This window comes from Strigops habroptila, chromosome 13 (genome assembly GCF_004027225.2).
Source record: "Strigops habroptila isolate Jane chromosome 13, bStrHab1.2.pri, whole genome shotgun sequence".
Taxonomy (NCBI): domain Eukaryota; kingdom Metazoa; phylum Chordata; class Aves; order Psittaciformes; family Psittacidae; genus Strigops; species Strigops habroptila.
Window position 1 is genome coordinate 2,233,181 of NC_044289.2, and position 60,948 is coordinate 2,294,128.

The 60,948-nt window shown below is 51.7% G+C and overlaps 1 protein-coding gene across 1 annotated transcript; it reads left to right on the forward strand.

Annotated features, from left to right (window-relative positions):
- Positions 1-45,633: 45,633 nt before the first annotated feature.
- On the forward strand, positions 45,634-56,346 carry LOC115615366 (collagen alpha-2(I) chain-like). Its single transcript, XM_030503451.1, has 8 exons — positions 45,634-45,727; positions 45,811-45,915; positions 46,197-47,560; positions 52,470-52,565; positions 53,329-53,483; positions 54,222-54,415; positions 54,499-54,603; positions 54,914-56,346. The coding sequence occupies exons 1-8, from the start codon at positions 45,634-45,636 to the stop codon at positions 56,344-56,346; spliced, it is 3,546 nt and encodes a 1,181-aa protein (XP_030359311.1).
- Positions 56,347-60,948: the final 4,602 nt, after the last annotated feature.

Consider the following 60,948-nt stretch of genomic DNA (forward strand, 5'->3'; position numbering starts at 1 on the left):
CGCCCAGCAGGAACTGTGCATGGTACGGATTGCGGAGGAAATAAAGTATAGAAAAATACAGTTTTACTGTGATGTGAGAAAGCCAATAAATCAAAGCACATTAGCAAATATCAGATGTATGAATAAATTGGCAGAGCCATTATGTTATACCAGTTTCATGTAGTTGAATACAGATTGAGCAAAGTTCATTTCTGCAAGGGATTTGCTGGTCACAAAGTTTAAGTCATTTAAGTTTTCCTAAGGGGAAAAACCAGCTTTCATCCCTGATCTGTCTGATGGACTAAAAATGTGATTGTTTCTTTGAAACTATATAAACCTTGTTAATAAATCCTACTCCAGAATCACTTTTGCTTTCAGGTTAGTGAATAAAAGTCCTCCCCCAGGACCTCAGCCTGGTCTTTTCCCCATTGCCCCACTGTGCCTTCAGAAGAGCACACACTTGCCCAAGCCAGTGGGCAACATCAGCAGGCAGAGGCCTTGTGCTATGGGAGATGCACAAGAACATCTTTTGGTGTTATTTGTGAGCATTGGGATACGTGAATAAGTGAGCTCTGAAGCTGGGGGCAGGCAAAGAGAACGGCTGAAGGTCATCTTCCTGCTCAGTATAATGAGCCATGTCCAGGTGCTGTAATCTGGTGATGCAATCACACTGCACACATCTTCTTCCTCCGATCAAATGTGTACAGATTGATGCTTACGCCTCCTTGAGGCAGTGCAGCTATATGACGCTCCTAACCACTGCTGAATGAGACAGAACCCAATGCTTTGTTCAATTTTCTGTTGAATGCTCTACTATTAAAGCATATTTGGTGGCGTCCAAGTGGAGAAGCAGTGTTTGACAGAATCTTATTTCTACCAGCAGAAATACTAGAGAGAGAACACAAACTAAAGCACTCCAAAGTCTCTGTCCTGTCCTCTCCTATCATTGTTTGCACAAAGTTGATTTTTTTCCCCAAACTGCTGACTCTGTTCTTCTGGGAGTTCTTTTAACTGTGCTCATATTATTATTTCAGTAGGAGCATTATCATTCCTATACTACAAAAGTACTTGATCAAAAGAATTTGTTTTAATTCTCTATAGGCTCCAGAAATGAGATGTTCCATCCATGCCCTCTTCGACCTGGATGCAAGAGAGCGGGAAGTGAACTTCCCAGCTCTTTTCTTGATAATGATTTTAACAATGATAAAGAATGGGAAGTTGTGGAAAAGGGAATGTTCTGTCCTCTGGGGGAGGAGAAAGATTTAGGTTTCCTACTTCTTGGCTTTGTTTTGCAAACTCCAAGGTATCAGAAATTGGAGTCACTTCTCATAATCTCAGCTTTGAGTTCCAGCCAAAGCACCTCCAAGAGGAGCACTCTGCAAGCTTGATAAGAACAAATATTGTGAAGTCTCAATAGTTTATTAGGAGTCATGCAGTGCTGTACAGCCTTGTCCCAAAATGCTGTAGGAGGGAGGCTCAGTGGTCAGGGAAGTACACTGAGACTTCAGACTAATTTCCAACTCTCTTAGAATCCACACATAACCTGAGGTAAGTCACCCGGGCTCGCTGTGCCTCAGTTTCCCTTTGCAGAGGTGTCCCAAGGATAACAAAATTCATGAGCTGTGTAAATGACATATCAATACACGCTATCTAAGATATTAAGCAGAAGCATCCCTACAACTCTGTATGCTGGTATTATTGCAGGATACCAATGTAACTCTAAAGTAGAAGAAGAAAAAGACCATTTCCTTGTTCTTAGAGCTACTGGAGCATTTCTGGATCTCCTTCTACAACATAACCTGGCACCTAGACACAGACTTAGCTGGCACATTCAAACCTGGAGGCACTGTTCCTTTATACCACCATTGCGAAAGAAACCCCCAGATTCCAACCCAGTGTTGTAGGGATAATAGGGAAATATGTATATTTTTTCCCTACATGCAAAATGCAGATTGCTATTGTCAGCAAAAAGCAGTGGGAACATATCATTACAGGATGTTGTATTTATACTGTAGGGGCCTGGCTGAAAGCCCAGGAAAGCCGTAAGAGCTCCCCAGGGCACAGAGTCATCTCACATAACACCACTTAAGCCACTTAAACAGTTTGCTTAAGGCACCCAGGCTCCTTCAGCAATCAGTGTGGGGGGAGACACACACCTCCCTGGACATGCTTGTGGTCCCTTAGCATCAGAGATCTGGCTGGAAGCAGATGCCAGACCAGGGGCTTACCTGGGGTTTGGAGACCTGCCTCACGCAGGCTCTGGACACCAAACTTCTTCCCCATTCTAGGTCATTCCTGTGACAAACATGAGAAAATAAGAGCTCTGATAAGAATACAACGAATGTACTTTTCCCAGCTATGTGAAACACATAGGAGGCTGAGTTGCCTGAAGCAAGGCAGTTTGATTTGATACCCACTGCAAGCAGGTACGTTCAGGAAAAACAGCAGTTCAATACATTGATGTCTAAGCAGTTATTTAGCACTGATGTTCAGCACAAAAGGAGATCAGACTCTTTATTGTGCTTTGAAATAATTTTGGCAGAATTCACATGCAAATGCTTCCTGTGAGCAAGTTTGGTTTGTATTTAACACTACCTCAAAGCTGGATTTGTTTGCAAGGATGCTGTTGCAGCCCATTTGGTTCCCAGGCCATTTAGAACTCACCTCTGAACACTGTGAACACACCTGACACAAAATAATGCAACACCAGAGGTTCAAGAATTACTCAGCTGAGATGAGCATCCTTTTCATTTGTGAAGAACCATCACATTTCAAGTGAAGCACTCATTAAACTCTCTTTCTTCTGCTCATATTTACCACTTGCCCTGTCCCATTTAACTAGCTGGCAGTGAGAAATGACCCTTGATACCATGAGCAGAGTTTTCTCCTTGGAGATCAGTAAGTGGCAAGTTGGAAGACACAGATGCAGACCAAAACCCTCCTAAGTCCAAGGCAAATCCTCTCCCAGCAAGGTTGAAGGAGTGCAGTCATTAACCCAGCCAGGAGCTCCCATCCAGCCATTACAAGGCCACTTTTATTACAATAGCTGGTAGCACTGAGAGATGAGGAGTACCTCACACATCAGTAGGGCTTGTAAGTGCTCCCTTAGGAAGGCAACTGTTCAGTTGCACAACAGCCCTGGTTTATTACTGCTTCCTCACCCTTGTTTTATTTCTCTCTAAAGCACCACTTCAGCCGTTAGAACAAACAAGTATATTTTTAAAAGAGCCAGTGTGCTTTGCCCTCACACACTGGCTCTTATTTGTTGTGCTGTGAACTTTGCCGATCATTAGTAGCTTCCTCAGAGAAGATGCAATCCTCACTTCTGAATCTTTTCTGTTTCTTTGCTGGGCTTATGGCTGCCTGGACAAAATTGCTTCAAGACCTGGGGCCTCAGAGCAAAAGCCTGGGTAGGGCAGAGATATCACAAGCCCAGCGCTCTCAGCCTGGCTCCAGAGCAGAGCTACTCCAGCCCTCGCAGCAGCTCCGGGGCCTCCTCTGGCCTCGCTCCAGCAGCTCCACGTCCCTCTTGTGTTGCTGCCCCCAGACCTCAATGCAGTACTCAGAAAGTTCAGATGTGGAGGGCTACCCAACACAGGAAAATCCTGGGATGCCTCCCCTTATATTATTTTGGATGGAGCCAATGACCTTTTCATGGGATAGGGGATGTCATTCACTGCAGTTTAAGGAGATGTGTCAGATGCTCCTGATTCCCCAATCTATACCCTCCCCATGCCACCACAGGCAGCTGTGGTTTTCTCAGCCTATTCTATGTTTTGCATCTGCAATGTGAATTTTGCTCACCTCAGTGAATCCTGCCCATTTGTACACCAGCGACACTAGCCTCAGGTTGTCTTCTTCTGATACATGGCAAGGCATTGGCACTGCCAAAACCACTGGTGCTGTCTTAACTGCAATCACTGCTCTCCCCATGTGGACACACAAGGGGACCACAACTGTGGTTATCACATCCAGCTCAAAAGGTTCTGCTTATAAAGGAATTGAAAATAGCTCTTTGCAGACGAGGGGCAGATCCAGCCCTGGTAGCCCTGAAAGCATCAATGACATCTCTTGACATTAAGAAACTGCGCTTTTCCCAAGCTTGCACCTGTACTAAACTAAGTACTAAACTAAACTAAATAACTCTCGAGAGCAAATATTGCTCAAAACAAAAACAGCACAAGTGAGGAAATGCAGGATCTTCCCCCTGGAACACTGTTAACCCCACTTGCCCTTAGCAGCTCTATCCATTTTCAACCATGTCTGTCATGCTGCCTATGTTTCTGGCTTCAGAAAACCAAAACACCATGAAGAAGAACTAAGGTGGTGCTAGATCTAACCTGAAGACCAGCTGTAGACCTTGGAACTTGCAGCTCATCCTCAATCTGTTCTTCTCATGGATGTAAGGACCCAGGGTTCAGAAGGTGAAGCCCCAGTTCTAAACCACAGCAACAGAGTGTTTTCTTCCTTAGCTATGAACACTTCCCTCTTCCTCTCTGCCAACTCCCACAGCTGAGTTGGCAGAGAGGAAAGGAATTAATTTCTCCTGGCTCTGATGGTCGAATGTCAAAACAGAAGCACTTCAATAGTATTTCCACATTAGAGGAACAATTAGAGATTTTTTTAGGAATTGAAAAATAAAAGTGTTTCTAATCAAAACAAAAATATTCCATTTTTAGGAAGCCTGAAAATCTAAAGAATCTGAAGGATCCATTAGATTTCCCCTCACATTTTGATTTTGGTTGAATGCTATTTGCACTGCACCATACAAAAGATCAGAGACAAAACTCACTGTAAAGGAAAGTTCAAACCAGTACAACATTTTAAAACCTCTGAATATTCTGATTTCTTTCCTAATGAATAATTCTGCGTGGATTAGTCTGGCACAGAGTTTTAAGCATCAGCTTTTGCAAAACTGGAAATCTGCTTTTTAAAGTGCTTTGATGAATGTTCATTTGCAAGCTGAGGACACTGTTCTCAGCATCGCAATACATATTGTATTCTCTAGGGCATTGAGCTCTCTACCACACATTTTAGGGTATGCACATTTCATAGGTGAGTCAAAAAAGGTAATATTGTTTTTAAAGACTGTTTCACAGGCACTTACCTTTAGCCAGAAATGAACTTCATAAATTCCAAACCCCACAAATACGAGGTGATGACTGTGAGCAACCGCAAGCACCAAACGAATGTCCCAGTTCTGTAGCAAAAGTGTCCTTCCTATCTCCCATGAAACATTAACTCAAAATTGGCCGCTTGAGACTACGAGATGCCTTGAACAAAATGGTTCTGAGCCACAGCTCTGAACCAAATTCCAGTTGTGGCTTAGAATATTCTCTTTTTCTATGATGCCAAAACCCCTCATTTTCATTCTGTGTCCTAAATGCCTTATCATGCTGCTAAGTTATCTTTCATGATTGCTATGGTTCCTCTTAGCTGTGGTACAGAGGGAAGATAACCAATTTTTGTATACTTTTAGTGTAAACCAAGAGTAATCCCGGTAAAGCCAAGAGTGCAGAAAAGCAAGGTGAGAAGACAATGAAGTCCAGCTGTTTTCAAAGGGCTTTGGAATCTCTGGGAATAGAAAGGTGCTATATAAATCTAAGATATTATTATATCATTTATTAGTACATAATAAATTCATGTAGCACAGTAATGCATGTACAACATCTAAATACTAGGCAGAGGTCAGTAGGTTCTCCATATGTCTCTTTTCTCTCTCTCTGGAGAGCTATGCCATGTATAACAAGAAATGAGGAGCAAAATGAAAATGTGCAAGGGCAAATAAAAACAAGCTGGTTTTTAGCCCTGATAACAGGTTTGTTTCAATGGCATCTTCACTTAATACTTCCATTTTTTCTTGCTTTGCAAGTCCACAGAGTAATGACAGGCTACAACAGAAAGCTTCAGTGCTAATTTCAGAATGCCTGAGTCAGCCACTTATCTTGCTTTATCCTCTTCGGCTGGAATCTTGTTAAATAAAAACCAAAACAAAACCCACTGCAATTTCATAATCCTCAAATAAATGGATTTCCTCCCTGCTTATGTTTTGCTGGAAATTAAACTGTGCTACACTATTCTCCTGCAATTTCTTATTAACTGCCTTTATCCCTAGCTACATTTAGTGCCAGTAGTCTTATTGGTCTAACATTAAACCAGTAAAGGCTTATGTTTATTGACAAAATTATGCTTTATTTAAAGATTACACACACCTTCCCTTTCACAGTAGCTTGCAGCTTGTTGTCTGTCCCTGTGGTGCTGAGTCTTGTTTTCCAATGGGGAGATCTACAGATTAATTCTGTTTTCTTACAGAATAATGACCATTCAGCCTAGTGCTCTTTACACTATGGGTATGTCTGTCTGTCACTGCCCTAAGGTGGCTGTAACCCGTCTATCATGATAACTATATAGACAACAGGACTTTGAGAAGGAAGATCTTCCAGCTTAAACCCACAAACACAAATGTCACTGGAGCAGCCAGTAAGCCTAAAAGAATAAGCTCTTTTAAAATAGGAACCAGATCTTTGCTGGCCTCAGGCACTGCCTGTGGAAGGTGGTTCAGCTACAACCACAGCCTGAAGAACATGCAGCTACAGACAGTGGTCATGCAGTGGGTGGTCAGGGTTCTGTGTGAACGTGCAGTGGTGGCCACCATCTCCTCCTGGGTACACAGATGTCACCAACAGGACATCGATAGCTCCTTTGCTATTAGGAGATTGAGGGTTCAGCTGGCACAGCAGCTCCAATCTCCTCTCTACAGATGCTTTCTTCAGGACACATCTGCCAGGTGACATGGGGAAAGCAGCATTCCAAACTGATGGCTTAAGGTAGTTCTGTGCTTGGCTGACAGGAAGGGGTTGGGTTAGGGTGAGAAAATAATCCTTCCATATCTATAACAGGTTACCACAAGAACTGTAGCAGCTCTTCTTGTGTTGGTGTATGGCGTTCAGGACAGTGGGCTGGCCACTGACAGACTGCTTTTCACTTCAGCACCCAGGCTGGAGGGGAGCAGGTCAAACCAGTGCATGTTGTTCAGGGACTTGCTGAGATTTGAATGCCTCAACAGACGAAGATTTCAAAGTTTCCTCACTACCTTGGGGTCCTCTGTAGGACTCACACCACTACATCCATGCTGTTTCCACACTCTAGAGAACAAAAGATCATAGAATCATGGCATAGGTTGGGTTGGAAAGGACCTTAAGATCACCCAGTTCCAACCTCCTGCCATGGGCAGGGACACCTCACACTAGACCATGTTGCTCAAGGCTGCCCAGTGTCCAACCTGGCCTTGAACACTGCCAGGGAACGAGCATTCACCACTTCTTTGGGCAGCCTGTGCCAGGGCCTCACCACCCCCACAGTAAAGAACTTCTTCCTTATATCTAACCTGAACTTCCCCTGCTTCAGTTTAAACCCATCACCCCTTGTCCTATTGCTACAGTCCCTGATGAAGAGTCCCCCTCCAGCATCCAAAGATAACTTACATGGATTATCTTTGTCATTCAAATAGCCACAAATGGCAATGATGCTTGGACACAACCATGCAGGATGCCCAGCCTTCCAGGAGATGTAGGCACCACACCAAGCAAATGTTGAAGTAACACTAACATATGAAAGGCTGTGAGACACATAACCAACTCACCTCATGTAACTAGGGGTTCAGAATTTCCCTCCTTGTTTGAAGCAGTCTGGACATGATGACTATTTGAGCTGCCACACTATATTCAGGAAAGCCAAGTAACTGCTGGGATATTTTTTTCCTCTGTCCCCTGCACTTCTGCATGTCTTAATATTTGCTATGCTCTCTGGAAATTGCTTCCATTCTGTATTCTGTTCAGATAACAGCAGAGCAGAGGAGACATATGCTGTGCTAACACAAAAGAGATTGTTGGAGGTGTTCTGAAAGCTGGGAAAGAAAATAACAGCAACAGCAAAGGAATATCTTCCCCTATGAGGAGTTTGCCCCTTTAGAGCACGAACAGCTATGTACCATTCTGGTTTGTGATTTGATCCTCCTTTGGAAACAAGCACAGGTTTTAGAGTACTGCCCATCACCCATCATTGTACTATCACATCCCCCGTGTCTCTACACGGAAGCAGCTTTCGTAGCAGTGTCTCTAGTGGGGCTCTTTCCCTTTTGATTCTGTCCAGCCTGGTGCAACTCTGAATGCTTTGTGGGTGAATGAAAGACTTGTCAATGTCTATACCGTTCTGCTCCACTTTCTGATCTCTCCTGTGTGGTATGTCACTGTACAGCTTCTCCTGAACAACAATGGCTTTATTCCTCCTCTGCTCCCAACAACACATATTGTTACCCATTACTGCTCTGAGTTCTGCTGAAAACCAGCAACTGGAATCTCAGTAACTCCAGGTCATCTAAACCTATGATCAAACTTGTATTTTAAAGTGATGGCACAGTACAACACTGGCAAATTGTCATTTCAACCTTTTTAGAGTGGAATTTTGTGCTTCTTGGTTCATAGGAACAACAGGAAACAAGTCAAAGTATTGATCACTCAACTTAAGTCTCCAGAGTTTGAGATGATGGGTATTGAATGGAAGAGAGAAGAAAGCAGCACACTGGCAGTAACAGAAATGAGCAAAAAGGGTTTTGAATCAGGCCCAAAGGGAGGTCTGCCCTGTTTCCAGCTCTGAAGGTGACCTCTCAATGTTCCCTCTTGTTTTGTGCTTGGCTTTATAGGGGCACAAATATTCCTGGATTTAAAAAGGCAGCTGTATCAGATTTGGCTGGCAACAAGGGAAAGGGGAATTGAAATTTGAACTGGTTTAAGTATCTCATTTTATGATATATGGTCTCCGACAATACATTGTCTTTCTGTGGAGTCTTCTGTGTGTGGTCCTCAAATCCCTTTTCATAAATAAAGCCATCTGTCTCTTTTGAACTAGAGTAGCTCTAATTTAAAAAGTCAGTATTTGCCAGTGTCTACAACTCATTAGCTCCAAAGCTGTGAAAAACTTCCATATGTGGGTGCACCATTCAGCAGTCTCTGGCAATTGCTGTGTTTTAAAAATCATGCCATTAGTTGTAAACATCCATTTTTATGAAAGATGTGTTTTGCTTTGGTTACCAGGTGATTTAAAAGATAAGAGCGAGATTAAGGAAAAAGCCGAGCCCTCAACCTCCTGTCTGATGAAAAAAATCTCACTTGGGGATCTACCTGCACATAAGTACTGGAATAGATAAACTATTTACTTCACTTCTATGGATGTGGTTAGCTTCCTTGATAACACAATAACAAAGAGAAAGGGACAGACAGCGTAATTCCAAAGAAAGAAGAGATCTGCTTCAGAACAGACCTTATCAGCAGGGTCTCTATAAAGAGAGGACTCTCGATGAGCTGGGTTGCTGTCAGCAGGAAGATTGGCAGATGGAGGATGAAGGAAAACATCCACTTGGAACGTATTTCCCCATCACGATGTATTTTTCAATGATACCTACACAAAACCTTTGCAGTGCTTAATTGCCAAGATCAAGATATATAGGTACATGGTGGTGACAGAAATACTGCCTGGTGCAAAGTGTTTCCTGAGGTGCTGGAACACTCTGCAATGGTACAAAGAATCCTCAGGAAGAGGTGAAGCCCCGGCCCTCTGAAGGAAAACAGTAATACATCTACATTGCTTTGAACCAAAGTAGCTGTGCAAAGAGGATCATGGGGCTAACGCTTTGCAGATCAGAAAAGGTGACTGAAAATAAGAGAAAAAGCATATAGTGTGTTCACAGCTTTTGAATATACTACATGTAGGGGAGAACTCTTCTGAAAAGGGATTCCAGCTGCGTGACTCTGTGACACAAGGCCTTGTGCACTTACAACTGAGTTTTTAAACCCCCTGGTAAATGCATTGAAAGAGAAAATCAATCCAGCCCTTTCTGTGTTTTGGCTGCGATTCAGCAAAACACATGGGTGTTGATTCCCAGGGGATTAACAAGATTTAAACATATTCGAGACCCGTTTGTTGAACTGGACTTTATTACAGAGGGTTTTAGAACAATCCCTTGCCACTTTTTAAACATATGTAATGTGGAAGTGATGGTGATATATGACAGTATGGTACCTCCCAGCAGAGGTCTGAGGTGTAAACATCATTTTAACCTTTTCTGAGAATCTTCAGAGGAATTTCTTAAGAAGAAAAGAAGCCTGCTCTAAAATAAGGATAAGGCCCATAGCCAAAGCCCACTGAAGCCAAAAGAAAGGCCTTCCTTGCTTCCAAAGGACTTTAAACGATACCAGAGATGTACTTAAGAAGGGTGTCTGAAGAAAGGGAGGGTCGTGAAAGAGGCCACGTGTGTGTGTGTATGTCGGTATGTGTAGGAAGGAGATTAGCTATCGGCTCCATCTAAACAGAAAACACAAGCAACTGTGGAAAGGCCTTATGGGGGCTCTGGGGCTTAAAGCAATCCTTATGGTGCTATGAAGATGCAGCTGGGCTGGCAGAGCCGTTCCTGTTTTGGAGAAAGGCAAGTTTTAGCAGAAGAAAAAGATGGTCTCACACTTCAAACACCATTTACTTATTACTCTCTGTTTTCCTATTCTGTCTCTCTCACACGTTTTTGGTAACAGGTGCCTTTTCACACCAGGAAACAAAGTTTTTTATGACGGAACTTTGGATATGAAAAGCAACTGCATGTCCACCTGCTTCCAATGGAGCTTCTCAGTGAACTATCCTGCTTCAGTATCTCATGAGGCATCACAGGGAAGTGGACAGGGCAGCCTCCTTGTCTTTGCTATCCAGATGAGTCAAGGCTGACAGTATCTATAACAAGAGACATCTCAAAAAGGAATGAAAGGTATTGCAAAAGGTTACAGACCCCAATGTGGCACTCGAATTCTGGGCTAGATCTTACAAATCTTGGGTAACCAAGCGTACTTTCCTAGTGCTGTTTAAAGTACTGACATGAGTTGAGTTAAACCTCCTTGAAACCAAACTGAACACCTTGACTTAAGGCAGTTGAAGTGAAACTTCAGCTGACTGAAGCATGCTATAGCTGGCTCCTGCAGACACTGAAGAATGTTACCTGAATAATCTCCTTGATGGTGCAGCAGGGTTATGGATGTTGGCTAGTGGGACTGTAGCTTGCTGGAGAGTCTAAAAACAAATGCAGGAAAGCAAGGAAGCATCAGAGACAGCCACAAGGCACCATCAGAGTGAGACCTCAAAAAATCCATGGGTCTACTACAGTGGGGACTCAGTTGACAGTCAGAGACTACTGTGATCAATATGATTACTGCAAATAAGAGAAAAAGGCTCAGCTTCTTACAAGCTGCCTCAAAGTCAAAATAGAGAGAACCTAGCTTGTAAAAAGCAAGTATTTGTTTCTCTAGATTCAGTAAAATCTTTCATCTGGCACTGCTTTAGCAAGGGAAAAGACAAGGTGTGGATGAGCCTGCGTGCTGCTGAACCCACAAGTCCAGGACAGATAAGTGAAGTATCACTCATCCATCACCTAAGGCACAACAGCAAGGAAGGGGGAGGCTCAATTTGCCTGTCTGTGCTGTGCCTCTTCTGTAGGTACAGGAATTTCTATCTCTGGGGCTGTTAATATAGCACCTTTCAAAGACACTGAATTCTCTCTAGAAATAGGGAGATAATGAGGCTGTTTCCACTCAACACTGCATTGAGATAGAAAAACAAAACAAATAATGCTGTCAAGATTTATAGCAATTACATTATAAAGGGCACTAGGACATTTGTATAAGGAACTAAAATGGACCTGCAGTAGAAAACACACTTTACTTTTACGACTTTAACTTTAGGGCATGAAAGGCACCTCACTAATGATTAGAGGGATATAGATGAGCCATAACAGTCTATATATCCTTATAAATTATAAGCAGGGAGAGCTAAAAGACAGGGAGTTACAGCCTCTGGTGCTGTGCTTTTTAACTCCTCACCTCTTTCTTTCTCAGTCTTCCAGCTCAAAGAAGGCAATCAGAACTTATATTGACCAACTGGGTATTAACTCAGTCAAAACCAGACACTTCTAGCAGGTGGTGTAGGTGGCTGCTCTGGACTAGAGTGTTATTATAATACCCAGGCACATGGAAGGAGCCTGAGGTCTTGCAACGGTGCCACTCACATGGTGACCATGGATGACATGGGCAACAGCCCATTGGCATGGGGCTGGCTCATCTCTCTCAACCCCCTCAGCCAGTTTGCAGCCACCCGCCTGGTTTTATTTGGGATTTGCTTGTGCGGAGCTGGCCCAAGTGCACAACTTACCCCACGTCCCCTAGGAGAGGTCCTGCTGCAAAGCACGGTCCTGCCCCTGCCTCACTGACCTCTGCTGCAAGGGTTTCACAAGCGTGTTTGGACACCAGGGTTGCACTCTGAAAAAAGAGGTTTAATATTTTCTATAACTGTTTTTATTTCAGAGTCTTTGCTTTTAGGAGCCTTTCCTCATTTCCTAGTTTCAAATGCAGTAGACTCTAAGCTGGAGTAAACTATTTAAACTGGTTTAATATGTGTTGTATTTCCTAGCAGGAGCCAGCTAAGAGCACACACACGTACAGCCAGTTCTTGCTGACAGACAAGTGATGTAATTAACTCATTAAGTCACAGTAACTCAGTCTCTTTGGATCACTTGACCTTATGCTAAAAGACAACTCATTCATCAAAGCCTCGACCTCCTTGTGGACAGGAAGGAGGAGGAGAAGTAAGGAAGGAAAGAAAGGGGGGGAAATGATAAAGCAAAGGAAAATTAAGTGACTTAAAGTCATAAAAAGTCATAAAAAGTCATAAAAAGTCTGCGGGACCAGCATGGCTGAGCTCAGCACTGAATGCCAGCACTGGGTCTGCAAGCCAAGAAAGTGCCTCCTCTAACACTCAGGGAAATGTACATTTGACATCAGGAGGCAAAGCACTCCTTTCCCTTCAAAACAAAGGCAGTTGTGACTGCTAACCCGGGCTGTACTGACAGCTCAAACCTTGACCAACCCCTCCAGAACAGGGCTAGCAGAAAAGTCGTATTTCTTTGTGGTCAAAAACACTGAAAGAGAAAGCTTTTCAAATACAGGGATTTTCTCCAGGCTTGAGACGTGAGAGATTCCTTCTGCAGAGTGGGCAAAGACAAGCGAGAAAGCCAGGGTGGACAAGTCTAGGAATATTACCCAGGGAAAAAGAAGTGAATCTTTCCAACCATGGCAGCTCACTGCACAGCTCAAAGGAAAGAAGCAAAATGGTTATATCATAGAACCACAGACTGGTTTGGGTTGGAAGGGACCTTAAAGCTCATCCAGTTCCAACCCCCTGCCATGGGCAGGGGCACCTTCCACTAGAGCAGGTTGCTCCAAGCCCCTGTGTCCAACCTGGCCTTGAACACTGCCAGGGATGGGGCAGCCACAGCTTTTCTGGGAAAAGTCTGTGCCAGCGCCTCAGCACCCTCACAGGGAAGAGCTTCTGCCTCAGAGCTCATCTCAGTCTCCCCTCTGGCAGGTTAAAGCCATTCCCCTTGTCCTGTCCCTACAGGCCCTTGTCCAAAGCCCCTCTCCAGCTCTCCCCCCACTATGCATCAGTCTCCAGCAGTGGTTTATGGATGGTCTGTATATGACTATTAACAAAGCTGGAGTCCTGAGGCTGCTCTAATGCAATGCAGTCAGACAGTCTGGGCAACCCTGCAACTTTGCATTGCCCTCTGCATTGGCCTGCAGCAGACAGACAGACAGACAGACACTCAGACTAAGGTCAATGGATCCCTGGGGCTTCTCGAGAGCTGGTGCTGTGCAGGCACCTTGTGATTGCGAAGCCAACTTCTTCATTCCTTTGCCATGTAATTCTTTCTTTATGGAGTTCTTACCTTGGGGGAAATGGGTTTTATTGCAAAGTCAAAAGGTATTTTTTACACAGACTCCATTACCTGTTTATAATTAAAACCATAAAATCCCTTCATAAGAGGCTTAATAACTTCCCCTCACCAAAAGAGGTTTTCATAAAAAGACTCATTAAAAGTACTCACAGCTAATGCTGGAAAATGAAGAGAAATATATAAAATTATTTGGTCTTATTTGAGCATTTAAAAAAAGGCATTTTCCCCCATTCATTTTTATAGCTTAAACTGATACAAAAGTTGCAGGCCAATCTTAGCCTTTCTGGTCCTCGTCCCCTCCCTTTTCCCTCTTCCAGGAGTCCATTTACCCCAAAGTGCCTGGGACTTACAAGACCTGCAAGCATGAGTTGTGAGAAACAGCTGTGATTTCTGACCTTGCAGCTGCACTGGGAGGTTCAAGCCCAGCAGTTCCTGTGAGCTTCCCCATGTTCTGTTCACTTGCCTTGACCTCCCACCATTCCTGATCACAGAAGCATGGGGGTAACGAGAGCAGCAAGCATGAATTTCTCTGAAGCTTTCTGTCATTTGGAACCATGGAGACTGAAAGATGGTTTTGGTTTATAAAAGCTATTAAAATATATAGAGAGTTCAAACACTATAAAAAGGAAAATGTGGTCTTAAAAATAAACGGATGTAGAGTAAAATTGTTGTGTTCTACTTTGCAGTAACAACAAGCTAGGAATGTGGATGGGGAGGGTTACCACAGCTTGGCTATCGTAGAATCATGGAATCAGAACAGTTTGGATTGGAAGAGGCCTTAAAGCTCACCCAGTCCCAAACCCCTGCCATGGGCAGGGACACCTTCCACTAGAGCAGGTTGCTCCAAGCCCCTGTGTCCAACCTGGCCTTGAACACTGCCAGGGATGGGGCAGCCACAGCTTCTCTGGGAAAAGTCTGTGCCAGTGCCTCAGCACCCTCACAGGGAAGAGCTTCTGCCTAATGTCTAACCTAAATCTCCCCTCTGTCAGTTTAAAGCAGCTGGTCGGCGCTTGAAATTTCATGCTCATTCCTTTCCCACTCCAGTAAGCCCAGTCTTAACCACTGCTTCAGCAGAGTCAGCTTCAGAGCCTCTTTGATGCAGTATCTGCTTGAGTTAGTTACAGAGCAAAAGCTGCATTGTTGTGCATCTTCTCAAGGAAAGCCAGTGGCACAGTTCATACTTCAGACATCCTCCAGCTGCATTTGAGCAAGATTCCTCCTTTGAGGCATCACAAGAAGTGCTGCTACCTCAGCCACATTCAGGTGTCTGCAGCCTCTGCCTCCCTGGGCCTGTGAGCAGTGCAGAGCAGCACTGCTGCTGATAGCCTTTCCAAAGCAGGTTAAGGTGGGATCTATGACAGGTACAAAGTCGGTTATATGTAAGGATTACCCCAAATAGTCAAGGCTTTTATGGTTGCAATATTCAGTGAAAAAGATCTTAGAGCACAAGTATTGGGAAAACCAATTTAATTCTGTGCTCAGTCTGAACTGGTCCTGGGACAGTCAGTGCCCTGGGGGAGCTGTGTTGGTCCTTTCCACTTTTGAAGAATAAAGAAACAAGCAAGGAAAAATACAACCACAACAACCAACAAAAACCAACTTACATGGCAAAAGTGAATCCTAAACAGATGACTGGCAAGGTTGATAAAAACAGGCTGTGGGTATCTATCGTACAGGTTGACCTACATGGATTTACAACATACAGGCACCGCAACCAGAGACCAAAGAAACCCTACCCTACAACCATCTTTGTTTTGTGTTTCAATGCCTCTTCAAACAACCTTAGCTCCAGCTCAGATTTCTGTCCTGTATTTATTCTTTTCCCTTGCCCTAATTAATGTCCTCATTATCACGAGCACTCAATAATGTCACCTTAGCAGATAATTGTGTGTGTGAATGAGAGAAAATTGGGTAACTTAAGCAGTAGCACAGTAGACGTCAGTCTCTGCTCATGCCAAGTTCATGGGTTAATGATAAGTGTCATGATTCCACACTTCTGCAAAGGAGAGTAGAACTGTATGAGTCTGCGGAAGTCCAGCCCCTCGAGAGCCAGGCTTAAAACAGATCTTACCTTTAATAGAAGCAGAATGAGTGGAGACTTTTTCTGAAGTTAGGAAGTTTGGAACCAGATTTTTGGGAACAACATACTCTGAGTTTTACCCTGCTTACTGGCTAGCGACTATATTGTCCTATTTAACTGCAGAATTGTTGCATCTTATCCCACCCTTCCTCGCTAAGTACCGGTTTCCTTAAATTTACATTTTCACAATGATGTTTCTAATATCTCTTGAGTTTTTGTGTAAATTATTTCCAGTCAGAAATGCTGACTCATGGGAGAGCTGAGGTTAAAGAAACTTTATTTATGTCAGAGAAATTGATCCCTTGTAATTTAAACCCTTCCAGCACCACTATTTATCTTATGCCTCGTACTTCAGGTCTTTGTGCCACATCTGGGCCATGGCAGGTGGAGAGCCATGTATCTGTCAGAACAGTAAAGCTGTCTCATTGCTCATTTCTGGCCTCCGTGACCTTGAGCGCTCACCTTACTTTATTAGTACAGTTCTTCAAAACTTCTCAAAAAGCAAAATATTCCCCCCGATGTAATCTAGTAGCAGTTCTAATGCCTTCTTTCAAGCTGTAGCAACGTCTCGACTCCCCTGCCTCAGCCACCTCTTCCCTTCTTTCTTCCTTCTCACTTATCTTTTTCTCCCAGCCAACACACAAAGCCCACTTCTCTCTTGAGCTTCTGACCTTTTAGCTTCAACCTTATGTCACTTTAGCATACAAATCACCACCACTATGTTAATTCCATCTGATTGTTTCCTTCACTTGGGGGCTGTGTTACTTCAAAACCTTCTAACACATCTTCATCCCTGCAGGAGTGCAGCAAACAAGACTTATCAGTCATTGTCCTCTGTACATTGTCTCTTACCATGACTTAGGCTTTCTGGATTTTGTGCTGTTCTCTGTGGCCTCAAGGACCTTCTGCTCCTTGAATACATGCCTTTTTGCCAACTTTCACTTCCTAAGGCTTTATCATAGAATCATGGAATGGTTTGGGCTGGAAAGGACCTTAAGATCACTCAGTTCCAGCCCCTCTGCCATGGGCAGGGACACCTCACACTAGACCACGTCGCCCAAGGCTCTGTCCAACCTGGCCTTGAACACTGCCAGGGATGGGGCAGCCACAGCTTCTCTGGGCACCCTGTGCCAGCACCTCACCACTCTCACAGTAAAGAACTTCTTCCTTCCATCTAACCTGAACTTCCCCTGTTTCAGTTTAAACTCAACACCCCTTGTCCTACTACTACAGTCCCTGATGAGGAGCCCCTCTCCAGCATCCTTGTAGCCCCCTTCAGATGTTAGAAGGCTCCTATGAGGTCTCCGCACAGCCTTACCCTCACGGCCAAGATCACAACAGTCCCACTTCTTCAGAATTCCAAGGGGAAGTCAGCCAAACCAGTGAACTGCTGGCCATTGGCATCATGTATTCATCCCACACAGGACCTCTTCACTCTGGAATGACATAACTGTGATGGAGAGCAGAGAGCCCATTAAAGTGGGCAGCCTTGGGCTATGCCTGTACCCTGTGTCTCTGAAAGACAACAAACCTGTCCCATTTGCTAACTGATGCAGTAAGTCAGCTGCTCCCACAGCAGCCAGGAGACACTGCAATGACGGCTGTAAAGAAAAGCTTTCCGCTGCATTTATCTGTCCCTAGTACATAAAGGTGTCTTGTAATGCTGGTTTGTAGCTTGCTGCTTTTTCTCGTTTTATTTGTAACTCTTCTAGAAACTTCACAGTAATTGGCCTTGGTGGATTTCCCATCAATTTATCTTTCCCTACACCTTAACCCTCTTGGGAACTCAGCCTGTAAAGACTTTGCAGAAGGGCGAATGCCTTCCTGTCACATCTGTAGTGTGCCCAATTCAACTGTAGCCTGATCCATGTGGGCCCATGAGTAGCAATGGAGTAATAGTCATGAAAAGCCCTCTCACAGCTGCTGCTGCTCGTGCTGCACCTTGGGTCTCAGGCTTTCCTCAGAAGGGTCCTGAAGAATTCATACAGAAATCTGTGATAGATTGAAATGTATATTGAACAAATTGATCATAGAATCCCAGACTGGTTTGGGTTGGAAGGGACCTTAAAGCTCATTCAGTTCCAACCCCCTGCCACGGGCAGGGACAGCTTCCACTAGAGCAGGTTGCTCCAAGCCCCTGTGTCCAACCTGGCCTTGAACACTGCCAGGGATGGGGCAGCCACAGCTTCTCTGGGCACCCTGTGCCAGCGCCTCAGCACCCTCACAGGGAAGAGCTTCTGCCTCAGAGCTCATCTCAATCTCCCCTCTGGCAGGTTAAAGCCATTCCCCTTGTCCTGTCCCTACAGGCCCTTGTCCAAAGCCCCTCTCCAGGTTTCCTGCAGGGTCTCTTTCGGTATTGGAAGGCTGCTCTAAGATCTTTCTCTTCTCCAGGCTGTGCATCAGCTGGATTCAACAAAACAGCAATCACAGTGGGAAAGAAACAAAAATGAGATTGGGTTAACGAGGCTGGTGGCAGAGGAAAGAGTAATTCACAGCCAGATTAACCAAAGCAGTCAGGTTACAACAGTGCTTTTTCTGTGTATTATTTGTAGTTAGTGCATTTGTACTGGCTTCTAAAGGAAAAGGACATTAAACTTAATAGAAGATGGTGAACACTAGAGGAAAGTCTGAAGCTATTTGAAGCACAACACAACTGCTGTTATTATGAACGGGAGAAATTCCAGCTTACTGGGGGGAAATCAGAGCCTGTTAGTTCGGAGCATGACTTCAGCAATCTGCCTCCTGCACTGAGCAAGGAAAGCTCAGCCCTCACACACGAGATCAACTCAGCTGCACACAAGCACCCAAGGTTTGGACTAAGCTCATCAAATGCAGGAGGGCATGTTCAATAAGGCTGATATATCATTTCCAAGATGGTGTGAGATAGAATATGCAGTAATCACAGCAAAGCACAGCAAAATAGAGACAAGACAGGTATGAAAAATTGCACACTGGTCAGTAATTTGTCACAGACTTCAAAGGAGTTTACCAAAGTTGGAGGTAATGGAACAACAGGCACTTTCTGGGGCTTCAAACCAACTCAGGCACCAAATTTTCCATTCTAATCTTGGGAAACTAAATAGGAGCAATAACCAATGAACAGCTCTGAAACATCTTCCCATGGTTTTCTGTTCCTGATTCTGTTTTTCAGGTAGGAGAAAATTTCCCCAACAAGCAGTTTATTAATTGACCATTAGACCTTTTCTCCCTCTGAAGTTGTTAAATGCCATCCAGATGTCAGAGACAAGATACTAAACCAGAAATTTAGCATGGGAAGAAAGGTATCTTTTCACTGCAGCCCTGGATCTGACATTCAAGCATTCAGACCCTGTTTTGACCCCTAGAAATTCACTTACCCTTGCTGCACCTCCCCATTCATAACAGAAAAGCAGGAACAATTCCAGTCCCGAACTTCCATGGCCTTTGATACCAAATATGAGCAAAGCCAATGTTCATGGGATGGTCTGGAGAGTGCCTAGTACGAAAGAGCTCTGATCTGGAGGCTGCAGAAATGATTGTAATACACAAGAATAAAGGATAGTAAGAGGTGAAGAGTATTGTAATTTCTGTGTCACACAGTCTGTCTCCTGTAATGGATAGCTCATTTTTCACTCTCTTTTTGTTGTTGTTGAAATGTTTTCAGACACCTGCAGGCTGCAGCAATACCTATTTCTCCCTCCATAAAATGGCTTCACATAGTTCTCGGGATAATGCTCAGCAATGTGAACAGTAAACCCACACATAAAGACCAGTAAAACACATGCAGGTACCAAAACACACATTGTGTGATTTTATCCCCCCCCCCTTTTTTTTTTTGCTAAGACCAAGCAGTATCATCTTTTAAGTTTTAAAGACAGTATGTTAGTGCTTTGAAATGTAGAGATGTGTAATGCTGGCTAGCAAATTGCATTTAAGATACCGGTGCCTTCTGAATAAATTTGCCAGATCAGTCCTGCCAAGGCACCTCATTCCTGCCGCTCCTTAGGGTACAGGGAGAGCAATTCCTGCCAAATCAACTATTACTCCTGTAATTCTGAGTCAGGAAGCTGACACCCTGCTCATCCCAGCCTGCACCCAGTGCCTTAGAGACTGGATGACTCTTTTACCCAGCCTTGCAGCCCAGTGCAGCACCTCATCACTTCAGTTCTTTATAAAGAACATACGCAAAGAAATGAGCATGAAGCATCTCATTTTTCCATACAAAGGAAGGAGAAAGACAGTCCAGAACAAACAGCTTCCTACCAGAGCCGCAGCTGCTTCAGCGCGCAAAGGGCGACGTGCATACAAATGGTGCCTAATTAACTGCTTAAGGAGAGATTAGTTGCCATATGTTGCCAAGAATGATGGGTGAGCTTCCAGTGCAGAATGCATCGATTACAAACATGCCATCTCATGAAATATACAGCCAGAAAGATGGGCTGTCACACCCTGGGGAATGGAGGGGAGGATGTGGGGGGACAGCATGCATGTTGGGTTGGTTTTCCTGCTGCTGCTGTGGCTGGGTGCACAGGAGCAGTGCAGGAGGAGCAGGGGAGGAGCTCTATGGCCACAGACACCCATGTGCTGAAACTACGGGTGCTTGTACCTTACTCTGACCCAACTGCATGGGTTGAGGTGACTGCAGCAGTGATAGCACAGAGGGTCTGCTCCACCAGTGGAAACAGCAATTACTCTGTAGGCAATGCAGTAATTCAAGGAACAAGTCAAGTAACCAGCTAACGAAGCTTTTGCTTGACACTTCACATATTACAAGACGCCAAGATGGAGAAAGAGCTGGGTCTCAGTACTGACCTATTTCTTCACCCAAGCCAGATACCATTCATTAAGAAATGCTTTCTTTCTGAACTTTGGGAAAGACAGGTAAAGAGGACAGACAGTTCAGCTCCTGATGCTTGCAACATGACACAGTTGTGGCCACCACTGGAAAAAGCGGCTATGTCCTCCCCAGCCATCCCCTGGCCAGGTAGCTGCCCATTCCCATTCAACCCTCACCTTACCCTGAAGCTCGCTTAGCTACCTAAAGCTAACCAAGGAAAAATAATGGTGTTCTGCAGCTCAGAAAGTTCAATGGACTCATCAAGGGTTCAGCAGGGCTGGGGGGTTGCCACAAGGAGAGAAATGATGGAGAAGGATCACACCTTTAAGCAGCAATGAGCTCATCATCAGCATCATCAGCTCAGCTGCCTTTTCCAACAGTGCTTTATCAAGTATGTGCTAATCAGGAGAAATAATCTAATCTTTTTCAGCTTCTTTTCTGTAAGATGGGTTATTGATATATCCTAGCTTTGCCTGGTTTGGCATGGGTAAATCCATAAATGGCCCTTTATTGCCATGGTTATGGGACCCTGTGAATGGGTGTGTGAGAGAAAGAAATGCGAACTGCAAAGAAATGCAGCCTGTGGCTCATACAGAGCCCCCACTTTCTAAAATCACAAATTGCATCAGTTGAAAGCCTTCAGCCAAGTCCCTGGAAAGCAATGAGAAGACTCCATCATGGTGCAAATTAGCCTATTAAAGCCTGAGCTCCAATATTTCCACAGAAGTTTCCCCTTGCCTGCCAAGGCCGGCAGGCCTGAAAGCAAGTAGGGCACTGCCCCAAATGCTGGAGCAGCAGATTACACCACAGGCTTCACACCATTGAAAATGGGATTATAATGAAGAGCAGATGACAAAGTAGTTGCTGCGAGCATCAGAAAGGTCAAGTGATCCTGCACTTTCTCAGGAGCAATTTTTGCATGCTTCTGTAACATCTGAAATGGAATAATCTCAAGTAGGCATTGACAGCTCTCGTTCTCCTCCTTCCTGGACCTCAGGAGGAGATGGAAAATCAAGGAGATTTACATGTTAAACAGAAATCTGATGATATTAACAGAAACTGTTACATGTTAAACAGAAGCAAAAGAAATGATCCTCCTGCTTTCTCAGAGTCTTTTCAGCTTCTCCTCCCAGCACAGTTTCAAATGCCTGCCTCACACTCAGCCTGAATCTCATCCCACTCCTTTACATACACAATGCAGCAATATAGCAAGTATTCTGTGTAAATGCTCATCTGCCTCCTAGTGCCATTTAGCACTCGAAAAATAAGAAAGAACTAGTATCAACAACACTGAATGATGCAAAAGATAAGATACTACTGGATAAAAATACTTGATGCTGAAAACGGGATATGAGCCACTGAGATCTGGGGCTTTGATACTGCTCTGGAAGGTTTAACTACAGGAGCCTAAGGAGCTAAGAACTGACAATTGTTGGGCTATAAGAAAAATCTACTTTAATGCAGAAAATGTTTTAAACCACAGCCAGGAGGCACCTAAATATTGCATTAGAAAAGGCCATTGAGCATCACGGCAGCACCAAAGGAAGGGAAACTTATCTAGAGCACAGACAGGAAAACTGAAAGGTAAATGGAAAATAGGTAAGAGAAAGGTGTGAAAAGAACTGAAACGTAGGAGAATTGCTCCTGCAAGAGGCTTGGCACATCCTACATGCACAGAATGCCTCTGTAAGAGAAAGTGGTATGTTTTGACTTTAAATTTAGCCTTTAAAAACCCAAACAGAGGTTTGGTTATCTGGGACAGGTTGAGAGCCAGCCCTATGTGTGCAGTGTCACTTCTGTTATTGGCAGTAATTGTGGTTGCCAGTTTGTCACTGCTGGGATCATGTAGCGGATTTAAGTAGAAAGAACATTAACAAACTGAACCCCATCAAGTAACATACAAATCTCAAATACCTTCAGAATTATTGCAGTCAGGCATCAGATTAGCTTCAGAAGACAGAGGGGAATAAAGTTATTAGATCAGCAAAATCCCACAAAACTTGCCATGTTCTATTCAAGCACAACTCTCTGGAAAAGCTGCACACACCAGACAAGATGCCATTCACAACACTCTGCAGAGCGAAACAATAAACATGTTCTTCAGAAGATAAGGCTTTTCACAGCTTTCTTTATTATCATTACACTAATAATTCTGGGATATTCACTCCTTTCTTGTTCAATATACAAAAAAATTCAGAAAGAAAATGTGGTACAGTACCCTCCCCTCTCTTTCCCTCAGCCCATTCCTTCTGAGAACATTGTTAAAGGTTCTCTCTTAGGAGTCTAAAAGGTACTAAATACAGACAGACAAGAGATTGTCACTTATACTCTGTGTTTTTACAAAATCTGGTAATTTACAGAAAAGCAAAGTTCTTCAGAATGACCTTTTAGGTACTAGACAATTTATTTGAAGTGGGAGAAAGAGGAAAAAAATCAAGACGACTTTCTCACGATCACATGAAGTGCACTTAGTAAGAGAAAGCTGTTGAAAACACTTATGCTCTATTTTAGGTCTTTCTACTGTTGCCCATCACCATGGTATCAGAACATCTGAAATGTAAAGTAGATTAGCGAACTCAAAGCCCCTGAGGGGTTCTGGCTCTTTGTCATTTTGGGTATATACAGAAACCCACATGAGGTGAGTCCACGTGCGCTTATTGCCAGTGAGGCTGAAAACAAACTTCATTTTTCTACAGTGCTGCATAAGACGATGGAGCTACAGCAGTTTCCTAAATCGGCCAGACTTTGGCTTTGTCCATTTTCCTCTAAAACTTTATTCTATAATCAGGCCCCTTTTTGGACATGACACCTATACTTCTGTCCTGGTTTCAGCTGGGATAGAGTTAATTCTGTTCCTAGTAGCTGGCAGAGTGCTGTGTTTTGGCTTTAGTCTGAGAACAATGCTGGTAACACACCGACAGTTTAGTTGTTGCTCAGTAGCACGCACCCTGATCGAGGACTGTTCAGTCTCTCATGCTCTGCCAGTGAGGAGGGGCACGAGAAGCCAGAGGCAGGACACCTGACCCCAACTAGCCAGAGGATATTCCATACCACACCAAGTCATGCCCAGGATAGAAACTGAGGGCAGTTGGACAGGAGCCACTGATCCCTGATGAGGGACTGGCTGAGCATCGGTCAGTGGGTGGTGAACAACTGTGTCGTGCATCACTTGCCTTTCTTGGGTTTTATTCCTCTCTTTTTCCTATTATTATATTCTACTTTATTTCAATTATTAAGTTGTTCTTATCTCAACCCACAAGTTTTCCCTTTTTCCGATTCTCCTCCCCATCCCATGGGAAGTGAGTTGTGTGGTGCTTAGTTGCCAACTGGGGTTAAACCCCAACAACTTCAGAATGCGAAACTGGCATTTTAGATTCTCGGAGGTATCAGATATGTGTCTGACTTCAAATATCTCTTTTCTAGGTCTGAAGGGGTTAATTTTCCCACTGGTAATTCTCGGAAATCACTCAAATGGATATGAATTCATGACACACGTGTTTTATAGCCTTTTATTTTACCAGAACAAAACCCCAGCCCCCGTCACATTGCAGCGTCTCTCTTAATATGACAGCTAGGACCATCACTGTCACAAGTTACATGGTGTAGTTATTATTACAGTGAACATCACATCTCAAACGATGGGATTGTGGTCATCTGGTTGTGCTGCACAAAATTATGTTTGAATAGAACTAACAACGGAGCATTTAGAACCATTACATGAAAGGATGAAAGAACAAAATAAAGGGGAAGGGAATAAAGGGATCTGGGGACATTCTCCAGTGCAGCTTGTACCCTCACACAACAGTTCCTGTTTCCCCTACCGCTCATGGTTAGAGTGGCATAGATGGCCTGAGCCATTCCCAAAGTCAGGAGGTCCATTGCAACAATGCAGAGTCTCTAGGTCACCTAACTCCAGGTCCCAGAGGTGGGGTCTGGTGTTCTGGTGACACTGAACATGGGAGCCAATAACCTTGACCATCTATAGAATGCTATAAGCAGAGCTCCAGTCCCAACTTAAATCACAGAATCAACTCGGTTGGAAAAGACCTTTAAAGATCATCAAGCCCAACCATTCCCCAGCAGTGCCCAGGCCACCACTAACCCATGGCACTGAGGGCCTCGGCTACACGGGGTGTGAACACTTGCAGGGCCGGTGATTCCAGCACTGCCCTGGGCAGCCTGTTCCAATGCCTGAGCACCCTGTGGGGAAGGAATTGTTCCTCATCTCCATCTAAACCTGCCCTGGTGCAGCTTGAGGCTGTTTCCTCTTGTCCTATCACTTGTTACTTGGGAGCAGGGATCAGCCACATCCATCTTGTGTGCTAGAGCATAACAGTTGTGATGAAGACTGTGACCACAGCCCATCATCTAATCTGGCTACACTCACACTGCTACACAATCCTGGAAACCAAACTTAGGTAAATAAATTATTCCACTGATTGTAGGGACTGATTTAATGCACAATTGGCTGTATGCTATGAATGCAAATTTGCTGCTCTGTCGAGTTAAGAGCAAGCTCCACATCGGCACAGCAAATCCATGCTGACAGGAGCATGGATTTGCCATGCTCCTTCCTTCTTGTCTCTGCAATTCTTCTGCGAGGCCCTGACTTGCAGTGTACAGAGCTTCTGTAATCTCCAGGGACTTAGTAAACTAAAATGTTGGCTCAAATCTCCACCAGAAATCTGGGAAAATTAAACCAGACAGTGCGATCTACAGCAATGCATGCACCCTCTGAGCCCATCAATCCTGGCACCTACTCCTCCCACCCCAGGCAAGGCAGGGCACCACCTCCTAGGGTCTCCTATGAGTGCTGCTATGTAGGAAGGTCAGGAACTATTCCACAGAACAAGGGAACAATCCATTACTGTAGCTAATAACATTCAATGAAACTACTAACAAAGCCTTCTGAGGGTGCAGGGAATGTTATCCTTAGCAGGGTTTAGCCTCAGGTTTTTACAATTTTTAGGCACTACATGTAGAAGTGGTGTCTATTTAAAATAATTACAAAGCCAGGGTAATTTGGTCAGAATTCCTACAAAATAAGTGCGAGGAGAAAGAACTTTGAAAAATTTAAAAAGGAATGAAATCAATGCCTCGAAAATAAATGTAATTGAAAGAAGTACAAGACAAAATCATTACTCAAGGAAAACGAGTCAAATTGTTACTGCTTTGATGCATACAGAAAAGAAAAGCATCTTGATAACGACACGGAAAACCAAAGTATCACCATTATCACTGAAGAACGTGTTATCATCAAAAGAGAACTGGGGCCCTGTTTAGTCTGTTGCATTCTGAAATCTTCAATAGTAGTGATTTGATTTCTCTGACCTCAGAAGAGGTTCAACCAGACCCAAAAAACACAGGAGGTGACAAACGTACCAGCAAAGGGCTTAGCTCTGGAAGAGCTCCCTGAAGGCAGAGCCATGCAGCTCCACATGACCTCTCTGAGCAGCTGCCTATGGGTCAGGGAAGTCACAGGGATGCAGATACTCAGAGATATAGATGGTTTTGTATGTCCAGCCATTAAATCTGCTTTGACATAATAAATTAATAACAAGAATATATTCTGAAGATTATAAGAAAAGTGAAGCATGAAGGTACTGAGACAGCTCCTCAAGAAAACAATCTCTTTATATAGAGATTTAATTAAAGGTTACAGAGGTTCTAAAGAGAGGTCATAAAGGAGCTGCAGACAGGTTTTCCTCTGCAGTGCACAGTGAAAGGGCAAAAGACAAGTCACAGCAGCTGCCCTCAGGATGGTGGGGACAGAAAAGAAGAGAAAGAAAGAAACTGCCTATTTCTTCTACATGATAATTCACTTAAGCAATTGAGCTACATCTCTGGGTTGGCACTGGATGTGCTAGTGTGCATCCAGACCTCACATTTTAGCGTGTGTTCAGCCTGTCTGGAGAGCGGGCCACTTCCTGGTATTAACAACCCCCCGTCTTCATAAAATACTGCTGAAAAAAGGCTTCTTGCGGTCAAATAGCTACAAAACATTTTAAAGTCTCAAGTGATCCAATCCAGCATATTCAAACTCTTTCAAAATAAAAAATAAACTAAAAAAAATTAAAATGTGAATCTTCATTAGTGAGAAGCAATATTACTTTTTCCTTGCTTGTCCTCATCTGCAGCGCAGGGAAGGGGCACAAGGGACTATTTCACACACTGATATGAAACTGCAGAGACATGGACTGGGATTAACCTTTTGCTGTGCCAGTTCCCCTGCTGCCAGCAAATAATTCTCCTTTCCCCATGCTCCTGCCCAAGCTTCTCCCTTCCCCACACAGATGGAGGACTTTCCTCAGCTGCTTCCCCTCTGCTGTCCCTTTCCATGCAGACACAAGCCATTTTAAGGCTATTTCTCACTCTGTGAGGTTGGGATGAGATACCTGTACGTGTGTACCATTGACTGTCACTCGCCTGCCTAGTGACAGCACCAAGGCCGTGTTCAAATGATTCATCAGACCAAGCATGGCTTGCCCAGCTTTAGAGAATGGTCTTGCTGGAGCTGGTCAGCAAAGGGTGACCTGAGTGTCCCTGCCCCTGGCTTCAGGTAGGGAAAATGGTGACAACATACTGTAGATTCCCTCACATCGGTTTAAGGACCGATAGATGTACTCGCACCTTGCCACCTGCCTGCCTGATGTGAAGTGCTTGCTGAAAGAACCTGGAACTCATTGCAGCAGCAGAAGCAGCAATGTGCAACGTGTAGTGGCCACACTGCTTCCTGCGTCAGTTCCCCGCTCCCCTCCAGCTCCTGCTGAGAGTTCCAGCTCTCCAGGCTCCATCTAGGAAACCTGGGCAAGAAGTACAAGTGAATGTGCATCCACTTGCACAGCCTCATTTCTCACCTTCACTGGGCTAATGATAGAACTCCAACTAACTTCCCAAGCTTGTTCCTTTTTAGTTTAAACCAGGCTCCAGTTTGCCCCTGTGGATAAAGATGACAGTCCTGCTCTGCCGCATCTTATTAGGTTTATGCCATGACACAGCATCCTCCAGGTGGTTCAGCAGCACGTCCTGCTCTTAAGAAGACTGTACAAAGAGATTTGGGTTAAATGGAAGGGAAAGGGATCCAGGTTTGCTATTCACCAGCTGTGAGCAGCTGACCAACAGAGGCTGTGCCATGAAGGGTTTTGGTTTTTTCTCTTTGAAGCTTTTGCTCTAAAGCTGAAAAAGGGGCAGGAGGCACTGAAACATAACCAAGTACTGCCCAGAGAGACCTCACTGCTTGGACCATGGTGCAGTTTATAATATATTTGGGATTGCTCTTCAGTTCCAATAAATTTGAGATTGGAGGAAATCCAAATGAAGGGCCTAGGGTTGTCTTCCTAGCTTTTTCCTTGTGAAAGCAATTTCCTTTATTGGCATCTTCAAAGCTAAAGTAATCTTTCTGAGGGAGGTTTGGCAAAAACATGGAAGGTTTTTATAGCGACAGGGCCAAAGGTTCACAAAACTCCATTGAAGCCATCACAGTCCAAGGTAATAGGTACCTACAGACCTTCAGGAGAACTAATAGAAGGAACAGAGCCTGGGTTTTCAGGAAAGGGAAAGGCAGAAACCTCTGTTTGATTTTTACCAGTACTTTTCCTTTCCAATGCACACACATCAACACCACCAAACACTAATATTTCAAAAGGGAGACAGGATTTTAGAAATAGACATTTCAGAATATTTCCATTGCTTCAAAGCAAGGAATTGTGCTGAAAAGTCATTCTTATGCTGAAAACTCATTCTTACTGATCCCATGTGATGCTAGAGTTCTCATTGTTATCATGTGGCTACAGAGGCTGTTCAACATGACAGCCCAATGGGATGTTCCTCCCAAGAGCCCTTTTGTATTTAGGACGGAGTTAGAGCAATGAGGAACAAAAGAAAAACAAGGGCAGAGTCTTGATAGTGCTAACCAAGCAGGGTAAATTACAGCAGCAGAAAATGAAACAGTCCTACCCAAGGCTCAGCAGAGTCCTTCATGTGCAGATGTGGGACCCCATATTCTCTGGCAGAATCACTTCTGAGCCGTCATCCAGCAAGTTTTAAAGCCAACAACTGTTCCCGTCTCTAATTGTTTTTCACGCCTGCAATTGCAAGTGCATTCAGAGAGGAACGAAGGCAGACAATAGCAGAAGGATTACATTTCTTAGGCGTGTGTGCTCTGGGGATCACGAAGCTGGGACAGTAGCTGAACACCTCTTGGCAACTGCATCTTGTGAAGGGAGCCAAAATATTCATTCCTTCTGGACAAAGTGAAACTGCTGCACTTATAAAACGCTATTGTTTATGTTCTTTAAAACTGTACCATTTTCTGCTTTAGTCATAGTTTAATCAGTATATTGAGCTGAAAGAGAGGAAAACTGAAGCTGCAAAATTTTGCCTGGAGCCAGCAGTTTTGTTGTTAACAATGTTCATAAGTTCATTTTTAACCTCTCTCTCTGCGCTGATGTCTGAGCTGTGGGACAAAAGCAGCCATCAGCATCTCCTCTCCTTGGTTCAAGGACTTCCCCTGAACTCAAGACCAGAGGTAGGAAGTTCACCCCCAGGAATGGTAGTTGCTCAAAATTAATAACACCCACAGTCCAATCACTGCTAATCGCATTGGGACCACCAAGTATGCATGCAGGTAGACTGAGATACTTTGGCACTCCAGAGCAGCACCCATGTCTCTTCCTGTGTAATCAGACCCAGTATTTGTGCTTTAAAATATCCATAGATTAATAAATATATATGCTCCTATTTGGTGCCTCACTCAAATGGCTGCCTGAAGGGATGCTCTACCTCTGCAGCATCATTGTTGGCACTCACACAGGGAACTTCTTCCCAGGGGAGCCCAGGGGTCCCTTCCCCATGGGCTAGTATGGGAAGAGCTTTGCCCACCATCAGCAGCAGATCTGAACATGACAGCTGGCTGGGTAGCCTTTCATACCCACCACCAATGTGGTATCAAAGGATCCAATTTTTCTCTCCTCAGTAGGGCGAGGAGCTTTTCTGTACAATCTGGCTGCCATTGTGTTTGCAGCCCATGGTTTTAAGAAACTGCTCCGAGTCCCTCCACTCTTCTCTTCTGAATCCCTCAATTTTACAGCATTTCCAGGTCCTGCACTGCTCTTGCCACTTTCTGGGAACATCTCAGTAGTTGGTTTTTAGAACACAGCCACAGAAGAATGCACTTGACCTTATACACACAGTCTTTTCCTTTACCCTTTCAAGTAATGCAAAATTCTGACTCATAAAATTTCTTAAGAATCATAGAATCACCCTTCTCTGGGCACCCTGTGCCAGAGCCTCACTGCCCTCACAGGGAAGAGCTTCTTCCTAAAACTTAATCTAACATGGCTATAACTGAGTTTCAGGTTAAATTTTACTTTTGCATTCAGAAAATACATTACTACTTCTATTTCCCCCCTGCAGCATTACTACAAGCAGGGCTAGACCACAGCACTCAGATTTTAACAGCAGCACTTCAAACACAACTCAGAGCTTTGCAATTAGCCTGTCTAAGAGTGGGCAACGAAGAAGGAAACAAGGCAGAGAGTGCACGTTTCTAGGAGGTGTTTTGCTGAGTGATGCACATCACACCCTTATGTGACTCAGCAAGTGCATGCTTTAGACCTGAAGTAGTCACAACTGAAAAATACTCTCATGTTCTCCTCAGAGCGGAAATCCAGGTCTCCAAAGTCTTTTCGTCTGCTAGAATCCCGCTTGGCTGAGGAGCCAAAGAAATCAAACCTTTGACACTGAAGGGTGTTCGGATTTGGCAGAACCCCAGGCTGACTGCAGCCTGTACCGACCTAAACAAGTCTCTATGCAGAAAAACAAGTCCAATTCCTTCCATCTCATTGCACGTTTTTATCACCAGGATAAAGGTAAAAGTCACTTCAGGCAGAGATTTTAGGTTAATCGCAGAATCCCAGACTGGTTTGGGTTGGAAGGGACATTAAAGCTCCTCCAGTTCCAATCCCTCCCACGAGCAGGACGCCTTCCACTCGACCAGGTTGCCCCAAGCCCCTTGAAGGAAGGATTGCATCCAGGAAGAGGGTTTTTTCTCATTTAAAGGCACTAAAATCTGTGCTATCCTGTGACTAAAAGGTAATGGAGGTAAAATAGAGATGATATTTAAGGCAATCAGATTAGATCAGGCAGTGTTTGCTCAGATTCCTAACAGCCTTTCTAGCCCCCTTGGATTTTTTCTGTTTGTAGCTGAAAAACACACAACACGAATCATTCTTCCAAAGAGCCACAGAACCAATAAATGAGGCTAAACTAAATTTATTGCTCAATGTCAATTAAAGCTCCACCACCATTAACTACAGATTTGGGTTGTCACATGGGTTCGTCTCTACACTGCTGAATCTTAAAGTTTATGGCCAGTGATCCAAAAAGTGCAGTCACTCACCTGAAAAGGGCAGGCTCTCGATCTCGAGGAGTGCCCTTGGATGGCATCCTGACCCAAGGGGAGAATCCCCAACTGCAGACCACTGCTCTGAGGAGGAACAACTCCGAATGGCTGCTCAAGGGGCTCCTTTTATACCCTGGTTGAATCTGAGCTGTGGTCAAATATGCTCATAGAATAGTTTGCGCTGGAAGGGACCTTCAAAGCTCTTCTAGTCCAATCCCCCTGCAATGAGCAGGGACATCTTCAACTGGGTCAGGTTGCCCAGAACCACATCCAGCCTGGCCTGGAATGTCTCCAGGGATGGGGCATCCACCACCTCTCTGGGCGACTTCTGCCAGTGTTTTACCACCCTCATTCTACAAAATGTCTTCATTATGTCCAGCCTGAATCTCCCTCTTTTAGTTTAAAACCCAGCACTGCCGTTCGGTTTCTTTAAGTGAGGTAGAAGAAAACAGTAGAGGCCTGGCTGGTCCTCGTGGTCCCTTTAGGAAAACACCACAATAGGACATGTGGTGGCAAATCCCCACTCCACTCTTAACAGATCCCGCGGGTGCAGCTGACCTGGTCTCTGACAGGCTTTGAGTTCCTCTTTCAGAATATTAAGGGCTTCCAGAAGTTGTGGAGTCCAGCCCCAGCCCACACTTTCCTAAAGAAAACCATACAATGGGCAAGCAATTACCAAAACCCCTGGTCTGTTTTCTCCTGTATCCTCATGTGCCTCACAGCTGTTGTAATTCTGGTTTATTGCCCAGTGTTTACCCCTTCTCAGTGCTTGATAGGGCATCATCAGGCACTGCAACAGCTCCTGCAACCCACCAAGCCCTGAGAATTTAACGTCTTGTCCAGTACCTTGGCATTTGGAGGGTGGAGGATTCAGCCTGATTTTATTCAATAGGCTCCAGATGGCTCCAGCCACTTGCCCCACTTGTTCTTTCTTGTCTCCACCAATTAGGAGATCAAACTCAGCAAGTTTGCTGATGATGAGAAGCTGGGGCAGTGGTTGACACACCTGAAGCTGTGCTGCCATTCAGTGGGACCTCCATAGGCTGGAGAATTGGGCAGAGAGAAACCTGATGAGGTTCAACAAGGGCAAGTGGAGGGTTGTCCCCCTGGGGAGGAAGAACCCAAGGACCAGCACAGGTTGGGGCTGACCCACTGGAGAGCAGTTCAGCTGAGGAGGACCTGTGGGTGGTGGTGGATGATGAGGTGACCATGAGCCAGCCCTGGCAGCCAGGGGGGACAAGAGTATCCTGGGGTGCACTGGGAGGAGCGTAGCAGCAGGTGGAGGGAGGTGGTTCCTCCCCCTCTGCCCGACCCTGGAGCACTGTGTCCAGTGCTGGGCTCCTCAGTGCAAGAGAGACAAGGAGCTACTGCAAAGGGTCCAACTTCTTCCCGTTGCGGGTGTGAGAGCCCTGGCACAGGCTGCCCGGGGGGGTTGTGGAGTCTCCCTCTCTGGAGACATTCAAAGCCCACCCGGACACGTTCCCGTGGGACCTGCTCTGGGTGGCCCTGCCTTGGCAGGGGCTGGGACTGGACGATCTCCAGAGGGCCCTCCCGACCCCGGTGATGCTGTGATTCTGTGACTTGCCATGTGTTTCTTCTCTAGATCTTTAATTATGCAGAGATGGGCTGTCTGGCAGCGGATATCGCGACACAGCTTGTCTAGACTGTGGTAGCGCAGGGGCAGTCTGCGGGAGCCTCACACGAGCAGCTGCTCCCTCCCTACACCCCAACCTCCGCACCCCCCATGGGCATTTCTTCCTGAACTCCTTATTGCGCCCCGGTCTGCCTCGGGACGGCTCCAGATCCCGGCGGAGCCTGGCCGGGGTTTGTGACCGACCGGCCGGACCTTCCGCTCCCGCCGCGCTCCCTCGCGGGGCTGTTGTGTCTCGTCGCCGCCGGAGCGGGGGTAATTGCTTTAAAAGCAGCAGACAAAACAGCAGCACTGAAGAAAGGGCAGTGTTTTTCACAGGCAATGCAGATCGAATTCTGACCCTATTCAATGTGCTTTCAGACCAAAACTATCACCGTGTCTTGTGCTGGCAGAGACCTGTTCTCTTTCAGCAAGCTACGATCTGCTTTAGATTTCCACGGTGTTGGTGCGTCCTTTCAGCCTGGTCCCACCATTCCCAAGCTTCAGTTTGCAGGAATGAGCCTCCAAGCTTGCAAAGCTGATGGACACAAGCAATAGCAGCAGCAGGAGTTTGTCAAAGGGAATTATTTGCATGTTTACAGCCCCAAATGAGTTTTGACTTAATACTTGTTCATGGCATGATGAATGTTTTTGCTGCTCTTGGGTTTAGAGGGATGTGAGGCTGAGGGACGGGGACTATTTGCCTTGGACCCTGCACTCTAGTTGAGGGTCGGAGGGTGGTGAGAGGCTGTGACAGGTCTGAGAGGTGCAGAGGAAGCCAGAGCAGGGGCAGAGCCCTCCTCCCCACACTCATTTGCTTCTCATTTTCCAGCCCTGGGCTTGGCCTAAGCCACAAATTCATCCGCGCTTCTCTGCCCCTGCAGGGTGGGACGGTGCCAGCTCCATCCCCACATCCCCCCACTGCTCATAGGGCTTCATCCGGATGGTGTCCTCGGAGTAGCCAAAACCCCTCAGGGCCTCCTCAGAGGCACCTCCGTAGACCCTGCAATGTCACCAGACATGTCCCCAAAGCCTTGGCGGGGGGGGTCGGTGGATGTGCTGGCGGGGGATGTTGCTGCAGAGGAGGATGTCTCTGCCCAGGGGTCACCCCATTGATGTGGCCGTGCCGGGGATGGGCCTTTTAAAACCCTCTGACTGCTCATAGCCAGGGACGGATGTCGGCATTTCTCCCCAGTTTGGTGTGGAAAGCACGCTTGCTGGGGGGGTTCAGCTCCTGCATCCAGGTGGTGGATCAAAACACTGAGCAGTGCACCCCTGCTCTGCTCTAATGCTCCGCTGGCATCTGCCGGCTGGCGGCGAGAGCCTTGCGCTTGCTGGGGGGCTTTGGGCAAGCTGCTGCCTCGTGCTTCATCCTGCGCTTCTCTGCGCCTGCAGGGTGGGACAGTGCCAGCTTCATCCCCATCTCCTCCCCCCTTCCATAGGGCTCCATCTGGATGGTGTCCTCGGGGTGACCAGAGACCCTGAGGGGTCTCTCGCTGTTCCTAAGGACTGAGGCAAGAAAAGCACTGAATGTTTGTTCTTTCTCTGCATCCCTGTCACTCAACGTGACCATTGCCAACAAGTGGAGCTCCTGTGTTTGCTTCAGATCCCCTCTTGCTGTGAACGTACTTACAAACCCCTTCTTCTTGTCTGACACAGCACTGGCCAGTTTCAGCTGCCATTGAGCTTTGGCCTTTTCTGTCTTCTCCCTGCACATGTGAGCCTCGGCCCTGCCATCTCCCTGCAAAGCTTGTCCTCGCCTCCAGAGGTGGAGCAATTCCATTTCCCTCTGGGGCACTGCAAGCACTTCCCTGTTGGGCCAAGCTGCTCCTGTGCCCCGCTCACTCGCTGTCCACCACAGGGGACTTGCCGCTCCTCGGCATCTCAAGGTGCTTCCTAAATGCTGACTGGCACTGCCTGACCCTTGAGCCCCCAACAGCAGATTCCATGGGGGCTCTGCCATGCACCTCCCTGAGCAGCAGAACCTTTGCTCTCCTCAGCTCAGGGTAGTGACTCTGCTGTCCCTTCTCTGCGCTCATCTGAGAACCATTTCATGGCCATGGTGGCCAAGACCATGCCAGGCCCCCTGAGTCCTCCTCCACTCACAGCTCCCCAGCCCCGGAGGGCATCTTTCCGAGTTGGCACGAGAACCTGGGACAAGAAGTTCCCTTCTCACCAACTTCAGAAGTGGCCCCAAGGAGATCCCGGCCCTGGGAATGCACCAAGATTGCAGCCAAAGGCACGTGCACCCAGAGCCCCTGAGAGCTGCCGGTGGGGGCGGGGGGAGCCCCAGCCCCCCTTAACCCTTTCCCTCCCCACGAGCAGCTGGGGGCACTGCGGGGCGGGGCGGAACACGGGGAGCCCCAACATTCCATCGGGGAGACATTCCATCAAAGAGTCCTTAGCAGCGGGCAGCAGCCAGCACGGACCATGGCGCTGCCACCAGAGCAGGTCCCACCACGCGGCCCCCGCGCCCCCCCGGCGCTGGGGGATTTTGTGCTCCCCGAGAGCTTCTACCCACAAGGTGGGGACCGACCCCGCAGCCGGGGACGCTGCTGGGGGCAGGAGCGGAGGTGACCGCGGCCATGGCTCCTGACTCTCTTTCAGCCTTCGCCAAACTGTCCCGGCTGCTCAGCCAGGTGCTGCACTTCCCTGTGTCCTGGATCCCCTGGACAGCATGGGCACCTCCGGACCCGCAAGCACCACCACCAGGTCTGGCACCCGCATACCCAGCATCCCCAAGCCCGGGTGCTGCGGTATCCCAGCCCCTGTCCCGCGGCAAATCCGGCACAGGGGCTCAGCAAACCCCTCGCCTGGCTGGGGTGTGCCCAGTAAATCCCATTTCCAGAGACATTCCCAAAGGCTCGGGGCCGTCTCTCCCCTCCCACCTCCCAGAAGCGAGTCTCCTCCTGATTTCCCAGCCCGTCCCGCCGGCACAGCAGCTCACCCGTGGGGAGCGCCCCGGCCACCAGCTCCCCCCGTGCCTGCCGCAGAGCCAGAGGCCATTCGTGATGAAGCCAGCTCGACGGGTGGCCCTGGAGGTCCCCGCGGCTCAGCACGGCTCCCACTCCCCCTCACAGGGCTGCAGAGGGCTCCATGCAGCGGCTTTGAGGAGACCCAGGTCTCCTCCATGCCGTGGACCAGCCCCAACGTGCCTCCAGCAGACACCTCCACGCTGGGCTACGGCGCTGCTGCTCTGCCGGGTGCTGCCCTGTTGGGCCCCGGGGGCTGCGGGACCCTCCCGGCCTGGGCAGCCTCCGAGACCCCCCAGGGCCCAGCGCAACACCATGAACCCCAGAACCATCAGGGGAGAGGAGCAGAGTCCCCAGTGGCCCCAGTGCTGCCAGCGCCCAGCCCCGTGAACCAGTACATCGAGGGGGTTCCTGAAGGGATCAACATCTGCAGCACGGCCACCCCTGCGGGGACACCCCCTGGCAGCAACAGCCCCCTGGGCAGCAATGTCCCTGCAGCTGACGAGCACAACCATGGCCTTGGGGACGAAGAAGGTGACATTGAGGTCACTGAGGAGATGCTCCTCAAAGAAGCCTTACGGCTCTTTGGCATGTCCGAGGACGTGGGGGATGTCATCCTTGATGGTCCTGGCAATGTCACCATGCCTGGGGACCACAGTGGCACCATCGGAGAGGGGATAACAGTGGCCCCAGCTGCCCTGGAATTGCCAAATTCCATCCTTGGCAATGAGAACATCGAGGGGGTGTTTCCAGCGACCAACATCTCCAGCACGGCCACCCCCGTGGCGACACCCCCCAGCAGCAACAGCCCTGCAGGCAGCGACATCCCTGCAAGCCCCCCTGGTGACCAGCACAACCAGGGCCTTGGGGACCCAGACGAGGACATTGAGGTGACTGAGGAGATGCTCCGCAAAGAGGCCTTATGGCTCTTTGGAATGTCCCAGGACATGCTGGAGGTGACCCAGGATGTTCCCGGCAATGTCACCATGCCTGGGGACCCTGGTGTCACCATGGAAAAGCAGGGATCAGTGGCCTCAGATGCCCCAGTTGTGCCGAATTCCATCCCTGGCCATGAGAACATCGAGGGGGTGTCTCCAGGTCCCAACATCTCCAGCACGGTCACCCCTGGGACAACACCCCCCAGAAGCAGCAGCCCCTCTGGCAGTGACGTCCCCTCCAGCCCGTTCGCTGACCCCCTCCACCAAGGCCTTGGGGAGCAAGATTTCATGCTCGAATACGCCAGGGAGGTGGAGGAGGCCGTGCGCTCCATCATCAGCTACGAGGCCACGGAGGGGGTCAGCCAGGAGGGTCCCGGCAGCAGCCCCAAGCCTGGGGAACCTGGTGGCGCGGGCATATCCCAGCCTGCCAGGACAGAGAAACGGGGGGTAAAGCGTGGAGGGAGCCACTTGCCCATGCTCCCCCCCCCAAGCACAGGCCTCCTCCAAGCGGGGATTAGATGAGAGAAGGGGTGGGATGGGGATGGGGGGAGTGGGAGGAGGGGGGGGGAAGAAGATATGGGGATGGGAGCAGTCATGGGGGGGAGTGGGGATGGGAGCAGTCATGGGGGAGAGTAGTGGTTATGGGGTATGGGGGCTCTGGGGGGAGACGTCGTGGGGAGGTGGAGAGTTTGGATTGAAGCAGTGGGCACAGGGGGAGTGGGGATGGGGGCGTACGGAGGGGGGGAGGAGGGTACTGGGGTGGGGGATGGGTGATTATGTAGTTAATGATTTGGTTTTATGTATTATTACATTAAAATGTGTTCGTTCAACCCCGCTCCGTGTCTGTGGGGAGGGGAGGGAGCAATGGGGGCACTGGGAAACAGCCCCCAAGAGGTGTCAGAGCCCCGCTGCGCCCCACATGAGAGCTGCTGAGCCCCGAAGGGCACCGAGCTGGCCCCAGGGCCGAGTCAGCGGCAGCGGGGCAGCAGTGGCGGGGGGAACCTCCTGTCCCCTTCCCCGGGGAGCCAGGACAGACGGGTCCCTGCAGGACTCACAGACACGGCCTCGCGCAGGGGCAGCACCGAGACCCTGGGGCAAGGACAGAGCTTGGGGCCAGGGCAGGGACGGACACACACGACAAGACGGGCTGCAAGGCCTCATCCTGAACAGCTCCGGCGTCCCCTCCGCGGGGACAGGCCTCGTGCAAAGCCCTTCAAAGCCTCAGACACTCGCTCCCTTTCTCAGGTCCCACCGCGCTCAGCTCCAGAGCCCGGCTTTGCCTCCCTGTGCAGCAACAGAACCCCACAGCACCCCGAGAATGGCGAGGGAGGGAGCTGCAGCCCAGGCACTGACCCTCCTCCTCTTTTCAGGGAGCCTGCTCGGAAGGGCCTTGTCCACATGGACTCCTCTTTAGCCTGCTGCCAACCAGACCCCAGATCCCACCGTGCAGGGCTGCTCTCCACACACTCCTCTCCCCATTGACACTTGTGCCCTGGGTAGAAACATCACCCAAGGCAGCGATGTTCCCCTCAGCCCCTCTGCTGTCTCTCAAAGCCATGACATTAGTATCTCAGGAAGTCACTTTGATGTAACTGATGAGATGATTCTCGAAGAGATCCTGAGCAGCACTGATTCCTACCCGGAAGTGGTGGGGGTCAACCAGGATTGTTGTGGCACTGTCCCTTTACCTGGTGATTTTGGTGGCACTGGCAGAGAGGGGAGAACGGTGGCCCCAGCCTCACAGAGCTGCGGACATCCATTCCCATCAAAAAGCAGCTCTAGAGGTTTTTAGAGGACATCAACTTCCCCAGCAGGGCCACATCAATGAGAACATGCCTGGGCAGCAACGTCTGCCCCAGCCTCTCTGTTGACCCTCTGTACCAAGGCCTTGGGGAGCAAGATTACCTCGTTGAATACGGCATAGAGGCTCCCTCGGCCTCTACCAGGACATGGAGGGGGTAAGCCAGGAGAGTCCCGGCAGCAGCCCCAAGCCTGGGGAGCCTGGTGGCGCAGGCACATCCCAGCCTGCCAGGGCAGAGAAACGGGGGGTAAAGCGTGGAGGTAGCCACTTGCCCACGCCCCCCCCCCCCCAAGCGCAGGCCTCCTCCAAGGGGGTTTAGATGAGAGAAGGGTTGGGATGGGGATGGGGGGAGTGGGAGGAAGGTGGGGGGAGAAGCTATGAGGATGGGAGCAGTCATGGGGGGGAGTGTGGATGGGAGAGGAGGGTGCTGGGGTGGGGGATGGGTGATTATGAAGTTAATGACTTGCTTTTATGTCTTATTACATTAAAATGTGTTCGTTCAGCCCTGCTCCGTGTCTGTGGGGAGGGGAGGGAGCAATGGGGGCACTGGGAAACAGCCCCCAAGAGGTGCCACTGCTGCGCCCCACATGAGAGCTGCCGAGCCCCGAAGGGCACCGAGCCAGCCCCAGGGCCGAGTCAGTGGCAGCGGGGCAGCAGTGGTGGGGGGAACCTCCTGTCCCCTTCCCCGGGGAGCCAGGACAGACGGGTCCCTGCAGGACTCACGGACACGGCCCCGCGCAGGGGCAGCACCGAGACCCTGGGGCAAGGACAGAGCTTGGGGCCAGGGCAGGGACGGACACACACGACAAGACGGGCTGCAAGGCCTCGTCCTGAACAGCTCCAGCGTCCCCTCCGCGGGGGCAGGCCTTGGGCAAAGCCCTTCAAAGCCTCAGACACTCGCCCCCTTCTCGGGTGCCACTGCAGCTCTCGGGGCCACAGACACTGGTTCTGCTCCAGAGGAGCAACAAAACAAGAGAAAAAGCCCTGGAGGCAAACTTCAGGGCTGGCCATGGGCTAAAGTCTGCTCGGAAGGGCCTTGTCCACATGGACTTCTCTTGAGCCTGCTGCCGACCAGACCCCAGCTCCCGCCCTGCAGGGCTGCTCTCCACACACTCCTCTCCCCATGGACACTTGTGCCCTGGGTAGAAACATGACCATCACGGGCAGGGACGCCTTCCACTCGACCAGGTTGCCCCAAGCCCCTTGAAGGAAGGATTGCATCCAGGAAGAGGGTTTTTTCTCATTTAAAGGCACTAAAATCTGTGCTATCCTGTGACTAAAAGGTAATGGAGGTAAAATAGAGATGATATTTAAGGCAATCAGATTGATTAGATCAGGCAGTGTTTGCTCAGATTCCTAACAGACTTTCCAAGCGCTCTGGATTTTTTCTGTTTGTAGCTGAAAACACACAACACGAATCATTCTTCCAAACAGTCACAGAACCAATCAATGTGGCTAAAATAAATTAGTTGCTCTATCTCAAACAAAGCTTCACCACCATTAACTACAGATTTGGGTTGTCACATGGGTTCGTCTCTACACTGCTGAATCTTAAAGTTTATGGCCAGTGATCCAAAAAGTGCAGTCACTCACCTGAAAAGGGCAGGCTCTCGATCTCGAGGAGTGCCCTTGGATGGCATCCTGACCCAAGGGGAGAGTCCCCAACTGCAGACCACTGCTCTGAGGAGGAACAACTCTGTATGGCTGCTCAAGGGGCTCCTTTTATACCCTGGTTGAATCTGAGCTGTGGTCAAGTATGGTCATAGAGTAGTTCGCATTGGAAGGGACCTTCAAAGCTCATCTAGTCCAACCCCCCTGCAATGAGCAGGGACATCTTCAACTGGGTCAGGTTGCCCCGAACCACATCCAGCCTGGCCTGGAATGCGGAGGTTGGGGTGCAGGGAGGGAGCAGCTGCTCGTGTGAGGCTCCCGCAGACTGCCCCTGCGCTGCCACAGTCTAGACAAGCTGTGTGGCGATATCCGCTGCCAGACAGCCCATCTCTGCATAATTAAAGATCTAGAGAAGAGACACATGGCAAGTCACAGAATCACAGCATCACCGGGGTCGGGAGGGCCCTCTGGAGATCGTCCAGTCGCAGCCCCTGCCAAGGCAGGGCCACCCAGAGCAGGTCCCACGGGAACGTGTCCGGGTGGGCTTTGAATGTCTCCAGAGAGGGAGACTCCACAACCCCCCCGGGCAGCCTGTGCCAGGGCTCTGACACCCGCAACAGGAAGAAGTTGGACCCTTTGCAGTAGCTCCTTGTCTCTCTTGCACTGAGGAGCCCAGCACTGGACACAGTGCTCCAGGGTCGGGCAGAGGGGGAGGAACCACATCCCTCCACCTGCTGCCACGCTCCTCCCAGTGCACCCCAGGATACTCTTGTCCCCCCTGGCTGCCAGGGCAGGCTCATGGTCACCTCATCATCCACCACCACCCACAGGTCCTCCTCAGCTGAACTGCTCTCCAGTGGGTCAGCCCCAACCTGTGCTGGTCCTTGGGTTCTTCCTCCCCAGGGGCACGACCCTCCACTTGCCCTTGTTGAACCTCATCAGGTTTCTCTCTGCCCAATTCTCCAGCGTATGGAGGTCCCACTGAATGGCAGCACAGCTTCAGGTGTGTCAACCACTGCCCCAGCTTCTCATCATCAGCAAACTTGCTGAGTTTGGTGTCCTAATTGGTGGAGACAAGAAAGAACAAGTGAGGCAAGTGGCTGGAGCCATCTGGAGCCTGTTGAATAAAATCAGGCTCAATGCTCCACCCTCCAAATGCCAAGGTCCTGGACAAGTTCAATTCTCAGGGCTTGGTAGGAGGTTATTAGAGAAAACACAGACCAGGGGTTTTGGTAATTGCTTGCCCATTCTATTGTTTTCTTTAGAAAAGTGAGGACTGGGGCTGGGTCTTCATTATGTGGCCCTGCCTTGGCAGGGGCTGGGACTGGACGATCTCCAGAGGGCCCTCCCGACCCCGGTGATGCTGTGATTCTGTGACTTGCCATGTGTTTCTTCTCTAGATCTTTAATTATGCAGAGATGGGCTGTTTGGCAGCGGATATCGCGACACAGCTTGTCTAGACTGTGGTAGCGCAGGGGCAGTCTGCGGAAGCCTCACACGAGCAGCTGCTCCCTCCCTGCGCCCCAACCTCCGCACCCCCCATGGGCATTTCTTCCTGAACCCCTTATTGCGCCCCGGTCTGCCTCGGGACGGCTCCAGATCCCGGCGGAGCCGGGCCGGGGTTTGTGACCGACCGGCCGGACCCTCCGCTCCCGCCGCGCTCCCTCGCGGGGCTGTTGTGTCTCGTCCCCGCCCGCGCCGGGCCGCGCTCGGCGGTCGCTGAGTGTCCGTCGTGCCCGTGGCGCCGGGAGCCTCCCCTCAGCGCGTCCGGTGACCCCTGAGGAGGGCTCTGAGGCGGCGGCACCCGCCGGAGCGGCCGTCTCCGTGCGGCCCTCTCGGCCCTCGCCTGGGTGCGAGCAGCCGCGTGCGCTCCCTGCGGCTGCTCCAGCCCTTTCCAGGAGTTTGAGGGAGTTCTCCCTACAAATCCAGTGTGATTCCCTGGAATAGATGTTCCTGCCTGATCTCCTCATGGACCCTGCTTGCAAGGGCCTGCCACTGCCTCAGCAGCCTCATGCAGGCTCCGCAGTGGGGAAATGACTTTAAAAGCAGCAAAGCAGCAGCAGCACTGAAGAAAGGGCAGTGTTTTCCACAGACAGTGCAGATCGAATTCTGACCCTATTCAATGTGCTTTCAGACCAAAACTGTCACTATGTCTGATGCTGGCAGAGATCTGCTCTCTTTCAGCAAGCTACGATCTGCTTTAGATTTCCACGGTGTTGGTGTGTCCTTTCAGCCTGGTCCCACCATTCCCAAGCTGCAGTTTGCAGGAATGAGCCTCCAAACTTGCAAAGCTGATTGACACAAGCAATAGCAGCAGCAGGAGTTTGTCAAAGGGAAATACTTGCATGTTTACAGCCTCAAATGAGTTTTGACTTAATACTTGTTCATGGCATGATGAACGTTTTCGCAGCTCTTCTGTTTAGAGGGATGTGAGGCTGTGGGAGGGGGACTATTTGCCTTGGACCCTGCACTCTAGTTGTGGGTCGGAGGGTGGTGAGAGGCTGTGACAGGTCTGAGAGGTGCAGAGGAAGCCAGAGCAGGGGCAGAGCCCTCCTCCCCACACTCACTTGCTTCTCATTTTCCAACCCTGGGCTGGGTCTAAGCCACAGATTCATCGCATGCTTCTCTGCCCCTGCAGGGTGGGACTGTGCCAGTTCCATCCCCGCATCCCTTCACCACCCATACGGCTCCATCCGGATGGTGTCCTTGGAGCAGCCAAAGACCCTCAGGGCCTCCTCGAGAGGCGCGTCTTTGGACCCTGCAATGTCACCAGACAAGTCCCCAAAGCTTTGATTGGGGGGGTCAGCCTCTTGGGCTGCTCATAGCCAGGGCTGGATGTTGTCATTTCTCACTAGTTTGGTGTGGTGAGCACGCTTGCTGGTGGGGTTCAGTTCCTGCATGCAGATGTGGATCAAAACACTGAGCAGCACTGGCTCTAGGACTGAGCACTGAAGAACACTGCTGTTGACTGGTCGCCAGGCAGACATAGCCCATGCCCTGCAGGCCTTCCAGCTCTGCCACCCAGCCGGTTCCTCACCCAGCGCAGCGTGACCCTGCTCAGCTCCCAGTTGGACACCCGGTCCAGCAGAATGCTCTGAGGGACAGTATCAAAAGCCTTACTAAAATCCAGATAACCTACATCCACCACCTTCCCTTCGTGCACTGGGTTGGGGACCATATCTTAGAAGGATATCCACTTAGTTAAACTATACCCCTGGAACCCACGCTGACCATGCCTGATGACTGCGTTGTTACGGACATGCCTTTCTGTAGCACCCAGGTTACCCTTCTCCACGACTGGTCCAGGTGCTGAGGTCAGACTCAAGGTCTGCAGGTTCCTGGGTCTTCCCTCACAGTCCTCTACTCCATTGGAATACCGCTGGGCAGCTTCCAGTCAGCAGGGACCTGCGCAGGCTGCCAAGAGCTTTGGCAGATGATGGAGAGGCGGCCTGCTTAGCATGTGCCAGCTTCTTCAGCGCTTTGGGGTGACTCCTGTCAGGCCCCATGGGCTTGTGGCCATGTGCTGGGAGGGACATCACTGCCCAGAGATGACCCCATTGATGTGGCCTTGTCGGGGGTGTTGGTGTCTTCCAAAAGCCTTTCGAGCTGCTCGTAGCTGGTGATGGACATTGGCAGCTCTGGAGGGCTCGGGCCACCATTCTCCCCTCTTTGAAGGTGCCATCAAGGACCCCAGGCATAGGGGTGCTGCTGGGCAAGTCCTGGCTGACTCCGACCATGACCCCCTGTACCCCTCCCCTCCCGCACAGGCACAGAGCGGTGCTGGAGAAACAGGTTTTAATGGAAAAACACAAGAGGAAAAAGGACTTATTGACTCTGCTCTAACACCCCTGGGCCCCAACACAGCGCCCTCCTCCCTGTGCCAAAATGCCCCTATCCCCATCTCACCCTTGCTCTGCTCTAATCCCCACCTGGCACCCCAGGCTGGCTGTGAGAGCCCTGTGTTTGCTGGGGGGCTTCGGACAAGCTACTGCCCCCACGCTTCATCCCGCGCTTGTCTGCCCCTGCAGGGTGGGACGGTGCCAGCTCCATCCCCACATCCCCCCACTGCTCATAGGGCTTCATCCGGATGGTGTCCTCGGAGGAGCCAAAGACCCTCAGGGCCTCCTTGAGAGGCACCTCCTTAGACCCTGCAATGTCACCAGACATGTCCCCAAAGCCTTGGCGGGGGGGGTCAGTGGATGTGCTGGCAGGGGACATCGCTGTCCAGGGGGACGTCACTGCCCAGAGATGACCCCATTGATGTGGCCGTGCCGGGGATGTTGGTGCTTTCTAAAAGCCTCTCGACTGCTCATAGCCGGGGATGGATGTCGGCATTTCTCCCCAGTTTGGTGTGCTCAGCACACTTACTGGGGGGGTTCAGCTCCTGCATCCAGGTGGTGGATCAAAACACTGAGCAGCGCACCCCTGCTCTGCTCTAATGCTCCGCTGGCATCCCCCGGCTGGCGGCGAGAGCCTTGCGCTTGCTGGGGGGCTTTGGGCAAGCTGCTGCCCTCGCGCTTCATCCTGCGCTTCTCTGCGCCTGCAGGGTGGGACGGTGCCAGCTCCATCCCCATCTCCGCCCCCCTTCCATAGGGCTCCATCTGGATGGTGTCCTCGGGGTGACCAGAGACCCTGAGAGGTCTCTCGCTGTTCCTAAGGACTGAGGCAAGAAAAGCACTGAATGTTTGTTCTTTCTCTGCATCCCTGTCACTCAACGTGACCATCGCCAACAAGTGGAGCTCCTGTGTTTGCTTCAGATCCCCTCTTGCTGTGAACGTACTTACAAACCCCTTCTTCTTGTCTGACACAGCACTGGCCAGTTTCAGCTGCCATTGAGCTTTGGCCTTTCCTGTCTTCTCCCTGCACATGTGAGCCTCGGCCGTGCCGTCTCCCTGCAAATCCTGACCTCGCCTCCAGAGATGGTGCAATTCCATTTCCCTCTGGGGCACTGCAAGCACTTCCCTGTTGGGCCAAGCTGCTCTTGTGCCCCGCTCACTCGCTGTCCACCACAGGGGACTTGCCGCTCCTCGGCATCTCAAGGTGCTTCCTAAATGCTGACTGGCACTGCCCGACCCTTGAGCCCCCAACAGCAGATTCCATGGGGGCTCTCCCATGCACCTCCCTGAGCAGCAGAACCTTTGCTCTCCTGCACTCAGGGTAGTGACTCTGCTGTCTCTTCTCTGCGCTCATCTGAGAACCGTTTCATGTCCATGGTGGCCAAGACCATGCCAGGCCCTCTGAGTCCTTCTCCACTCACAGCTCCCCCGCCCTGGAGGGCATCTTTCCGAGTTGGGACAATGAGAACCTGGGACAAGAAGTTCCCTTCTCACCAACTTCAGAAGTGGCCCCAAGGAGATCCCGGCCCTGGGAACGCACCAAGATTGCAGCCAAAGGCACGTGCACCCAGAGCCCCTGAGAGCCGTCGGTGGGGGCCGGGGGAGCCCCAGCCCCCCTTAACCCTTTACCTCCCCACGAGCAGCTGGGGGCACTGCGGGGCGGGGCGGAACACGGGGAGCCCCAACATTCCATCGGGGAGACGTCAAAGAGTCCTTAGCAGCGGGCAGCAGCCAGCACGGACCATGGCGCTGCCACCAGAGCAGCTCCCACCGCGCGGCCCCCGCGCCCCCCCGGCGCTGGGGGATTTTATGCTCCCCGAGAGCTTCTACCCGCGAGGTGGGGACCGACCCCACAGCCGGGGACGCTGCTGGGGGCAGGAGCGGAGGTGACCGCGGCCATGGCTCCTGTCTCTCTTTCAGCCTTTGCCAAACTGTCCCGGCTGCTCAGCCAGGTGCTGCCCTTCCCCGTGTCCTGGATCCCCTGGACAGCATGGGCACCTCCGGACCCGCAAGCACCACCACCAGGTCTGGCACCCGCATACCCAGCATCCCCAAGCCCGGGTGCTGCGGTATCCCAGCCCCTGTCCCCCGGCAGATCCGGCACAGGGGCTCAGCAAACCCCTCGCCTGGCTGGGGTGTGCCCAGTAAATCCCGTTTCCAGAGACGTTCCCAAAGGCTCGGGGCCATCTCTCCCCTCCCACCTCCCAGAAGCGAGTCTCCTCCTGATTTTCCAGCCCGTCCCGCCGGCACAGCAGCTCACCCGTGGGGAGCGCCCCGGCCACCAGGTCCCCCCGTGCCTGCCGCAGAGCCGGGGGCCGTTGGTGATGGGGCCGGCTCGGCGGGTGGCCCTGGAGGTCCCCGCGGCTCAGCACGGCTCCCACTCCCCCTCACAGGGCTGCAGAGGGCTCCATGCGGTGGCTTCGAGGAGCCCCAGGTCTCCTCCACGCCATGGACCAGCCCCAACGTGCTTCCAGCGGACACCTCCACACTGGGCTACGGTGCTGCTGCTCTGCCGGGTGCTGCCCTGTTGGGCCCCGGGGGCTGCAGGACCCTCCCGGCCTGGGCAGCCCCCGAGACCCCCCAGGGCCCAGCTCAACACCTTGAACCCCAGAACCATCAGGGGAGAGGAGCAGAGGCCCCAGGAGACCTGGTGCTGCCAGCGCCCAGCCCCATGAACCAGTACATCGAGGGGGTTCCTGAAGGGATCAACATCTGCAGCACGGCCACCCCTGCGGGGACACCCCCCGGCAGCAACAGCCCCCTGGGTAGCAGCGTCCCTGCAGCTGACGAGCCCAACCATGGCCTTGGGGATGAAGAAGGTGACATTGAGGTCACTGAGGAGATGCTCCTCAAAGAAGCCTTACGGCTCTTTGGCATGTCCGAGGACATGGGGGATGTCATCCTTGATGGTCCTAGCAATGTCACCATGCCTGAGGACCACAGTGGCACCATCGGAGAGGGGATAACAGTGGCCCCAGCTGCCCTGGAATTGCCAAATTCCATCTCTGGCAATGAGAACATCGAGGGGGTGTTTCCAGCAACCAACATCTCCAGCACGGCCACCCCCATGGCGACACCCCCCAGCAGCAACAGCCCTGCAGGCAGCGACATCCCTGCAAGCCCCCCTGGTGACCAGCACAACCAGGGCCCTGGGGACTCAGACGAGGACATTGAGGTGACAGAGGAGATGCTCCTCAAAGAGGCCTTACAGGTCTTTGGAATGTCCCAGGACATGCTGGAGGTGACCCAGGATGTTCCCGGCAATGTCACCATGCCTGGGGACCCTGGTGTCACCATTGAAAAGCAGGGATCAGTGGCCCCAGATGCCCCAGTTGTGCCGAATTCCATCCCTGGCCATGAGAACATCAAGGGGGCGTCTCCAGCTCCCAACATATCGAGCACGGTCACCCCTGGGACAACACCCTCCAGAAGCAGCAGCCCCTCTGGCAGTGACGTCCCCTCCAGCCCATTCGCTGACCCCCTCCACCAAGGCCTTGGGGAGCAAGATTTCATGCTCGAATACGCCAGGGAGGTGGAGGAGGCCGTGCGCTCCATCATCAGCTACGAGGCCACGGAGGGGGTCAGCCAGGAGGGTCCCGGCAGCAGCCCCAAGCCTGGGGAGCCTGGTGGCGCGGGCACATCCCAGCCTGCCAGGGCAGAGAAACGGGGGGTAAAGCGTGGAGGGAGCCACTTGCCCACGCCCCCCCCCAAGCGCAGGCCTCCTCCAAGGGGGGATTAAATGAGAGAAGGGGTGGGATGGGGATGGGGGGAGTGAGGGGAGAAGGTATGAGGATGGGAGCAGTCATGGGGGGGAGTGGGGATGGGAGCTGTCATGGGGGGGAGTAGGGGTTAGGGGGTATGAGGGGGGGTGGGGAGAGATGTCATGGGGAGGTGGGAAGTTGCGATTGAAGCAGTGGGCACAGGGGGGAGTGGGGATGGGGGCGTATGGGGGGGGAGGAGGGTGCTGGGGTGGGGGGTGGGTGATTATGTAGTTAATGATTTGGTTTTATGTGTTATTACATTAAAATGTGTTCATTCAGCACCGCTCCGTGTCTGTGGGGAGGGGAGGGAGCAATGGGGGCACTGGGAAACAGCCCCCAAGAGGTGCCACTGCTGCGCCCCACATGAGAGCTGCCGAGCCCCGAAGGGCACCGAGCCGGCCCCAGGGCCGAGTCAGCGGCAGCGGGGCAGCAGTGGCGGGGGGAACCTCCTGTCCCCTTCCCCGGGGAGCCAGGACAGACGGGTCCCTGCAGGACTCACGGACACGGCCCTGCGCAGGGGCAGCACCGAGACCCTGGGGCAAGGACAGAGCTTGGGGCCAGGGCGGGAACGGACACACACGACAAGACGGGCTGCAAGGCCTCGTCCTGAACAGCTCCAGCGTCCCCTCCGCGGCGACAGGCCTCGTGCAAAGCCCTTCAAAGCCTCAGACACTGGCCCCCTTTCTCAGGTCCCACCGCGCTCAGCTGCGGAGCCCGGCTTTGCCTCCCTGCGCAGCAACAGAACCCCACAGCACCCTGAGAATGGCGAGGGAGGGAGCTGCAGCCCAGGCACGGACCCTCCTCCTCTTTTCAGGGAGCCTGCTCGGAATGGCCTTGTCCACATGGACTCCTCTTGAGCCTGCTGCCGACCAGACCCCAGCTCCCACCCTGCAGGGCTGCTCTCCACACACTCCTCTCCCCATGGACACTTGTGCCCTGGGTAGAAACATCACCATCACGGGCAGGGACGCCTTCCACTAGACCAGATTGCCCCAAGCCCCTTGAAGGAAGGATTGCATCCAGGAAGAGGGTTTTTTCTCATTTAAAGGCACTAAAATCTGTGCTATCCTGTGACTAAAAGGTAATGGAGGTAAAATAGAGATGATATTTAAGGCAATCAGATTGATTAGATCGGACAGCGTTTGCTCAGATTCCTAACAGCCTTCCTAGCCCCTCTGGATTTTTTCTGTTTGTAGCTGAAAACACACAACACGAATCATTCTTCCAAATAGTCACAAAACCAATAAATGAGGCTAAACTAAATTTATTGCTCAATGATGTCAATTAAAGCTCCACCACCATTAACTACAGATTTGGGTTGTCACATGGGTTCGTCTCTACACTGCTGAATCTTAAAGTTTATGGCCAGTGATCCAAAAAGTGCAGTCACTCACCTGAAAAGGGCAGGCTCTCGATCTCGAGGAGTGCCCTTGGATGGCATCCTGACCCAAGGGGAGAATCCCCAACTGCAGACCACTGCTCTGAGGAGGAACAACTCCGAATGGCTGCTCAAGGGGCTCCTTTTATACCCTGGTTGAATCTGAGCTGTGGTCAAATATGCTCATAGAATAGTTTGCGCTGGAAGGGACCTTCAAAGCTCTTCTAGTCCAATCCCCCTGCAATGAGCAGGGACATCTTCAACTGGGTCAGGTTGCCCAGAACCACATCCAGCCTGGCCTGGAATGTCTCCAGGGATGGGGCATCCACCACCTCTCTGGGCGACTTCTGCCAGTGTTTTACCACCCTCATTCTACAAAATGTCTTCATTATGTCCAGCCTGAATCTCCCTCTTTTAGTTTAAAACCCAGCACTGCCGTTCGGTTTCTTTAAGTGAGGTAGAAGAAAACAGTAGAGGCCTGGCTGGTCCTCGTGGTCCCTTTAGGAAAACACCACAATAGGACATGTGGTGGCAAATCCCCACTCCACTCTTAACAGATCCCGCGGGTGCAGCTGACCTGGTCTCTGACAGGCTTTGAGTTCCTCTTTCAGAATATTAAGGGCTTCCAGAAGTTGTGGAGTCCAGCCCCAGCCCTCACTTTCCTAAAGAAAACCATACAATGGGCAAGTAATTACCAAAACCCCTGGTCTATGTTTTCTCCTGTATCCTCATGTGCCTCACAGCTGTTGTAATTCTGGTTTATCACCCAGTGTTTGCCCCTTCTCAGTGCTTGATAGGGCATCATCAGGCACTGCAACAGCTCCTGCAACCCACCAAGCCCTGAGAATTTAACGTCTTGTCCAGTACCTTGGCATTTGGAGGGTGGAGGATTCAGCCTGATTTTATTCAATAGGCTCCAGATGGCTCCAGCCACTTGCCCCACTTGTTCTTTCTTGTCTCCACCAATTAGGAGATCAAACTCAGCAAGTTTGCTGATGATGAGAAGCTGGGGCAGTGGTTGACACACCTGAAGCTGTGCTGCCATTCAGTGGGACCTCCATAGGCTGGAGAATTGGGCAGAGAGAAACCTGATGAGGTTCAACAAGGGCAAGTGGAGGGTTGTCCCCCTGGGGAGGAAGAACCCAAGGACCAGCACAGGTTGGGGCTGACCCACTGGAGAGCAGTTCAGCTGAGGAGGACCTGTGGGTGGTGGTGGATGATGAGGTGACCATGAGCCAGCCCTGGCAGCCAGGGGGGACAAGAGTATCCTGGGGTGCACTGGGAGGAGCGTAGCAGCAGGTGGAGGGAGGTGGTTCCTCCCCCTCTGCCCGACCCTGGAGCACTGTGTCCAGTGCTGGGCTCCTCAGTGCAAGAGAGACAAGGAGCTACTGCAAAGGGTCCAACTTCTTCCCGTTGCGGGTGTGAGAGCCCTGGCACAGGCTGCCCGGGGGGGTTGTGGAGTCTCCCCCTCTGGAGACATTCAAAGCCCACCCGGACACGTTCCCGTGGGACCTGCTCTGGGTGGCCCTGCCTTGGCAGGGGCTGGGACTGGACGATCTCCAGAGGGCCCTCCCGACCCCGGTGATGCTGTGATTCTGTGACTTGCCATGTGTTTCTTCTCTAGATCTTTAATTATGCAGAGATGGGCTGTTTGGCAGCGGATATCGCGACACAGCTTGTCTAGACTGTGGTAGCACAGGGGCAGTCTGCGGAAGCCTCACACGAGCAGCTGCTCCCTCCCTGCACCCCAACCTCCGCACCCCGCCATGGGCATTTCTTCCTGAACTCCTTATTGCGCCCCGGTCTGCCTCGGGACGGCTCCAGATCCCGGCGGAGCCTGGCCGGGGTTTGTGACCGACCGGCCGGACCTTCCGCTCCCGCCGCGCTCCCTCGCGGGGCTGTTGTGTCTCGTCCCCGCCCGCGCCGGGCCGCACTCGGCGGTCGCTGAGTGTCCGTCGTGCCCGTGGCGCCGGGAGCCTCCCCTCAGCGCGTCCGGTGACCCCTGAGGAGGGCTCTGAGGCGGCGGCACCCGCCGGAGCGGCCGTCTCCGTGCGGCCCTCTCGGCCCTCGCCTGGGTGCGAGCAGCCGCGTGCGCTCCCTGCGGCTGCTCCAGCCCTTTCCAGGAGTTTGAGGGAGTTCTCCCTACAAATCCAGTGTGATTCCCTGGAATAGATGTTCCTGCCTGATCTCCTCATGGACCCTGCTTGCAAGGGCCTGCCACTGCCTCAGCAGCCTCATGCAGGCTCCGCAGTGGGAAAATGACTTTAAAAGCAGCAAAGCAGCAGCAGCACTGAAGAAAGGGCAGTGTTTTCCACAGACAATGCAGATCGAATTCTGACCCTATTCAGTGTGCTTTCAGACCAAAACTGTCACCATGTCTGGTGCTGGCAGAGACCTGCTCTCTTTCAGCAAGCTACGATCTGCTTTAGATTTCCGCGGTGTTGGTGTGTCCTTTCAGCCTGGTCCCACCATTCCCAAGCTGCAGTTTGCAGGAATGAGCCTCCAAACTTGCAAAGCTGATTGACACAAGCAATAGCAGCAGCAGGAGTTTGTCAAAGGGAAATACTTGCATGTTTATAGCCCCAAATGAGTTTTGGCAGGTCTGAAGAGGTGCAGAGGGAGCCAGAGCAGAGGCAGAGCCCTCCTCCCCACACTCACTTGCTTCTCATTTTCCAACCCTGGGCTTGGTCCAAGACACAGATTTAGATGTCAGTCCTGACCTAACTGCAGGGTGAACACATCCACAGTAAATGGGATTTGAATTTCTGGAGATGGGGGATTTATTTCAGCACGTGCGAGAACAAGAACATTTTTAGATGATGAAACCTGGAGGGAGACACGTTAAAATACAAGGGTCATATACCAGTAACGCAGCAAGAAATGAACATGTGTAGCAGGTGCCATTCATTGTGAAATGTTTGCAGGCTAAAAAAGAAGAGTGGCACTTAGTTCTTTCTTCACCTGGATGCAAAACAGCTCTGAGCAACACAAGACTGAGAAAGTGGTCTCCAAGTTTTTTGCAGGAGATGGTTGAAGGGGTATGCGGGGGACATCCATGACTGGAAGTATGAACCCCTCCCCAAAAGTTGAAGAAATCATTGTCCTATACCATGCGTGTTTCTAAGCAAAAGTCAGCAGCAGGGGCCCAATGCAGATGAGAGCATATTTGGGAAGAGGCGAAAGAAAGAGATTCTGCTCCAGAGGAGCAGGAAAACAGAAGAAAAGGTTCCAGAGCCACTTCAGGGTTGGCCACGGGCTAAAGTCTGCTCGGAAGGGCCTTGTGCACATGGACTCCTCTGGACCTTGCTCCTGACCAGACCCCAGATCCCGCTCTGCAGGGCTGCTCTCCACACACTCCTCTCCCCATTGACACTTGTGCCCCTGGGTAGAAACATCACCTGAGGCAGCGATGTTCCGCCCAGCCCCTCTGCTGTCCCCAGAGCCAAGATATTGGGATCCCAGCAGGTGGCCTTGGCATGACTGATGAAATGATTCTTGAAGAGATCCTGTATGTCACTGGTTCCTACCTGGAAGCGGTGGGGGTCAGCCAGGACGGTTGTGGCAGTGTCCCTTTACCTGGTGATTTTGGTGGCACTGGCAGAGAGGGGAGAACGGTGGCCCCAGCCTCACAGAGCTGCCAACATCCATTCCTGTCTAAAAGCAGCTCTAGAGGTTTTTAGAGGACATCAACATCCCCAGCAGGGCCACATCAATGGGGACACCCCTGGGCACCGACATCACCCTGCACAGTGACATCCTCCCCAGTCCTTCTGCTGACCCCCACAGCCAAGGCTTTGGGGACATGGCTGGTGACATTGCAGGGTCCAAGGAGGTGCCTCTTCAGGACCAAGGAGGCCCTGAGTGTCCTTGGTAGCTCCGAGGACACCATCTGGATGGAGCCCTATGAGCAGTTGGGGGTTGCAGGGATGGAGTTGACACCATCCTACCCTGCAGGGGCAGAGAATCGTGGGGGCAGCAGCTTGCCCAAAGCCCCCTGGCAAGTGCAGGGCTCTCACAGGCATCCTGGGGCTGCGGGGGGGGGGGGTGTTAGAGCAGATCAGGGGTGAGATGGGGATAGGGGCAGTGGGCAGGGGGAGGAGGGTGCTGTGTTGGGGCCGGGGTGTGTTTGAGTCGAGACGACGAGTCCTTTTTCTCTTGTATTTTTCCATTAAAACCTGTTTCTCCAGCACTGCTCCATGCCTGTGCGGGAGGGGAGGGGGTGCAGGGGGTCATGGTCGGAGTCAGCCAGGACTTGCCCAGCAGCACCCCTATGCCTGGGGTCCTTGATGGCAACTTCAGAGAGGGGAGAACTGTGGCCCCAGCGTCCCAGAGCTGCTGACGTCCATCCGTGGCTACGAGCAGCTCAAGAGGCTTTTAGAAGACATCAGTATCTCCAGCACAGCCACATCAGTGGGGTCACCCCAGGGCAGCGACATCCCCCCCCAGCTCCTGTGGTGACTCTCACAGCCAAGGCTGTGGGGACGTGGCTGGTGACATTGTAGAGCAGGAAATCAAAACAAAAAGCCCCAGAGCCAAACTTCAGGGCTGGTACAAGTGAAAGCCTGCTCCAAAGGGCACTGTCCGCATGGACTCCTCTTGAGCCTGCTGTATCTATATGGGAAACAACCAGGAGGAACTGGGAGCCGTTGTGCAGCAGGGAAATCATGACATTGTCGCCAGCACAGAAAGGTGGTGGAGTGATTCGCATGATTGGAGTGCTGCAGTGGATGGCTACGGGCTCTTTAGAAGGGATAGGCAAGGAAAAAGAGGTGGTGGGGTTGTGTTGTGTGTCAGCAAGTGCATCGACTGCCTTCAACAGTGTTGTGAGTGAGAAGGATGAATGTTTGTGGGTAAGGATCAGCAGAACCTTTGCTCTCCTCAACTCAGGGTAGTGACTCTGCTGTCCCTTCTCCGCTCATCTGAGAACCGTTTCATGTCCATGGTGGCCAAGACCATGCCAGGCCCCCTGAGTCCTCCTCCACTCACAGCTCCCCAGCCCAGGAGGGCATCTTTCCGAGCTGGCACAATGAGAACCTGGGACAAGAAGTTCCCTTCTCACCAACTTCAGAAGTGGCCCCAAAGAGATCCTGGCCCTGGGAACGCACCAAGATTGCGCCCAGAGCCCCTGAGAGCTGCGGGTGGGGACCGGGGGAGCCCCAGCCCCCCTTAACCCTTTCCCTCCCCATGAGCAGGTGGGGGCACTGCAGGGCGGGGCGGAACACGGGGAGCCCCAACATTCCATCGGGGAGACGTCAAAGAGTCCTTAGCAGCGGGCAGCAGCCAGCACGGACCATGGCGCTGCCACCAGAGCAGGTCCCACCGCGCGGCCCCCGCGCCCCCCCGGCGCTGGGGGATTTTATGCTCCCTGAGAGCTTCTACCCACAAGGTGAGGACCGACCCCGCAGCCGGGGACGCTGCTGGGGGCAGGACCGGAGGTGACCGCGGCCACGGCTCCTGTCTCTCTTTCAGCCTTTACCAAGATGTCCCGGCTGCTCAGCCAGGTGCTGCCCTTCCCTGTGTCCTGGATCCCCTGGACAGCATGGGCACCTCCGGACCCGCAAGCACCACCAGCAGGTCTGGCACCCCTGTCTGCTCTGGCACCCCGGCACCTTCCACACCTTCCGCATCCCCAAGCCCGGGTGCTGCGGTATCCCAGCCCCTGTCCCGCGGCAAATCCGGCACAGGGGCTCAGCAAACCCCTCGCCTGGCTGGGGTGTGCCCAGTAAATCCCATTTCCAGAGACGTTCCCAAAGGCTCGGGGCCGTCTCTCCCCTCCCACCTCCCAGAAGCGAGTCTCCTCCTGATTTCCCAGCCCGTCCCGCCGGCACAGCAGCTCACCCGTGGGGAGCGCCCCGGCCACCAGCTCCCCCCGTGCCTGCCGCAGAGCCGGGGGCCGTCGGCGGTGGGGCCGACTCGGCAGGTGGCTCTGGAGGTCCCCGCGGCTCAGCACGGCTCCCACTCCCCCTCACAGGGCTGCAGAGGGCTCCATGCGGTGGCTTCGAGGAGCCCCAGGTCTCCTCCATGCCATGGACCAGCCCCAACGTGCCTCCAGCAGACACCTCCACGCTGGGCTACGGCGCTGCTGCTCTGCCGGGTGCTGCCCTGTTGGGCCCCGGGGGCTGCGGGACCCTCCCGGCCTGGGCAGCCTCCGAGACCCCCCAGGGCTCAGAGCATCACCTTGAACCCCAGAACCATGAGGGGAGAGGAGTAGAGGCCCCAGGAGACCTCGTGCTGCCAGCGCCCAGCCCCGTGAACCAGCACATCGAGGGGGTTGCTGCGGGGATCAATATTTGCAGCATGGCCACCCCTGCGGGGACACCCCCCGGCAGCAACAACCCCCTGGGTAGCAGCGTCCCTGCAGCTGACGGGCACAACCATGGCCTTGGGGATGAAGAAAGTGACATTGAGGTCACTGAGGAGATGCTCCTCAAAGAAGCCTTACGGCTCTTTGGCATGTCCGAGGACGTGGGGGATGTCATCCTTGATGGTCCTGGCAATGTCACCATGCCTGGGGACCACAGTGGCACCATCGGAGAGGGGATAACAGTGGCCCCAGCTGCCCTGGAATTGCCAAATTCCATCCTTGGCAATGAGAACATCGAGGGGGTGTTTCCAGCGACCAACATCTCCAGCACGGCCACCCCCATGGCGACACCCCCCAGCAGCAACAGCCCTGCAGGCAGCGACATCCCTGCAAGCCCCCCTGGTGACCAGCACAACCAGGGCCTTGGGGACCCAGACGAGGACATTGAGGTGACCGAGGAGATGCTCCTCAAAGAGGCCTTATGGCTCTTTGGAATGTCCCAGGACATGCTGGAGGTGACCCAGGATGTTCCCGGCAATGTCACCATGCCTGGGGACCCTGGTGTCACCATGGAAAAGCAGGGATCAGTGGCCTCAGATGCCCCAGTTGTGCCGAATTCCATCCCTGGCCATGAGAACATCGAGGGGGTGTCTCCAGGTCCCAACATCTCCAGCACAGTCACCCCTGGGACAACACCCCCCAGAAGCAGCAGCCCCTCTGGCAGTGACGTCCCCTCCAGCCCATTCGCTGACCCCCTCCACCAAGGCCTTGGGGAGCAAGAGTTCATGCTCGAATACGCCAGGGAGGTGGAGGAGGCCGTGCGCTCCATCATCAGCTACGAGGCCACGGAGGGGGTCAGCCAGGAGGGTCCCGGCAGCAGCCCCAAGCCTGGGGAGCCTGGTGGCGCGGGCACATCCCAGCCTGCCAGGACAGAGAAACGGGGGGTAAAGCGTGGAGGGAGCCACTTGCCCACGCCCCCCCCCAAGCGCAGGCCTCCTCCAAGGGGGGATTAGATGAGAGAAGGGGTGGGATGGGGATGGGGGGAGTGGGAGGAGGGTGGGAGGAGAAGCTGTGAGGATGGGAGCAGTTATGGGGGGGAGTGGGGATGGGAGCTGTCGTGGGGGGGAGTGGGGATGAGAGCAGTTATGGGTGGGGGGGTTGGGCGCAGTCATGGGGAGAGTGGGGATGGGAACAGTCATGGGGGGGAGTAGTGGTTATGGGGTATGGGGGGGCCTGGGGGGAGACATCGTGGGTAGGTGAGGAGTTTGGATTGAAGCAGTGGGCACAGGGGGGAGTGGGGATGGGGGCGTACGGAGGGGGGGAGGAGGGTGCTGGGGTGGGGGGTGGGTGATTATGTAGTTAATGATTTGGTTTTATGTCTTATTACATTAAAATGTGTTCGTTCAGCCCCGCTCCGTGTCTGTGGGGAGGGGAGGGAGCAATGGGGGCATCGGGAAACAGCCTCCAAGAGGTGCCAGAGCCCCGCTGGGCCCCACATGAGAGCTGCTGAGCCCCGAAGGGCACCGAGCTGGCCCCAGGGCCGAGTCAGCGGCAGCGGGGCAGCAGTGGCGGGGGGAACCTCCTATCCCCTTCCCCGGGGAGCCAGGACAGACGGGTTGCTGCAGGACTCACGGACACAGACTCGTGCAGGGGCAGCACCGAGACCCTGGGGCAAGGACAGAGCTTGGGGCCAGGGCAGGGACGGACACACACAACAAGACGGGCTGCAAGGCCTCGTCCTGAACAGCTCCAGCATCCCCTCCGCGGGGACAGGCCTCGTGCAAAGCCCTTCAAAGCCTCAGACACTCGCCCCCTTTCTCAGGTCCCACCGCTCTCAGCTCCGCAGCCCGGCTTTGCCTCCCTGTGCAGCAACAGAACCCCACAGCACCCTGAGAATGGCGAGGGAGGGAGCTACAGCCCAGGCACGGACCCTCCTCCCCTTCTCCGCCTGCGCCTCGGGCAGCCCCAAGACCAGGAAGGAGCAAAGAAAGAAATATCTGCGGTGTCCAGAAGGGGCCTGGAAGCTTCTTCTCTCTCTTGCCCATTCCCATTGGCCTCCATTGGCCCCAGCCTGTGGAGGCCATAGCGCCTGCGGGCAGCGGCATCTCCTCTGCAGGGGCCGTGGGAACCACTCTGTGCCCCGCGCAGGCGCAGTCCCATTGCCGTCAGCACGGCCTGGCCAGCTCCCGGTGCCGCTGCCTCCCAGGTCTCCCCTCGCACACTCACCCGGCCCCAGCCGCTGGCGCAGCTGCACCAGCACCAGCCACAGTTTTCGGGGCCACAGACACTGGTTCTGCTCCAGAGGAGCAGCAAAACAGAAGCAAAAAGAAAAAGCTCCAGAGCCAAACTTCAGGGCTGGCCACGGGCTAAAGCCTGCTCGGAAAGGCCTTGTCCACATGGGCTCCTCTTGAGCCTGCTGCCAATGAGACCCCCAGGTCCTCCCTGCAGGGCTGCTCTCCACACACTCCTGTCCCCATTTAGGTGCAGCTGGTCCCCATGTGCCAGAAATGAACCTGGCAGGGAAGAGACCATCCTGGCTGAGCAAGGAGATAGTGCTGGAACTCAGGGAAAAAAGAGAATCCATCACCTGTGGAAGAAGGGATGTCACCCCACGAGGTGATGTTGTTACCTAGGAAGAAAATGAGAGAGGCAAAGGTACAGCTGCAACAAAATCTGGCCACTGCCAGAAAATAAAAAATGGTTTTACAAATGCAATACTTCTACAACTGTAATGGCAATAAATGAAGGCCAGGGACAACCTTCATCCTCTACTAGGTACTAGGGAAACCTAGTGACATAGGACAAGGGAAAGGCTGACGGACTTAATGCTGCCTTTGCCTCAGTCTTTCACAGCCACAACAGCCATCCTCAGGGTACTCTATTCCCTGAGCTGGGTGACAGAGGTCAGAGCTGGTTGAAGCCCTCATAACCCAGGAGGAATTGCTTAGCGATGACCTGGAGCTGTGGCCATGCTGGGTTGGGGCGGAACACGGGGAGCCCCAACATTCCATCGGGGAGACATTCCATCAAAGAGTCCTTAGCAGCGGGCAGCAGCCAGCACGGACCATGGCGCTGCCACCAGAGCAGGTCCCACCGCGCAGCCCCCGCGCCCCCCCGGCGCTGGGGGATTTTATGCTCCCCGAGAGCTTCTACCCGCGAGGTGGGGACCGACCCTGCAGCCGGGGACGCTGCTGGGGGCAGGAGCGGAGGTGACCGCGGCCATGGCTCCTGTCTCTCTTTCAGCCTTCACCAAGATGTCCCGGCTGCTCAGCCAGGAGCTGCCCTTCCCTGTGTCCTGGATCCCCTGGACAGCATGGGCACCTCTGGACCCGCAAGCACCACCAGCAGGTCTGGCACCCCTGTCTGCTCTGGCACCCCGGCACCTTCCACACCTTCCGCATCCCCGAGCCCGGGTGCTGTGGTATCCCAGCCCCTGTCCCGCGGCAGATCGGCACAGGGGCTCAGCAAACCCCTCGCCTGGCTGGGGTGTGCCCAGTAAATCCCATTTCCAGAGACGTTCCCAAAGGCTCGGGGCCGTCTCTCCCCTCCCACCTCCCAGAAGCGAGTCTCCTCCTGATTTCCCAGCCCGTCCCGCCGGCACAGCAGCTCACCCGTGGGGAGCCCCCCGGCCACCAGCTCCCCCCGTGCCTGCTGCAGAGCCGGGGGCCGTCGGCGATGGGGCCGGCTCGGCAGGTGGCTCTGAAGGTCCCCGCGGCTCAGCAGGGCTCCCACTCCCCCTCACAGGGCTGCAGAGGGCTCCATGCGGTGGCTTCGAGGAGCCCCAGGTCTCCTCCGCGCCATGGACCAGCCCCAACGTGCCTCCAGCAAACACCTCCGCGCTGGGCTATGGTGCTGCTGCTCTGCCGGGTGCTGCCCTGTTAGGCCCCGGGGGCTGCAGGACCCTCCCGGCCTGGGCAGCCCCTGGGACCCGCCAGGGCCCAGCAGAACACCTTGCACCCCAGAACCACCAGGGGAGAGGAGCAGAGTCCCCAGTGGCCCCAGTGCTGCCAGCGCCCAGCCCCGTGAACCAACACATCGAGGAGGTGTCTCCATCAAACAACATCTGCAGCACGGCCACCCCCGTGGGGACACCCCCCAGCAGCAACAGCTCCCCAGGCAGCAACCTCTCTGCAAGCCCCTCTGTTGACCACCAGAACCAAGGTCTTGGAGACCCAGAAAGCGACACTGAGGTCACCGAGGAGATGCTTCGATCGGGGAGGAAGAGTGCTGTGTAGGGGCATGGGAGGTTTTAAGAGTGGAGTCAATGAGACATTTTTTATCCTTTTTTTCCAATAAAATCTGTTCATTCAGCACTGCTCCATGTCTGTAGGGAGGGGAGGGAGCAATGGGGGCACCGGGAAACGGCTCCCAAGAGGTGCCAAAGCCCTGCTGGGCCCCACATCAGAGCTGCCGAGCTCTGAAGGGCACCGAGCCAGCCCCAGGGCCGAGTCAGTGGCAGCGGGGCAGCAGTGGTGGGGGGAACCTCCTGTCCCCTTCCCCGGGGAGCCAGGACAGACGGGTCCCTGCAGGACTCACAGACACGGCCCCGCGCAGGGGCAGCACCGAGACCCTGGGGCAAGGACAGAGCTTGGGGCCAGGGCAGGGACGGACACACACGACAAGACGGGCTGCAAGGCCTCATCCTGAACAGCTCCGGCGTCCCCTCCGCGGCGACAGGCCTCGTGCAAAGCCCTTCAAAGCCTCAGACACTCGCCCCCTTTCTCAGGTCCCACTGCGCTCAGCTGCGGAGCCCGGCTTTGCCTCCCTGCGCAGCAACAGGACCCCACAGCACCCTGAGAATGGCGAGGGAGGGAGCTGCAGCCCAGGCACGGACCCTCCTCCTCTTCTTCCCATATCCATTTGGTGACCATTAGTTCTCCTCTCTCAGTTCCTCTTCTTCCCCCCACAACCAGGGCACTGGAGCACTCGCCAGCAACCCCGCAGTGTCTGAAAGGACTGAATGTTACCGTTGGTATGGACTAACCAATCCTTCACACCACAGCTGATGGAGGAACCAGTATCCCTTGTTGCAGTACCTCTTATTGTAGAAATGAGCTGGAAACTGGCTACTTACCAGTGCTGTATTCACACATTCAGCCATGTGGTGTATTTATAATTCAACTGCGTGTACACACAAGCTCAGAGAACTGGAGTTGCTCATTACCTCCCTTTGTCAAAGGTTATTTTTCTGTGCAAGACATTTCCTATGGCACCAGAATAAACAATAATTTTGTTTCTTTGCACATTAGCAGCATTTTCCTAGACAACCCATTGTTCCATTATCAGCACCCTGGATTGTACCAACACCGTCAATAAAACCTTCCAGTCCAGAAGACACAGGCAAGCACACACACATGCATCTAGAGTTGTACAAACAATTGCTTCCCTATTTTGCTGATCAAACAGGTTCATTTGCAAGAGCAATGCAGAAAACAGGAGTACCTCAATCCTGAATGGAGATCCATGGTCTGCTGTTGGGTCAGAAGCCCTGCATGGATCCTGCATGGATCCTGCATAGAAGAAGTCTGAGTCAGTTCAAGCACAATTCAGGATGTTTCTTGGCAGAACAAACTATCCAGGTATCACCTCGTGATATCCCACACTCAGGCACTCTA

Coding starts and splice junctions, on each gene's coding strand:
- LOC115615366 (XM_030503451.1), top strand. CDS start 45,634: ATGGCGCTGCCACCAGAGCAGCTCCCACCGCGCGGCCCCCGCGCCCCC. Junction 45,728..45,810: donor CGAGAGCTTCTACCCGCGAG/GTGGGGACCGAC, acceptor TCTCTCTTTCAG/CCTTTGCCAAACTGTCCCGG. Junction 45,916..46,196: donor CCCGCAAGCACCACCACCAG/GTCTGGCACCCG, acceptor TGCCTGCCGCAG/AGCCGGGGGCCGTTGGTGAT.